At 49.0% G+C, this 51,301-nt stretch overlaps 1 protein-coding gene across 3 annotated transcripts; it reads left to right on the plus strand.

The window, feature by feature from the left end:
* Nucleotides 1-4,896: 4,896 nt before the first annotated feature.
* Nucleotides 4,897-47,344, plus strand: TMEM229A (transmembrane protein 229A). Of its 3 annotated transcripts, none has more exons than XM_032954315.2 (2): nt 4,897-5,688; nt 37,712-47,344. In XM_032954315.2, exon 2 carries the CDS (start codon nt 37,820-37,822, stop codon nt 38,951-38,953), a length of 1,134 nt encoding a protein of 377 aa, XP_032810206.1. In that variant the 5' UTR covers nt 4,897-5,688; nt 37,712-37,819; the 3' UTR covers nt 38,954-47,344. The 3 variants fall into 3 exon arrangements, with proteins under 3 accessions (XP_032810206.1, XP_032810205.1, XP_032810204.1); XM_032954314.2 differs by lacking the exon at nt 4,897-5,688 and adding an exon at nt 26,549-27,171; XM_032954313.2 differs by lacking the exon at nt 4,897-5,688 and adding an exon at nt 26,551-27,269.
* The last annotated feature ends 3,957 nt before the right edge of the window (nt 47,345-51,301 follow it).

Genomic DNA, 51,301 nt, shown 5'->3' on the forward strand with positions numbered 1-51,301 from the left:
GCCCGCAGAATGGGATATCACAGAGCCATCTCTGAGATGCATTCCTTAAACGGATTAAAGTATATCTCTGGTCCACACACACAGAACGGAGAAACACTTTCCCACCCGCTCTACCACCGAGTAACTGTCTGCTGTGTCAAAATCTAACCCCGATTTTGTTTATTCCCAGAGCTGCAACGTAGCCAACTTGAATTGCAGAAAGCGAAATTTCTGTGGGGGGGAGGGGGTTTGTGTGCAGCGATTTTTGGTGTCCGGGCTGAAATCATCGACTCGCTGCAACTTAACCGCTCAAAAATGTTTTTATTAAAAGAGACTACTCTACATCATGCAGGTCTCTTAACGTCTCACCTCGTGAAGTTTCATTACAGGCGACTGCCTGGCTCGGAACCCCAGGATCTCAGCGTGACCGGCCTAGGGCTCTTGGCACATTCACCTTGAATTACTGGATCCAAATGAAGATAGTGCACTGAATTAAACTAGTTGTTTGGTGGTGGTGGTGATGCAACGGCAGTGGTGCACAAGCACAATTAACAACAGCTTGACTCGTTGGTCAATAACAACACTGTAGCCTTAAAAAGAAAATAAATAAAACGTGACGTTTCAGGCAATAGCCCTTCTTCAGAGCACACAGCATAAGATGCTGCGAAGATGTCGCCCGTCCCATATCATGATGGGATACAAACATGCAAGCAAAAACTTGCTTTGATGATGATAATAAAAAGACGATATTCACATTGTCTTTGAAACTGATTCACCTAAACCAGAGCTACAGCCTCCTTTAGGGTCTCCTACGGTGCGAAACAAGTTCAACATACATACATTCGAGCCTTCATCAACAGTGAATTCTGTAACCATGTAAATATTATTTCCACGGCTGGTGAGCATCGTATTCTACAGATTAAAGGACGAAGCCTACCCCACCTCCCCCTGTATTTTAATAGATGTGGGTGCGTGTTATAAGTCGGTGTTGTGTGTGAGATCAGATTTGTATAATATTATTGGCACAGGACACAACGCTTTGGGGTGCGTTTTAAAACTTTCCTCCCAGAGCGTCTTATAATCCGTGGGAATAGGATAACCGCTTGAACGAGTCCACGCATATGTTGGCATTTAGCGGTGGAATATTCCATTATTTGTTTTATACAGGGGGTGTCGGAGGATATTTTGCGCAAATTCTCCTTGTCAACAACCGTGCAACACTCCGTCCTCCCCCCTCCTGTGCGTGTCGCTTCGGGAATGCTGCTGCCCCACTCTCTATTTTGTGGTACGCAGCTGTTTGTGTTTAAGGCCATTTACTCGAGCTTGTGGTAAAGGGGGTTGATAATGGGATGCTGATGCTCCGCTGTAATGGCGAAGCACACTGGACTCCCCAACATCAAAAGGTCACCGGTTCGATCCGATGTCCCGTTGTGGCAATTGAAACAATCGGGAAACATTCTTAAAATCCCAAACCCCTCCAGCCCCACCCTCCCCGTCACTTTCCCTGCGTCTACCCACCGAAAAGTATACATGGGGCTCACCACAGTTAGTCGATCTGCAGGTCACGTGTGGTGGGGTAAAGCGCGTGTACTCCCAACCTCTTCCAAGACGTCTGGGCAGCGAGCGTGGAAGAGTAGGCCTCTAGAGCAGCGTTCTTCACTAATTTTCAGAGGAGTGGGGGGGGGGCACTTTCGCGGATAAGACATCATCAGTGTGGAGTGCCGCCACACAGAAACCATTGGGTAATTGACAGCACGATGATGATGGGGGGTATTTAGACAGCTGTGTATTGTGGAGGACCGCACGTCAGGGGCCACGCTAAAAGCCACCGGGGACCGCCAGTGGCCCGGTGGCCTTTCAATGAAGCACGCACCGCTCAAGAGGGTGGTGGCTCTGTGCGCCTCCCTCTAGCGGAGGCCCTGCAGTCAGTCAGCAGTGGCGTGAGCAAGTCAGAGCATGGGCTGAACCAATACCCATTGTCAATGTGGGCGAGGATCGGTGGATCGCGCAGGACGTTTTGTGAAACTGTCAGCCTCGATGGGCATTGCCAGATTTCCAGATGGCAGTCCTGTACGGTAAGTTAATTGGAACTAGCTGTGTGGATATTTAAGTGTTATCCTCTCTCGTAAGCACGGTGTATTTTATCGGGGTTATTACAGTTTCGCCTCCAACATGAAGCAAAACACCCAAGACTCAGAGAAGATACTTTCTTTGATAAAAAACGCAACTTTTTATTATTATCTGACATCAACTGAAAGTTGTGTGAAGATTTACCAAAACGACTAACAATACCTCGGTGTAATATTAATATTATGCGAGGTGGCAAGGCGGCTCAGGTCAGATGCTGGGGTTAAATCCAAGTTTCAGCCGCCTATGATTATCCAGGATTCTCAAGTGCAGTGAGTTGATGGTCTGACCCCGGTCAACAATGACTGCACACAAAAAACACAATTTCACTTTTCAAAATCAATTTGGCTATATTCCAGCAAAAAAAATAGAGTATACAGGTAGTTCCCGACTTACAATGGAGATGCGTTACGATAACCCCATCGTAAGTCGAAAACATCGTAAGTCAAAAATGGCCTAGCCTACCCAGGAGTCTTAAAGAATGGTGACAATTTAGCAAAACAGAGCAATTTACAGTACCGTACTGTATAAACTATATACTGTATGTATTTATTAATTACAATACTGTATTGACCAGTAAAATTTAGAGTAAAAAACAAGGTAAATTCTTAGCCTACCTATATGAACTGCATTTTCATAGAAAGTTTTTTCAGGAAACAATCCTATCTGCTATATAAAAAAAAAACTTTTAACATGGATTGAAGGTATGTATCGTATCGTGTTAAACCTAAAATGAAATCGCTAAAGCTACGTATCATACATGCATTGAACGTATCGTAACGTATCATATTCTACTGTACTCACCAAGATTCTGTCCGTCGTCTGCATAACTTGAACGATGTTAGATTGTTGATGGCTACATTAACTTAGTTGTCGGAAGAGGAGGATGGCGATGATCAAGTTACATTATCGTACCTTGTAGTACGCTGCTGCGTTTGCCTGCCGCGCGAAATGAAAAATATTTTACAATTTTGTCACTATCGCTATCGCCATCGTAAGATCGAAATATCGTAAGTCGGGGACCATCGTAATTCGGGGACTACCCGTATATGTTTCATTATCATTCGACAAACTCTCTGTTACAGGTGAAGCTTCTGGGTTGGCACAAGCAAAATTAAAATAGTATTGCCTTAAAAACATATATTAATATAATAGGCAACGTTTCGAGCAATGGTCCATATTCATAGCACATACAGTAAATCATTTATGTTGAGTCTCTCTGTGGCAGGGAAGGTGGCAAAGTACTACTTTGCGGACAAAAATTCACGCGAAGGCACCTCAAGAGGTAGTTCTGTGGTAGCCGCTTCCGCGGGCCATTCTCTCAATGCTCTTTGAGACAGATCCGAATCTATACTTTTATCCCCTGATGCGCCGTCGATAGCACAATTTGAATAAAATTTTGCTCACCGTGTATTTTTTTAAACAATTGTCATTGTAAGGTTCAAAAACTTTGGGACTCAGAGTACAGTGAAATTAATTAATCTTTGCATCTTATTAATTGCAAGAATAAAACGAAGCCTTCTCTGTCCGCAACGGCCTGAAGCCAACAAAGACAAATATCCCCTTGCGTAGCCTTAACAGACTGTTAGAGCAAGTGCTGTTAGCGAGCACCTATAAAGGCCGGCACAGCACACGGGCAGGTGGGTGTCCAGCACCACGCCCGGCCGCCTTTGTCTCCCCAGTGGCGATGATTTTTTTACACACCGCACCAGGTACTCATTTGAGGCTGAGTCGACCTAGGGGAGGCATAGGAGCGATTCAGATAAACGTCACCGGTGGTGGCCCAGTGAGCGAGAATCGAACCCTGGTCAACCGGGTTCGTCACGGCGTGCGCTAACCACTACACTACCACGCCCCACGTACATACCAATCACACCCATATATTACTTTCATAAAACACAGTACAGTATACAAAGTTCCCCCGTGTAGCCTGCACAGTTTGCAGCGGCAAGTGTTGTTGGTGAGCCGGCGCAAGACGGGGTTGGTATGGCCAAGCAGCACGCCCCGGGCCGCCTTTGTCTCCCCATCGCCTGCTGTTTACACACCGCACCAGGTACTCGACCTATAAGAGGATCCGTTTGTGTTATTGGCCACTTGCTATTTGGTCGTGAGCGGGGTAGGAACACTTGGATTTGCCGGGTTCGTAGTGCAGTGCTAAACCGCTGCATCACCCCTTTGTCACGAGTACATGCGGGGACTCGTAACATAACAGACGTCATCACGGCACGTGTGCCAGGCTAGGTGCACCTAGCCTGGCACGTTTGTTTGTTGTCGTACGGAGTTAGACTGATGGCCTTAATCTAAGTTGTCTTGTGGTTGTTGTTGTTTGACTTACATCCCACTGGGATTTTTGCACACAGCGTTGGTGTACGGTGCTATTTCAGGAATATTTTGATGTTTTTTCCCTGGATTTTCTGTTTTGCACAGTCACACATAGTCACTTTAAGATGTTTTCTCGTTCATGTTTTTGTTTTTTGTTTGTTGCGGTTGCACCCGATTCAAGAGCCGAATAGCTCACAGGGCTATATCAAATGAATGAAACTGAAAGCTTGAGGCCATCTGAAGTGTCGGAAGGCTCCCTGGCAGGTCACGGGACATGTGGTGCATCTGTCAGTCTTCTCAGTCAGTCAACCCGTCGCACCTGGGTCTGTCCCGTGACCTCCTTTCAGCCAACACACGTACACACAAAGACAAATGTCCCCCATACAGCCTTTAACCTACTGTTGGGGCAAGTGCTGTTAGCGAGCACCGATGAAGCCTGGGCACGGCACACAAGGGGGTGGGGTGGCCAGCACCACTCTCGACCGCCTTTGTCTCCCCAGTGACGATGTTTACACAACGCACCAGGTTACTCGTTTCAAGCTGAGTCGACACGTAAACAAAGACAAAGATTCCCCGGATAGCCTTGAACAGACTATTGGGGGGACACACATAAACACGCGCATTATAAACACAGGATCACGCACACGCACAGCACGAGACTGTACAAACAGGATGGATTGCGTGTTTCGGTCTGTGCGCGCGTGTGTTTGTGCGTATTTTTTTTTAATTCGATTTTGTGGGATTTTCGTTGGCCACCTTAAAGAGTGAGCCGCGCGCCGTACGGCGTTTCGAGTCGTGGGTTACGAATCGAGCCATCATTCCCCGCGCCTAGCGGGCTATACAACAACAACAACACCACCAACACGCGGGAGCCCGTGTCAACACGCCATGCGTTCCTTAACACTATCGGCACTCTGGGATCCAGGAAAGTCTTGCGAGCTCGGCTTGTCAAAAGATGGAATGTACTTCACACGTGATATTGTAATGTTTATACTACATATATTTAAAAAAACACGTGGTACATAAGACAAGAGAGGTTGGTTGCATCACAACCGTCTAGGGCTGCTGCCAGTTTTCGCCGGTATCCGGCGACCCTCGTGACAAGGACGTGTGCCAAGCGAGGGTGTCTGTCAGCCTTCGCCGTGTCTTCAAATGTTCACGGCGTTCGTGGAGTCTCAACGGACTGCCTCTGGTCCTGGAAGCCCTCCGTGCTGCTGCCTGCCACCTGCGATGAAGATCCAAAGTCGCTCAACTGCAAAGGTAGTGTAAATCTTGACTTAAAGCTTTCGTGACTAACAGGCATTCAGATTCTTGGGGTCTTTCGGTAAAGCCACGCAGATAGGTTCAAAGAAAATAACGTATGTTATATAACACACGCTATTCGGTTGTGTGCGTGCGTGCCTAAGCGGAGAGCAGTGGTGTAGCGGTTAGCGCACTGCGCCACGAAACCGGCTACCCAAGTTCGATTCCTGCTCACGGCCAATACCAGTGGCGATTACCTGAATCGGTTCTGGGCCTCCCCTAGGTCGACTCAGCCTCAAGTGAGTACCTGGTGCGGGGTGTAAACATGGCCACTAGGGTGACAAATGTGGTGTTGGCCACCCACCTCCTCGTGTGCCGTGCCAGCCTTCATAGGTGCTCGCTAACAGCACTTGCCCCAACAGTCTGGAAAGGCTAGTTTATTTCTAGTCACATGTTCCTCGTTTCTGTCTCGCAGTGTAAAACTGTGCAATCATCAAGGGCAAAGTGCGTGGTGAGGCTCTCTTTTTCCCAGGGAACTCTGGTTTCCTGCCACATGAAACCAACCATTACGGTAACGCAAGCGGCTATACATCCCAATGCGGTAGAACCCTTTAAAAAAGGGAGAGGGGGGGGGGTCTTGAGACTCGCTGAGTTATTTTCCTACGGTAAATCATCATCGCCATCATCACCACCATCGAGCCATGGTCCATCCACTGCTGGATGAAGGCCTACTTACCAAAAGCCGCCGCGATCGCTCGTAATTCTGCGATGTCGCAACTCCGCCAACCGCATGCACACGCGCTGATTTCATCGCATGGTTTCCATCCTCTATGACACGTCCCGTCTTTGCGGGCACCTTGATGGCGAGATGTTAACTACCTCGCCTGGCATACAGGAGGTCGTGGGTTCGATTTCGACCCTGACGCCTGCTGTATATTTGTAGTTTGCGTCTCTCTCTCATCATCACGGTGGCTAGGAGATGTTAACTACCTTGCCTGGGATATAGGAGGTCGTGGGTTCGATCCCAACCCTGACGCCTGCTGCAGTATATTTGGAGTTTGCGGTGTCTCTTCCCCCCATGGTCGCGTGGATTTTTCTCCGAGTCCTCCGGTTTTTCCCTTCACGTTTAGAAGCACGCCTTTAGAGACTGTGGCTGCTGTACATTTCCACGTGACGATAAGCCACGTCGTTGAGCTTTATCAATTGTGGCCAGGTGGCTTCTAAATAAGAGCTACAAAGCTCAGTGGGCCTTACCTACCTGGTAAATAAAATAATAGTTGAAAATAGCAGTTCTTGGTTGCCACATCGTAATAATCATTTACCGTGGGGCATTATCTCATCACACCTCTGCTCTCTTTGCCCCTGCATTGGCTACCAGTCAAGTATCGAGTGGACTATACGATGCTGCTGCTGACCTACAAGGCTCTCAGTGGGTTCGCTCCACGATATCTGAAGAAACGGATCCATTTTTCGACTCCAAAGAGGGCCCCGAGATCTTCGGATCGCCTTCTTCTCAGTCCTCCGAGGTCAAGGCTCCGTTCTTGGGGTGATCACCCCTTTACCAGTGCAGCTCTCAGACTATGGAACGGCGCTTTGCCTTTGCGAATAAGACAGAGTCGTTCGAGTTGCGTGTGACGTGAAACTCGCCTCTTTAAATTGGCCTTCAGCCCCGAGTGCTGGTCGTATACCCTGCAGATTCTATTTATTTCCTGCTTTCAAATTACACGGCCCATGGGATCTACTGGTGAAATGCGCCCGACAGCTGTAAATTATTATTTTCATACTTTTCTTAACAGTCAAAATTATACTATTAACCCAAGGTACAGTTCGTCCTCTTATCCACGTGTTCCATTTTTTGTAAATGCCAATGTTTATGAACCACGTGTCATCATAGCCGGCAGAACTCATAAAAAAACCTGGGTAAATAATCGGCACGATCAACATCGCTGTAGACTCGATCAAACGCCCCAATGCAGGACTCTCATGAAAAATAAACAGTCTTGGGACTCAGTGATGCTTTCCAGGGTAAATAATTGACATAACTGCGAATGATATTGTTATCACTCGCATTTTAAAAACGCATGTGTCCGGTGTTTAATCTCAGGCGGGAACAGTCCAGAACGCTGTGGGAATCGAGCTTACAATACCTTGGCTTGCCAGTAGAATGCAGTACAGAAAAGAGTGGCTTTGATAACGTTTGTACCTTTTGTACGGGATAGAGCGTTACCCCCTCGCACGCGTGAGTTTTCTCTCTGGGTGCTCCGGTTTCCTGCCACATGTATAATAAACACTCACTCATGGGCTGAAGACATATTAAACCCTATACAGAGAGCTGCAGAGGATTTGTTATTGATAGCTCAGCGGCTGGCACCCTTCCGGTTCCTGTCTGTGGTGCCTACTCAGCGAGCATGAGATGCAATTTGTATGAACGTGCACAATATCAAATTAATCATTCGATTTTTGTTGTATGTTGGCCACGCCACATCGATCTCCACCACACGTATGTTGCCCTAGTAATTTTAGGGTCTAGTTTTATATAGGATTACAGTATTATGGATAAGGGAACCCTTGTTACGCCGCTGGTACTTGTAGTGCTAATCCCCATATACGCCAAGTCAGCCAAGCTTTTCGCACAATAGTAAGATGTGAAAGCCCGTTTGTGACCATTCACTGAACAGACGCAGTTGAATGAATCGATGTTGGTGACTCTTAGTGGCGTCGTGGCTACGTTTATAGCTCAGAGGGTGCGGCGATCGATCAGGTGGGGCCCCCCTAATATTTGATTCGTCTCGCACGGTCGCACCTAGAGGCTATTGTATATCGCGGCTCGTCTTGCCCAATCGCATCATTAGGTATTTGCATAAGTCGCGTTTTAAATAAGTTATCCGTTCTCTGACACCCGTTGAAAACATATCTCATGGCGGTTGTCAAGGAGGGCCCCAACTCGTGGCTTTGCCCACCGTGGGATGGGTGGGTGAGTGCCCTGTCCCACGCTCGTTACGCTACTGCGTTGGCCGGTGGCGCACTGGCCAAACCCAACAAAAATCACTCAAACACGCTTCGTCAATTTACACTGTGGCCTTGAAAGGAAATTTTTGTAATCGATGACGTGGTTGGGCAATGGCCCTTCCCACTCTTTGCACAAATAGAGATGGGCCAGGGAGAGTGGATACGAGTTGGAGACTGGACTTGTTTATACCATGGGGCCTGATAAGAATGAAATGTAAATAAATATTTCCCCGTGAACAGTTTTTTTGAATTGGTACGACACTATTGGTAAGTATGGAACAACAAGAATAGGTTTTACACATTCGTGTCAATAAAACGGAAGGTGTTAAGATGTTCAAACACCAAACAGAAACCTTTAGCAAAGAATCAAAGTCTGCATAAAGCACACACAGTGCGTGTGGTGATCATGCAAACAAACTATTGGCAAGTGGCTATCAAGTTCCAGACGCAACCGTGGCTCAAGCGCGCCCCCTCGTGATCGAGCGGGGAAGTAACACACACAAAGACAACGATCTCCATCACCCCCCACGCCACCACCACCACCACCCCCCACGCCACCACCATCACCCCCCACGCCACCACCACCCTCCACGCCACCACCCCCCCACGCCACCACCACCACCCCCCCACGCCACCACCACCACCCCCCCACGCCACCACCACCACCCCCCCACGCCACCACCCCCCACGCCACCACCACCCCCCACGCCACCACCACCAAGATTTGTGGGGCAAGTGCTATTAGCGAGCACCTACGAAGGCCGGCACGGCACACGAGGGGGTGGGTGGTCAACACCGCGCCCGTCCGCCTTTGTCTGGCGATGTTTGCACACCACACCAGGTACTTATTTTAGGCTGAGGCGACCTAGAGGAAGTCCAGGACCGGTTCAGATAATCGTCACCGGTGTTGGCCAAGAGCGGGACGAACCTGGCTAGGCAAGTTCGTATAGCAGCGCGCTTAGCCCTGCACCACCGCTTTACACACTCCTTCACACTCTCATACACTCCCTCACACTCCCTCACACTCTCATACTCACACTCCTTCACACTCTCATACTCACACTCCATCACACTCTCATCCTCACACTCCCTCACACTCTCATACTCACACTCCCTCACACTCCTTCACACTCTCATACTCACACTCTCATACTCACACTCTCATACACTCCTACACACTCCCTCACACTTTCGTAGTCACACTCCCTCACACTCCCTCACACTCCCTCACACTCTCATCCTCACACTCCCTCACACTCCCTCACACTCTCATACTCACACTCCCTCACACTTTCCTAGTCACACTCCCTCACACTCCCTCACACTCTCACTCACACTCCCTCACACTCTCTCACACTCTCATACTCACACTCCCTCACACCCTCTCTGAATCTCACTTACACTCACTCTGAATCTCACTCACAGCCTCTCTGAATCTCACTCACACTCTCTGAATCTCACTCACACTCTCTCTGAATCTCACTCACACTCACTATGAATCTCACTCACACCCTCTCTGAATCTCACTCACACTCTCTCTGAATCTCACTCACACCCTCTCTGAATCTCACTCACACTCTCTCTGAATCTCACTGACACTCACTCTGAATCTCACTCACACTCACTCTGAATCTCACTCGCACTCACTCTGAATCTCACTCACACTCACTGTGAATCTCACACTCACTCTGAATCTCACTCACACTGACTCTGAATCTCACTCACACTCTCTCTGAATCTCACTCACACCCTCTCTGAATCTCACTCACACTCTCTCTGAATCTCACTGACACTCACTCTGAATCTCACTCACTCTGAATCTCACTCGCACTCACTCTGAATCTCACTCACACTCACTGTGAATCTCACACTCACTCTGAATCTCACTCACACTGACTCTGAATTTCACTCACTCTCTCTCTGAATGTCACTCACACTCTCTCTGAATCTCACTCACACCCTCTCTGAATCTCACTCACACTCTCTCTGAATCTCACTGACACTCACTCTGAATCTCACTCACACTCACTCTGAATCTCACTCGCACTCACTCTGAATCTCACTCACACTCACTGTGAATCTCACACTCACTCTGAATCTCACTCACACTGACTCTGAATCTCACTCACACTCTCTCTGAATCTCACTCACACCCTCTCTGAATCTCACTCACACTCTCTCTGAATCTCACTGACACTCACTCTGAATCTCACTCACTCTGAATCTCACTCGCACTCACTCTGAATCTCACTCACACTCACTGTGAATCTCACACTCACTCTGAATCTCACTCACACTGACTCTGAATTTCACTCACTCTCTCTCTGAATGTCACTCACACTCTCTCTGAATCTCACTCACACCCTCTCTGAATCTCACTCACACTCTCTCTGAATCTCACTGACACTCACTCTGAATCTCACTCACACTCACTCTGAATCTCACTCGCACTCACTCTGAATCTCACTCACACTCACTGTGAATCTCACACTCACTCTGAATCTCACTCACACTGACTCTGAATCTCACTCACACTCTCTCTGAATCTCACTCACACCCTCTCTGAATCTCACTCACACTCTCTCTGAATCTCACTGACACTCACTCTGAATCTCACTCACTCTGAATCTCACTCGCACTCACTCTGAATCTCACTCACACTCACTGTGAATCTCACACTCACTCTGAATCTCACTCACACTGACTCTGAATTTCACTCACTCTCTCTCTGAATCTCACTCACTCTGAATCTCACTCGCACTCACTCTGAATCTCACTCACACTCACTGTGAATCTCACACTCACTCTGAATCTCACTCACACTGACTCTGAATTTCACTCACTCTCTCTCTGAATCTCACTCACACTCTCTCTGAATCTCACTCACACTCTCTCTGAATCTCACTCACACTCTCTCTGATTCTCACTCACACTCTCTCTGAATCTTACTCACACTCTCTCTGAATCTCACTCATACACTCTCTGAATCTCACTCACACTCTCTCTGAATCTCACTCACACTCTCTCTGAATCTCACTCTCTCTGAATCTCACTCACACTCTCTCTGAATCTCACTCACACTCACTCTGAATGTCACTCACACTCTCTCTGAATCTCACTCTCTCTGAATCTCACTCACACTCTCTCTGAATCTCACTCTCTCTGAATCTCACACTCTCTCTGAATCTCACTCACACTCACTCTGAATGTCACCCACACTCTCTCTGAATCTCACTCATACTCACTCTGAATCTCACTCACTCTGAATCTCACTCACACTCTCTCTGAATCTCACTCACACTCTCTCTGAATCTCACTCACACCCTCTCTGAATCTCACTCACACTCTCTCTGAATCTCACTCACACCCTCTCTGAATCTCACTCACACTCTCTCTGAATCTCACTGACACTCACTCTGAATCTCACTCACACTCACTCTGAATCTCACTCGCACTCACTCTGAATCTCACTCACACTCACTGAGAATCTCACACTCACTCTGAATCTCACTCACACTGACTCTGAATCTCACTCACACTCTCTCTGAATCTCACTCACACTCTCTCTGAATCTCACTCACACTCTCTCTGATTCTCACTCACACTCTCTCTGAATCTCACTCACACTCTCTCTGAATCTCACTCATACACTCTCTGAATCTCACTCACACTCTCTCTGAATCTCACTCACACTCTCTCTGAATCTCACTCTCTCTGAATGTCACTCACACTCTCTCTGAATCTCACTCACACTCACTCTGAATGTCACTCACACTCTCTCTGAATCTCACTCTCTCTGAATCTCACTCACACTCTCTCTGAATCTCACTCTCTCTGAATCTCACACTCTCTCTGAATCTCACTCACACTCACTCTGAATGTCACCCACACTCTCTCTGAATCTCACTCATACTCACTCTGAATCTCACTCACTCTGAATCTCACTCACACTCTCTCTGAATCTCACTCACACTCTCTCTGAATCTCACTCACACCCTCTCTGAATCTCACTCACACTCTCTCTGAATCTCACTCACACCCTCTCTGAATCTCACTCACACTCTCTCTGAATCTCACTGACACTCACTCTGAATCTCACTCACACTCACTCTGAATCTCACTCGCACTCACTCTGAATCTCACTCACACTCACTGAGAATCTCACACTCACTCTGAATCTCACTCACACTCACTCTGAATCTCACTCACACTCTCTCTGAATCTCACTCACACCCTCTCTGAATCTCACTCACACTCTCTCTGAATCTCACTGACACTCACTCTGAATCTCACTCACACTCACTCTGAATCTCACTCGCACTCACTCTGAATCTCACTCACACTCACTGTGAATCTCACACTCACTCTGAATCTCACTCACACTGACTCTGAATTTCACTCACTCTCTCTGTGAATCTCACTCACACTCTCTCTGAATCTCACTCACACTCTCTCTGAATCTCACTCACACTCTCTCTGAATCTCACTCACACTCTCTCTGAATCTCACTCACACTCTCTCTGAATCTCACTCTCTCTGAATCTCACTCACACTCTCTCTGAATCTCACTCACACTCACTCTGAATGTCACTCACACTCTCTCTGAATCTCACTCTCTCTGAATCTCACTCACACTCTCTCTGAATCTCACTCTCTCTGAATCTCACACTCTCTCTGAATCTCACTCACACTCACTCTGAATGTCACTCACACTCTCTCTGAATCTCACTCATACTCACTCTGAATCTCACTCACTCTGAATCTCACTCACACTCTCTCTGAATCTCACTCACACTCTCTCTGAATCTCACTCACACCCTCTCTGAATCTCACTCACACTCTCTCTGAATCTCACTGACACTCACTCTGAATCTCACTCACACTCACTCTGAATCTCACTCGCACTCACTCTGAATCTCACTCACACTCACTGTGAATCTCACACTCACTCTGAATCTCACTCACACTGACTCTGAATCTCACTCACACTCTCTCTGAATGTCACTCACAGACTCTCTGAATCTCACTCTCTCTGAATCTCACTCACACTCTCTCTGAATTTCACTCTCTCTGAATCTCACACTCTCTCTGAATCTCACTCACACTCACTCTGAATCTCACTCACACTCTCTCTGAATCTCACTCTCTCTGAATCTCACTCACACTCTCTCTGAATCTCACTCACACTCTCTCTGAATCTCACTCTCTCTGAATCTCACACTCTCTCTAAATCTCACTCACACTCACTCTGAATGTCACTCACACTCTCTCTGAATCTCACTCTCTCTGAATGTCACTCACACTCTCTCTGAATCTCACTCTCTCTGAATCTCACTCTCTCTGAATCTCACTCACACTCTCTCTGAATCTCACTCTCTCTGAATCTCACTCATACTCTCTCCCATGCGTTCTCACTGGCTGCCTGGCAGCAACCCTCTGTTGCCCGCAACCTGACCCCACTGCCAGGCCACAGACACGTGCCCTGCCTGACCTGGCAACCTCGGCACGACTGACTCTCACTCCATGCACCAATGGGCAAATGTGGAGAAAATGCGGATGAAGGATTAGCATATCATTACTGGATGCCAGTTGCTTATTTATTTAACTATCCAGTAAAACCTTATTTTAGAACACACTGAAGTCATTTAGGCGTTGTGTTTTTTTTGCATGCCAGCACTGTAAGCACGGCTTAGTTTCTCACTTGATATTTTCTGAAACGCTGCTCGGCTGGCTTAGGAAGCATCAGCGTAAGGCACTACCACGAGACTACAATCAACGATCGCTTTATATTCTTGCTTCTTTCGGTAAAGTCACCACGTAGAAGGGAAACAATAAAATAATAAAAATATAAAACAATAAAATTCTCACGACGTTTCGACTGCAACACAAGCAATCATCATCATCAGGTGTGAAAACCACAGCAAGATATTTTGAAAAAATTGGTGGCTTTTTTAACGTTAGCACCACGGAGAATGATTTGGCAGTTATTCAGATGGACGAGTCCATCTATGTGTGGAAAAGAGGAGGGGGGAGACGAAAATAATGGATGCGGTTTGAAAGCCACCGTAAGCGTGAACAATCAATTAAGACCCGAAATGGTTTATCAAATCCTTCCAATGATTGCTAAGCCAGAATCCATCTTCTCGGTTGAAATTGTCTCTGTGTTTGTACAGCGAGGGAAAAAAGTATTTGATCTCCTGCTGATTGTATACGTTTGCACACTGACAAAGACATGATCAGTCTATAATTTTAATGGTAAGTTTATTTGAACAGTGAGAGACAGAATAACAACAGAAACATCCAGAAAAACGCATGTCAAAATGTTATAAATTGATTTGTATTTTAATGAGGGAAATAAGTATTTGACCCCTCTGCAAAACATGATTAGTACTTGGTGACAAAACCCTTGTTGGCAATCACAGAGGTCAGACGTTTCTTGTAGTTGGCCACCAGGTTTGCACACATCTCAGGAGGGATTTTGTCCCACTCCTCTTTGCAGATCTTCTCCAAGTCATTAAGGTTTCGAGGCTGACGTTTGGCAACTCGAACCTTCAGCTCCCTCCACATATTTTCTATGGGATTAAGGTCTGGAGATTGGCTAGGCCACTCCAGGACCTTAATGTGCTTCTTCTTGAGCCACTTCTTTGTTGCCTTGGCCGTGTGTTTTGGGTCATTGTCATGCTGGAATACCCATCCACGACCCATTTTCAATGCCCTGGCTGAGGGAAGGAGGTTCTCACCCAAGATTTGACGGTACATGGTCCCATCCATCGTCCCTTTGATGCGGTGAAGTTGTCCTGTCCCCTTAGCAGAAAAACACCCCCAAAGCAAAATGTTTCCACCCCCATGTTTGACGGTGGGGATGGTGTTCTTGGTGTTATAGGCAGCATTCCTCCTCCTCCAAACACGGCGAGTTCAGTTGATGCCAAAGAGCTCCATTTTGGTTTCATCTGACCACAACACTTTCACCCAGTTGTCCTCTGAATCATTCAGATGTACATTGACAAACTTCAGACGGGCATGTATATGTGCTTTCTTGAGCAGGGGGACCTTGCAGACGCTACAGGATTTCAGTCCTTCAAGGCGTAGTGTGTTACCAATTGTTTTCTTGGTGACTATGGTCCCAGCTGCCTTGAGATCATTGACAAGATCCTCCCGTGTAGTTCTGGGCTGATTCCTCACCGTTCTCATTATCATTGCAACTCCACGAGGTGAGATCTTGCATGGAGCCCCAGGCCGAGGGAGATTGACAATTCTTTTGTATTTCTTCCATTTGCGAATAATCGCACCAACTGTTGTCACCTTCTCACCAAGCTGTTTGGCAATGGTCTTGTAGCCCATTCCAGCCTTGTGTAGGTCTACAATCTTGTCCCTGACATCCTTGGAGAGCTCTTTGGCCTTGGCCATGGTGGAGAGTTTGGAATATGATTGATTGATTGCTTCTGTGGACAGGTGTCTTTTATACAGATAACAAGCTGAGATTAGGAGCACTCCCTTTAAGAGTGTGCTCCTAATATCAGCTCGTTACCTGTATAAAAGACACCTGGGAGCCAGAAATCTTTCTGATTGAGAGGGGGCGAAATACTTATTTCCCTCATTAAAATGCAAATCAATTTATACAATTTTGACATGCGTTTTTCTGGATTTTTTTGTTATTCTGTCTCTCACTGTTCAAATAAACTTACCATTAAAATTATAGACTGATCATTTCTTTGTCAGTGAGCAAACGTACAAAATCAGCAGGGGATCAAATACTTTTTCCTTCACTGTATATGTGGACAGCCTCAAGAACGAATCTCTCATGGTAGCCAGATGGCTTGCAGAGAACCTCTGTCTTGGAGAAGTCAATGTCATGTGAGCCTACTGAATTATAACAGTGATCTGCCACGGCCGAGGTGTTGGTCCTACCGTGTTTTAGGTCTGCTTTGTGTTCACGGATGCGGTCCGAGACATGTCGTTTGGTTTCTCCAATGTAACTGCTACCACAGAGGCAACTTAGTTTGTAGACGCCAGGGTACTGTATGTCCGGAATCACATCTTTTACAGACGGAACCAGATCACGGATTTTATTAAATGTGTTTATTCAAGATTTTGGAGATCTTTTTTGTGATCCCCGCAATGTAGGGTAAAGTGATGGTTTTGAATGGCTCCTCAAGAGGGTCCTTCTTCATGGTTGGAGTGATAGCTTTGCGGATTGTGTAGTCGGAGTAACCATTAGCCTTAAGAGCTTGGTGTACGTGCTTAAGTTCCGTCTGTAAAAGATGTGATTCCGGACATACAGTACCCTGGCATCTACAAACTAAGTTGCCTCTGTGGTAGTAGTTACATTGGAGAAACCAAACGACATGTCTCGGACCGCATCCGTGAACACAAAGCAGACCTAAAACACGGTAGGTCCAACACCTCGGCCGTGGCAGATCACTGTTATAATTCAGTAGGCTCACATGACATTGACTTCTCCAAGACAGAGGTTCTCTGCAAGCCATCTGGCTACAATGAGAGATTCGTTCATGAGACTATCCACATATACATATACAAACACAGAAACAATTTCAACCGAGAAGATGGATTCTGGCTTAGCAATCATTGAAAGGATTTGATAAACCATTTCGGGTCTTAATTGATTGTTCACGTTTACGGTGGCTTTCAGACCGCATCCATTATTTTCGTCTCCCCCCTCCTCTTTTTCGAACATAGATGGACTCGTCCATCTGAACAAACTGTCAAATCGCTCTCCGTGGTGCTAACGTTAAAAAAAACCCGCCACTTTTTTCAAATTTTCTTGCTGTGGTTTTCACACCTGATGATGATTGCTTGTGTTGCAGTCGAAACGTCGTGAGAATTTTATTGTTTTACATATTTTTATTATTTTATCGTTTCCCTCACTGTACGTGACTTTACCAAAAGAACCAAGAATATGAATCCCTGCGAGTCACGAAAGCTTTCAATCTCAAGGATCGCTTTATTCACAACAACAGTTGTAAAGCGTTGTACCCTTGACTGTATTCCTCGTGCACAGCCTCGCGCCGGTATAATGTGGGCAACTGTAAGGCGAGGTTATTGTGGTGTGCCAAACGAATTAAAATGTATTCGTTTGGCACACCACGGCGTTCCGGATTGATCCGGCTGAAATGAAAGCAAAGAACCCTGTTGAGCAATTTCCACTGCTGCTACAGTTTTGGCCAAAATAATATTTTTTTGATAATTAAAAAAAAACTGGTAATCAGAAAAGATGTTTTTAAATGTAATTCACATCAGGCCCCATGGTGTAAACGAGAGGAGTCTCCAACTCTTAGAAACTCATCTCTCCGGCCTGTGTGCTATGAAGGAGGTCATTGCCCGAAACGTAAATTACTATATGTGTTTTTACCTTACCTTGAAAGTCGCAGTGTTATTGACGAACGCGTTACGTTTCCTTGTTAATTCCATTCGTGCACCACTGCCAACGCAGCATCACTGAATAGTTAATGTGTCACTCTTTGTATTGTACTTGTAATCACTAGGGGGGGGGGGGTTGGCTTCTGCCGCTCTCTGCCGGCTTAAGCGTCAAACGCTACGAGGGAGGAGTGTTGGGGGGGGAGGCAAATGATGACTAAAATAAGTAATATTTAAAACAACTTTTTTAAAAACACGCTTTTATTAAATGTACCGTACTAGTAATCAAGAACTCCACGACTCCAGGAAGTGGCTCCGAAACTTGGCCACAACGTAAGGGGCCGTGGGCCAATTACAGACGTGAGTTGAGCGTGGACAATTAGAGCCAAGCCGAAACATAACATATAAAAATAATGTTTACAAATATTTTTTTTATTTTTAATGACAGAATATAGTATTGTCATCAGTATGACACAAGTATACCAAGTTTTGCAGTCGATACCACATTGGGAAGTGGGTAAAAATTGAGTTACAAGATTTGAGGATACAACAAAGACAACAGACAGAGCGAGTTAAATAAAAGCGTGTAGTAATAAGAAGAATAGCTTTTACTCTTTCTGGCAATATAACAGGAGGCGTTACGATATTCAAACACCAAAATTAGAAACATTTTGCAAGGAGTCAAGTTCCTGCATCAACCACACATACTTAGTAATTGTGTTGAACATGCAAACAAATATGATCTGATTATAATAGATGGCATTGTTTTTTAAACTGATTGGCCTACACCAGAGACAAACTTCTTTAGAGCTTAGTCTCACTACCAGTGTCAGACCAGAGAACGCCAAAAGACGAACAGCACAAGCACAATGCACAATCAGAGCATCTGCAGCTCGGGGTTAGCAGCTACATCTATTATTATATTATCAGAGCACGTTTGTTTGCATGTCCGCCACACGCACTCAGTGTGGTCAATGCAGTAACTTGCTTCCTTGCAAAATGTTTATATTTGGTATTTTTTTTAAACATCCTAACACCTGTTTTATTGTCAGAAAGGGTAAAAACCTTTTTTTATATATATACTTTGATGCTGGCAAAAAGGTCCCATTTTGGAGGCAAATTGCCAGGTTCACTGATGACGCGTTTAACACAATCAAAACAATGGACCTCAAGGTAGTCATTTTAGGTGGTTGGCCCAAAGTAAAATTTAAATATCTGTATTTTTTGTGTTCAATGCAGTATTTACCTAAAATTCGTCTTTTTAGCCCTTCCTCGAGCATCACTCGATTTTACACGAGTCACTATCGTACAGTTCATCTAAACTTTAGATTAACTGTATGTGTGGTTCATGCAGGAACCGTGAGCAGGTACCGAACTCGGGTCGCCAGGTTCGTAGCGCAGCTCGTCAACCGTTGCCACACACACACAGATACTCACAAACACACACATAGACACTCACAAACACACACACTCACAAACACAAAGACAAAGATCCCCCGTATAGCCTTGACAGACTGTTGGGGCAAGTGCTGTTAGCGAGCACCTATGAAGGCCGGAACGGTACACGAGGGGGTGGGTGGCCAGCACCACGCCCGACCGCCTTTGTCTCCCTAGTGGCGATGTTTACACACCGCACCAGGTACTCATTTGAGGCTGAGTCGACCTAGGGGAGGTTCGGGACCGGTTCCGATAATCGTCACTGGTGTTGGCCGTGAGCAGGAATCGAACCCGGGTCGCCAGGTTCATAGCGCAGCGCGCTAACCGCTACACTATCGCTCCCCACATAGACACACAGACACTCACACAGACACTCACACACAACAACAACCGCCATTCGCCACTAAGTGGCGGTGACGTCACCACGACGCTTGTGCCAGGCTATGTGCACCCTGAGGCCACGTGAAGTGTCGAACGCCCGCTGGCAGGAGGTCACGGGGCAGACCCAGGTGCCACGGGTCGACTGACTGAGATGACTGGCTGATGCACCACCTGTGCCCCCTACTGTGCCAACCTGCTGTGCTTTAGCCACCCGGCGCTCCACTCGTTGTTCTGAGCGTCGCTCCTCCGCCCTCCGTTGTTGTTGGAGGGCGACTACCTCTAACTGCCCAGTAGCATCCTTCACGAGCCTCCTCCACAGAAGCCGATCTTTACACCGCTGGTATCAGTCATCGGCAAGTCCACTCAGCTCCACGTCCTCCTGTACCACATCACTCCATCTCTTCTCTAGCCCGTGCCGCGCCCGCTTAGCCCCCTCAATCCGGCCAAACAAAAGCGGTTTCGGCATGCGGTGGCTGGGCATGCGGGCTACATGACCCAGCCATCGCAGCCTTGCCTGCCGGAGGAGCTCACCGATGGGACCCTGCCCAGATCTTTCAAGGATTTGTGAGCTCCTCACACAATCCAGTCTGGTTAAACCCAGGATGGATCGTAGGCAGGCCAGCCTAAATGTTTCTAACCGGCGAAGATGTTCCATTAGGGGGGTCCACGTTTCGCAAGCGTAGAGAAGGGAGGGAATGACCGTGGCCGAGAAGACCTGAAGCTTAGTGCGGAGCGACAGACCAGGTAGCTTCCACACAGCGTTACGCAACCGATGAAAAGATATTGCCGCTCGACTGATTCGGAGTGAGACCTCTGCTGTTAAACTGGAGCCAGTCATAAGCACACTGCCCAGGTATGGGAAACTCTCCACTCTCTCCACAACTGCCCCATCACCGATTGGGAGTTGTGGGGGTGGAGTGTCCGATGGTACAAAATACCCAGGCAGGTGCTTAGTTTTGGTGGGGCTGATGGTAAGGCCCCACCTCTTAGTGGCACGCTCCAGTCTCAGCAGCAGCATCTCCAACTCCTCCTCTGACTGAGCAGTTATTACCAAATCATCAGCATACATAACGTGGTTGAGCAATAGGGAGCCATCCCTTGACCGCACCCGGGCATCGATTAGCCTCCCATTATATCTGTACCATATGGAGATTCCCCCGGTACAGCTATTGAAGGCTTCACGAACTACGTGGTCAAAATAGATGTTAAATAATGTGGGAGCCAGAGGACATCCCTGTCGCACCCCAAGGTGTACAGGGAATGGCTCTGACTCCCGGCCACGTAGTTTTATCCGGGCCCGCTCATCATCATGAAGGTCCTTAATGATCGTGAGCAGAGGGTCAGGTACTCCAAAAGCACGAAGAACGACCCAGAGCCCAGGCCTACTGATGGTATCATAGGCCTTGACCAGGTCAATAAAGCAGAGATGTAGGTCTTGTTGGAATTCCCTACACCTCTGCTGTAGCAGACGGACAGAAAATATGGCATCTGTGCAGGACCGCCCTTTCCTGAAACCGCATTGGGGCTCCGCAAGCCTGTCCTCAGCGTGCCTGGCAAGGCGATGCTGAATAATCCTTGCCAGGACCTTTCCTGGCACACTGAGGAGTGAGATGCCCCTGTAGTTGTTACAGTCTGTGCGGTCCCCCTTCTTAAAAAGGGGGACCACCAGGGCATCCTTCCAATCCTGCGGAACCCGTCCAGTGGTCCAGACTGTTGTTATGATGTCATATAGGGCAGTCTGTGCACAAATGCCACCCTCCCTCAGCATTTCGCTTGGGAGATCATCTCTGCCCGCTGCCTTTCCCGGTCTCAGACTCCGGATCGCCTTCAATACTTCCTCAGCAGATGGCACCTCAGCCAGCCACTCACAGGGGGTGACTTCTTCCAATATTTGAGGCACCGCAGCCTCAGCAGGGTCATCCTCACTTTGTGCCACGATGTTTTCCTGGCTGAGGGATTTTTCCTCCCCCAGGACCTCACGGAAATGCTCAGCAATTCTGCAAACCTGTTCCTGGGGGTCGGAGATTGGATCACCGTTTTTTCCCCTAATGATGGTAATAGGTGTGGCGCTGCAGGTTACTTTTTTGATGGAGTTAAATAGAGATTTGTGATCGCGGGCCACTGAGGCAGACTCCATTTCCTCAGCAACCCGTGATCATCCTTGCAGCGCCTCACGGCTCTCCGAACCTCCGAGCAAAGGCTGCGGTAAGCCTCCTCATTCTCTGACGTGGGCCTGTCGCTTTTTCTCAACTATCCTGAACACCTCCTCTGTCAGCCAGGGTCTCTGGGGAGGTCTGGAACGCGTACCCAAAGCAGCCATTGCAGCTGCATGAGTCACAGTCCTAAACCTCGCCCATTTACCCTCGACATCAGGAGGAGTCGGGGACGATGCCAATCCCAGCCGCAAGCGATGATGAAATTCTCGCTTGCAACTTTCATCAGATAACTGAGACCAGGCCACTTTAGGTTGGAATGGGGTCCTGGGTGTACACCCACCACCAGAGTGGAAGAATGGCAGGCCCATCTTACAGATGACTAGTCGATGGTCAGAGGGCAGATCAGCTCCACGGTAGGTCCTGGTGTCAAGGACATGGGCTCGCATCCGTTGGTCCGTCACTATGTAGTCCAGCAGATGTTCTTGCTTGGACCCGGCATGCATCCATGATGTTGTGTGGATGCGCCGATGCCGGAACAGCGTGTTGGTAATTACAAGCCCATGGGCTGCACAAAAATCTAGCAGCCTCCTACCGTTGTTATTGAGCTGATCTGGCCCATGCCCTCCAATCACTCCAGACCAGGTGCCAGTATCATGACCAACTCGGGCATTGAAGTCACCCAACATGATGACTCTATCCCGAGGGGCCACTTTAGCCAGCACCTGTGACAGGAGGTCATAGAAGGCATCTGACTCATCGGCTTTGCCTGCATCCCTCCACGGATGTTCATCTTCGGTGGGTGCATAAGTAACCACGACCACCATTCCTCACCTCCGGTTGATGGGAAGGCGAGCCCAAAGTAGCCTGGGGCTTACAGCTTCCCACACCTCACCGCCACGCTCCCACGTCCCCTTCATTCTTTTGTTCAAAAGAAGAGCCACACCCTGTTGTTTGGCAGTCTGCTGCCCCGAGTAGAGGACTGTCCACCCCTCATGGTGGCAGAAGCCAGAGCCAGTCCACCGGACCTCCTGAATGCCACATAGATCCAGGCGGTACCGGTCCAGCTCCCGACAGAGGAGTGGCAGCCTCTCCTCCGCAGTGAGCATTCGAACATTCCACGTGGCCACCCGTAGTGGTTTTTCGTTGTTTCTGGAGGAGCCCCGAGGGTAGATATTCCATCTCCTGGCTCCGCCAATTGGGGTTTGGCCAGGAGACGTCATAGACGCCTGACCCCCCAGGACCTCCGGCACATAGACACTCACACATACACATAGACACTCACACACACACATAGACACTCACACACATAGACACTCACAAACACACACAGACACTCACACACACACACATAAGACACACACACACATAGACACTCACAGACACACACACATAGACACTCACACACACACATAGACACTCACACACACACACATAGACACTCACACACACACACCAGGCAGCCCACGCCATTTCCCTTTTCAGCTACAACAGAGCTGGCTCGTTGTCTGTGGTCACAAATCCCCTTTGTCGCACACTCACGCGTCCCTGCAGTGCCGGATTATCCTAGTAGCAAAAGTAGCATGTGTTACTGGCCCCGCGCTAAATGTTTTCAGTGCTCGATTACTGCAGTACTACACTGCCTTCAACTTTTATGAACGACTGGGTGTTTAAGGTTAGCGATTTGTCGTATTATCTGGCTGTATAGCAAAATGAAAAATACAATTACTTTACCATGCGAGTTAAAAATGTGTGCGTTTTAATATTTACGTGGAGTTTTATTTTATGTAGGGCCCCTTTATAACATGTGCTACAAAAATAGCTTAATCCGACCCTGCGTCCCTGCTGTTCATCAATGACGCAACGCGCGATGCCGCACGTCCAGACGACGACCGTCGTTGCTCCGACACACCACGCTGAGCACCTCGGGGCGACGGCAATAATTTCCGTGCTTCTACCGGCAGAGGGCGACGCTAAGAGAGGCAGCGAGGGTCTTCGGTGCAGTGTTTTAGTCATTGAAAGGCCCGCGGTGGCCTTTCGTCCGGTTCCCCGACAAGACACAAAATAGTGACAACACCCCCGAGGGGCTGGTAACCCCTCCACCTTCAAATGGGGTTCATCATAATGGCAGTGGCAGTCGGATCGCAGAGCTGAGAATACTCTGGTTCAATTCTGGGTTTCAACTGGCTGGGATTCAAATGGATTCTCGAGGTGTTTTGAGTTGATGGTCAGTTTGTTAGTCATTACTTTGACAATGCCAGCCTCGACCGCGAACCATTATCCTTCTTGCGGCATTTCCTGCCCGAGTCCACTCGGTAACCTTTAAAATCCTTACGATGTCCTCCCGTCCGCGCGTTCCTCTTGTACGTATGTTGAACTTATTCCGCACCGTACGTAGCCAACCGTGCTATTCGGAGGTGCGGGGAAAGGACAACAAACCAAGTACAAAAACAGTTCTAAAAAAATAGTTTTCAAACTAGATTATTTAAAACTGCACATCTCCAGTGCCTTCGTAATATCCGAAGAAAGAGCGTTCCAGACGGCCGCAGAAGCGCAGCTGAAAGCGTGCCACGCGGTGCCTCTCAGTGCAATTCCAAGCTTGTGACCTCCGCACGCTTCTTTGCGCACTTGTCGCCAAATACCAAGAACAATGAGGGCAGCATTAAACGTCTCTTCTGCTTCTGCATTGATTGGAGGTGAGAGAGGTCACAAGAGGTCAAATTTGAAAGCAAGGCCCAACCAGGTCCGTCACAAAGGAGACCACATTTAGCCCACCACACTGACCCCCGAGGACACCTACCGGAAACGAGATATTCCATCTCGACGGATCATCCAGGTGAAATGTTTCTTGCAAATAGATAAAATCGCTGTCACAAATGTTGATCGAGTAGCCAAGCGGCGGCGGCGCTCGCCTGTAATACAGCGCTGTGGAGGCGAGGGGGTTGGTCGATCACCGCACAAATGTTGCTAAACTCCCTACTCTGGCTCACCAGGAGAAGGCAGCATTGCAACATGCTGACGAATATCTTTCCCTTCTGTATGAGATAGAGTGTTGTCCCCTCGCATGCATGACTTTTCTCCGGATGCTCCAGTTTCCTTTCCACATGTATAAAAACTCACTGGTTGGCTGAAAACATGTTAATATGTAGAGGACCGCAGAACTTTGGAAATTGTCAAATAACCGGGGCGATGGAGGGGGGTGTCAGGGCCATTGTGGGCGGGGTCCGGGACGTGGAATGATTATTTCCACTCTTTATATAAGCGTTGGATTTCAGGGCTGGCCGCTCGGGTTGGCTAAGGTTGGACGTGGAGGTCGCGACCCCTATCAATACTACACAGACACAAGCACTGGGTGGGTAGGGTTGCGTCTGACTCTCTGTGGGTTGTCAGCGATGTCTGTCACCCCACTCCCCGTTAACGCTGCCTGTGGGGTGCTGTGGAAAAAAAACGACATTGTTGCACTGTACTTCTATGCTCCCGATGTTTTGTGATTTCCAGAGACGCTAGGTTAAGCAGCAAACGCTGGGACGGTTTCAACTTTCTTGAGTCTCGTCGGCTGAGTGTGGTCTGAAACTCTTGCCTTTTGTTATCTTGAACACTCTAAATCGATCACGACAATTATTGGAGTGTTTTTCCTATCCCACGTGTTCTCTCACGTTTCACACGAGCACAACATTTACTCAAAACAAGAACTGGCCACAATAGTATACAGTAGGACTCCCTTGCTAAGGAGCCTTGAGACTCCAGTGAAGCAAGACAAGTACTCCTGCCTGCTGTTCATGTGGTATGCAAAACCTTAAATCCCCCCTTCCCACCTCTACCCATTGAACAGATGTTGATGCAAGAGCACTTAGCGATATTGTAGTATGGCTGGCACGGACGTGGCATGTGGCTAGCGTGTCTCCCTGCTGATATGTTTACATATTTTTTAGGGGATGCCCAGGTCCCATGACCGGTTCACAAAGATAACAAAGGCAAATATCCCCGGCATAGCCAAAACATGTCGGGGCAAGTGCTGTGAGCGAGCATCTGTGAAGGCCGGCCACGACGCACGAGGGTTTGGGTGGCCAGTGCCACGAAGGGCCGTCTTTGTCTCCCGAGTGGCGATGTTTACACACCGTACCAGGTACTCATTTGAGGCTGAGTCGACCTAGGGGAGGCCTAGGACCGGTTCAGATAATCGTCACTGGCGTTGGCCGTGAGCGGGAATCGATCTCGGCTGTCCGGGTTCGTAGCGCAGCGCGCTAACCGCTACACCACCGCTCCCCATCACACACACGCAATGAATATACAGTACAGCGCTCGCATACACCACATGCTGCACAGAGACACGCGCAGGGAGACGTGCGAGTGAATGGTCTTCACATTCAGAAGCGTGCACTGTCTTTGCACGCCAGCGTTATCGCCTCGGTGTGGCTGGGAGCCGAGATTCGGAGGGGTGAGCGGGTTCTGTGAGGGGGTATTGTGTGGGGGGGGTGGATTGGGGAAGCCTCTGACGGATGAATGGTGGTGGGGGGGGGTCCGTAGAACAGGTGGGATTTTTCAAATTGAAAAAAAAAATCCGCGTGCGCAATTATTACGATATCACCCTCTCTCTCTCTTTGGCACCGGGAGAACACCACCCTCTCTCTCTCTCTCACCCCACAGCCCCCACCATCACCACACAGAGTCCGCCTCTCCTCTCATCCCCTCCCACTCCTCCTCCCTCCCCACTCATCATCGTAACGCCCGGCGTCACCGGCTGAACCGTCACGGGGCTCGAGACGGCTGGGTCGCCGTAGAGAGAGAGAAGCGCTCACATAGCTGCAAGATCACACACACGCGCGCACACACACACACACGGGCTGTTGGGTACCAAGCGCTGTGAGCGATCACCCATCGCTCCTCACACACAACGCAACACTCAACACACCGATCCGATCGTCGACTTTAGTCGGACATAGAAATACGCAGAGATGGAGTAAAACATCCGCCGGCCGCATTGCGTATCGCGCGCGCGCGCTGTTGTCTATTTAGCGGAGTGGGGTGTTGGTGGTGGTGGTGGGGGAGTTTTGCGTTAAACGGGTGCCTGAAGCTCCCCTTCGGGCTCCCATCTCGACGCGCTGCACGCCCTACCCGCTGCGGCGGCCCGAATACACCGAGCGAAGTGAGTGCTGCATCGGCGAGCAAGAAGAGAGAGAGAGAGGCGAAGCGGGACGTGGCGTAAGCGCCGGCTATCGCGCACGCGGCAGGCACAGTGAGCGCGTACGTACGCACAATGACACGCACGTGCTATCCACACGCGCACATATATGTGTAGATACACGTGTGTGTGTGTGCGCGCGCGTGTGAATTGCTCTCGTTTGAACGTACAGACCCGTGCGCGTGTGCGTGCACGTGCGTTGGCACACGCACAAGACACTGTGACATACGTCCATTGTGACGCGCATATAGGTAGGTGCAAACAGAACATCTGCTGGACTATATATATAGTGCACGCGTGTGCATACGCGCGTATATGTACGTGCAAGTGTATAGGTCACATGGATACGCCGACGGGACGACACACAAACACAGATGCGTATTTGTATGCACACAAAGATCCCCCGTATAGCCTGAACAGACTGTTGGGGCAAGTGCTGTTAGCGAGCACCTATAAAGGCCGGCACGGCGCACGAGCGGGTGGGTGGCTAGCACCACGCCCGGCCGCCTTTGTCTCTCCAGTGGCGATGTTTACACACCGCTGCCAGGTGCTCGTTTGAGGCCGAGTCGACCTAGGGGATCGCCGCGGTTCACAGCGCCGCGCGATAACCGCTACACCACCGCTCCCCATACGTACACGCAGAACAAAGACACAATGACCACATACATGCGTGTGACATGCGTACACACACGCGTGTATACGCATGAATACGGTCACCTTCGGTTTAATACTTAGGATTTCGCGACCAATACCATCCATAATATAGGGGGAGGGGTGGGGTTTGGGGGGGTTAGATCGCGTAAATTTATAAATGTGTCGTTAAACCCGCCACCACCCGACACAGCCAACTAGTAAGAGGGTTTGTCACGTAAACAGAACGTGCCCATTCGTTACCAGTACATCAACATCGTGTGTTGGAGAGCAAATCCAGCCAGATGGCTGTCCGCCTGATGGTGCTAGTTGTAATTACTGGCGAAACGTCGTTCTCAGATTGTAAATGTTTGCTCTCCAACACACCGGTGCGCTGTACTTGTAACGAATTGGCACGCTCTGTTCACGTGACAAAACCTTACTAATTGGCTGTGTCGGGTGGTGGCGGGTTTAACGACACATTTATATATTTACGCGATCTAACCCCAGAAAAAAAAAACCTTTATTACGGTCACATTCATCCACATACGTTTTAACGTCTCACCAGATGCGTCGTGAATGAGACTCACGTCGACCTCCAGAGGCAGAGCACGGATATCATCCAACGCTCGAGTGATAATAGCCTGGGCCGGGAATCGAACCAAGACGAGGCGGGTTCGTAGCGCAGTGCGCGAACCGTTACCACCCCCTCCCCACGCCACACACACTACACACACACACAACCACACGGAAATAATCCGCGGTAACGGAAGTACAGCGACGTGGAGTTGCCTGCCAACGATTACAATCGCTAACCTTAGGACGCGCCAGTCTCATCGTGTCGTGTAATTCCGCTACCGTGGAATCCCCCTTCCCTACTGCACGCATCCACAAAGATACCCCCCCCTCCCCCGTGTAGCCTCGGGCAGACTGCTGGAGCAAGGAGTGTTAATGAGCGCCTATTAAAATCCGGCACGCGGTGCACGAGGCTGGTGGTGGTGGTGGTTATTCCCTCGCCCGGATTTCGTATCGCTGATGTTTAACACAGCACACGCTGGGTCATTGATTTAAGGCTGAGGCGACCCTAGTGGAGGACCAGAACCGGTTCGCATCTCACTCTTCGCCCACGATCGCCGCGGTTGTGAATCTGACTTGGGCAGTATGGTTCACAGCGCCGTCCGTTTATCGTCGTGCCACTTGCTCCCGATGACACAATAAAGAGAAAGATCCCCCTGTATAGATTCTAACAGACTGTTAGGGCACGTGCTGTTAACCTGCACTTATGAAGGCCGGCACAGAACACGAGGGGCTGGGTGGTCAGCACCCTACCCGACCGCCTTCGTCTCCCCAGTGGCGTTGTTGACAACGCCGCACAAGGTTCACACTTGCGGCTGAGTCTACCTAGGGGAGGCCCTGGACCGGTTCAGGCAATCGTCACTGGTGTTGAACCCCGCCGAGTGTAAATCAAACCCGGAGTCGTCGGGTTCGTAGCGCAGCGTGCCAGCCACTGCACTGCCACTCCCCATACGTACGTAGACAAACACACACGCGCGGTCGTGCGAGGCGAGGTGCACGTTGAGGCCACGTGAAGTTACCGAAGGCTCGCTGACAGGTCACGGGACAAACTCCGGTGGCATGGGTTTACCGCCCGTGATTATTACCGACGCGTGCGGGACCTGTGTTCCCGACTGGGCCGACTTGCTGAGTTTTAGCCGCCCGGCGCTCCGCTCGTTGTTGCGAGCGTCACTGCTTTGCCCTCAGTCGTTGTTGGAGGACGACTGCCTCCAACTCGCGAAGGACGCGACTGGACACTTGTAGGGACATTTAGAGGCAGCTGCCCGCTACAACTGACCGGTAGCGTCCTTCTTCACCACGAGCCTAATCCAGACACCGGTCTTGACACCACTGGAATCGCTCATCGGCAGGTCCAATAAACTTTACATCCACCTGTATCACATCAGCACAACTCTTCTCTCGCCCATGCCGCGCCCATTTAGGGCCCTCTGGCCAAATAGAAGCTGCGTAGACACGCAGTGGCGGGGCATGTGGGCTACATGAACCAACGTAGCCTCGCCCGGCTCTCAGAACCTCCTCGCGAAGGCTGTCAAACACGTCCTCATTCTCAGACGTGGGATGTTGTAGACAGTGGGAGTCGGCCTGTCACTTGTTTTTTTCTCAGCTAGCCGTAACACTTCCATTAGCCAGGATTTAATAGCGAGGTCTGGACTGCGTACTGAACGTAGCCATAGCAACCGCATGAGCCACAGTTCTGAACCTCACCCATTCCCCTTTGGCATCAGAAGGAGGGAAGGATGATGCCAACCCCATCCTAAAGGGATTATGTAAATTATTGCTTATATATTATTGCTTGCAGGTTTCATCAGCTAGCCGAGACCAGGCTATTGTGGGTTTAAAAGGCTCCTAGGTGGATGCCCACCACCGCAGAGGAAGTATGGCAGGCAATTATTACAGATGACAAAGCAATAGTCAAATTGACAGATGAGCTCCACGATAGCTATATATACTCCAGCAAACGTTCTTGCTTGAACCCGGCGTGCATCCATGATATTGTGTGATGCGCTGATGTCAGAACAGCGTGTTGGTGATTACAAGTATAGCAGCGTCCTACCATTGTTATTCAGCTGATCTAAACCATCCCTTCAAATCACTAAAGTCCAGGTGGCTGCGTCATGACCCACTCGAGCATCAAAGTCACACAACAGGATGACTATCTCGAGGAGCCACTCTAACCAGCACCTAGGACTGAATGTCATAGAAGGCATCGGACTTATCAGCCTTGCCTTGCATCCCTCCACTATACACACTCATTAATTGGCTTTAGACATCTTAAAATAAAAACACAACGCAGGAACCTTCTGAAAAACAGTCCTAGGACTCAGTGTGGCTTTCCTGAATCAATAAATAAAATCAACTTCCTTTTCAGTGGAGGTGCAAACCACCGCCACCACCATTCCTCAAGTTGATCGAGAGGTGAGCCCACAGCAGCCTGAGACTCACAACTTCACACACCTCACCCCAATGTTCCCATGCCGTCTTCATTATTTTGTTAAAGTGGAAGAGCCACTCTCTGTTGTCTGCCAGTTTCCTGCCCCGAGTGGAGGACTATCCACCCCTCTAAGTGACTGGAGCCAGACCTCAGCCCATCGGATCTCCGATTGCACCACAGTGGTGCAGGGGGTACCGGTCCAGCTCTCGACAGAGGAATGGCAGCCTCTCCTCTGCAGTTAGCGTTTGAACATTCCACGTGGCCAACTGCAGTGGTTTTCTGCAGTTTCTGGAGGAACCCTGATCGGGGGTGCAGGGGGGTTCAGTCTCCTGGCTGCATCAAATGGGGTTCATCCAGGAGATGGGGTTTATCCAGGAGATGGGGTTTATCCAGGAGATGGGGTTTATCCATAGGCCTCTGTTCCATCGGGGCCTCTGTCACAAGCTTAGTCTGGTCTATAACAGGTCGTGTCCTGGTAGATTCATGGCAGGACAGCAGCGTAATGGGCGTGGGGGGCAGGCAGGGGGTGTCTTACCCCACCCACCCTAGTGGCCAAAGCTACGAGTTGGGGCCTCCTTGACAACCAGCATGAGTTATGTTTTCAGCAAGTGTAAAATAACACGAACTTATTTAAAACGCGGTTAAAATGGGTTTTTTAATGCTTTCATTTGCGTTGCACGTTTTATTTTTGTGTAATATTGCAAAGGGGGTAACTACGGAGCTGCAGTGGCTGCATGAAATGTTCGAGGCCATGAGCATAATGATGTGATTGTGTGCGTTGAACGCGACGTTTGTATGTTGAACTTCTTTCGTACCGTACGTAGCCAACCGCGCGAATCAGAAGTGTGCGGGGGGAATTACACCAAAATTGGGCAAGACGAGCCGCGATATAAAATCGAATATTGGGGGCCCTCCATTTGACTGAGCTCCCAGCTCCCTCGATCCTGCCCAGAGCCCCCCGTGGCCACTGGTGGTGGTTTGCTAAACACGCCCTTAAGGTGACAGCTAATTCGTATCGGCCTTCCCTCCAGCGGCATTGCTCACAGCACACCACCACGGTGTCACCGACTGCCAAACACCGAGGTGTGGCGGGGAGGGGGGCGTTGTTTTGTCAGTCTCTGTATACATACAGTAGGCGAGCAAACACGAAGACAACACGCATGTATAAACAAGCAGGCACGTACACAAATGCACGGAGATAAATAGAAAGAGATCACCAGCACCACAAAGACAAAGATCCTCCTTATAGCCCTAACAGACTGTCGGGGCAGGTGCTGTTAGCGAGCACCTATGAAGGCCCGCACGGCACACGAGGGGGTGGGTGGCCAGCACCACGCCCGCCCGCCTTTGTCTCCCTAATGGCGATGTTTACACACCGCACCAGGTACTCATTTGAGGCTGAGTCGACCTAGGGGAGGCCCAGGAACCGGTTCAGATAATCGTCACCGCTTTTTGCCGTGAGCGGGAATCGAACTCGGCTCGCCAGGTTCGCGGCGCAGCGTAGCGCTCACCGCTACACCACCGCTCCCCGCTAGCGAGCACCACACGCGCGCGCACACACACAGAAACACACCGTCTTGCACATTTTAAAATTGGCTCCTTAAAATAGAATCGCGCAAAATCGCCGAGCAACAGGCAGGCCCGTAGCGCGGTCACGCACCGCACATGTCAAGATTACGCAGAGGGGGGGGGGGGGTGGCGAACGAGCGAGCCAGTTGAATACAAATCTCGCACGGGGAGAGAGACACAGAGAGAGACAAAAGGGGCCGTCTGCCTTTGCCACACGGCGTGCGTGCAGCCGCGGCCCTCCCTCCGTGTGGGTTTCGGGCTGGGTTCGTGTTACCGCGAGAGCTGTGATATCGTGAGCTTGTTTTATCATCGTCATCATGTTCAGCGAGATGATGATGATGATTAGAGTGGTTGCTCTGCGTCTAGATTCGTCATACGAAAGAAGATTATCATCACCACGAGACTTTTTTTTTGCCCGTGCAAGGACCGGATGTATTGCAGTAAATGTGAAACTTGGAAGCGAAAAGCAGACCGCGACGTGATGTTCATTGTGTAGTGTTTATAAAGACGAATAAACTTCTTAGGAGGCACACTCTGTTTATTGTAATCCCTTTCTTATACAGTCCTTAACACACACAGAGGGGTATCCGGTCCCCTCACCCGATACCCTAAGGAGGTACAGCCTCCTATCTTGGCGGGACTTACACGTCTACCGCTATTCTAGAGTCCTCCGGCTGGGACCTAGGGGAGTCTATCTGACCCACCGCTGGCCCGACGGGTCTTGACCACTGGGTACGCCGAGCCTTAGCCCTCAGAAGGGCTGGAAGGCCGGGTCCAGGGTCCTAGCTAGTCTTCAGCTCAGTCTTCGTGTAGGGAGGGAACTCCCCGAGCTCTGTTGGGTCACCCTTCTTATACTCGTTCGTGGCCAGGTAGAACCAATCACACATTCCCACGTGGAACAGTCTGATTGGTTCTTACCGATCCACTTCACCTCGTCTGACCCCAACCGTTGTACCCAGAGGTAACGCTGCACTGCCCCTTTGATACCTGGTGGCAATGCAGGTTACCGAACAGTGCGTGGTTAACACCTCTACAATTGCATCAATTCGTGTGCATTTTGTAAGGGCGCGGTGACACGGACCTATTTCATTTAAAGGTTATAATCCCTTGTTCATCACGACGTCCTTTTTACTTTGATGTCTCAACAGCGTGACGGAGATCGCGTGACGTGAGGGTTCTGCTTTTGTGGTGAGGGTTGTAAGTTGACGACGAGGAGGAGGGGGGAGGAGCCTCGCCCCCCCATGTGGAGTGACGTCACCTGCTCATGATTATTAATGAGGGGGGGTTACATGTGGAGTGACGTCACCCGCTCATGATTATTAATGGGGGGGGGATCCATGTGGAGGACGTCACCTGTTCATGATTATTAATGAGGGGGGCTGGCCGACGTGAGTGACGTCACGCGCGGGACACACAGACATTGTTGGCTCATTATAGTAGTAAATAATCGGTCATGGTTAATCCACTGCTGGATGAAGGCCTACCTCTCCTGTCCCCAAGCCGACTCCATCTCTCATGGTCTCTGCGATGTTAACGATCCACGTGGCGTCTGTGCGCACGCGAGCCGAGACCCCCATCGCTCCATCTCCATCGGTGGCCGTCCGTCACCAGTGGGGCAGGTTCTCTCGCGCGTGGCTTCTAATCTGTCCTTAAGTCTCGACCAGAGACCATCATGAGTTCCTTCCGGGCCGCCATGCGTCCGACCAAATCACACTTTTAGGGCGCTGAGGTGGCAAGATGTTAACTACCTCACCTGGTATACAGGATGGTCGTGGGTTCGATTCCGACCTTGAGCCCTTTACATTTGGAGTTTGCGTGTCTCTCTCCCCGTAGTCGTGCGTGGATTTTTCTCCGGGTCCTCTGGGTTTTCCCTCCGCAGTTAGAAACGTGCGTCTGGAGTATTTGGCTGCTATACATTTCCACGTGATGATAAGCCACTTCGTTGAGCTATCATCTGTGGCCAGGTCGCTTCTGAAAAAGAGCTATAGAGCTCAGTGGGCCTTACCTGCTAAAATAAAACATAGTTTAGTTTGTTAACAGCCAGGATAATGTCTTTGACCTGCGTGTGTTCTCTATTGCGAGCTATTACGTCTCTTCATCTGTATTATAATCAAAGTGTTTGCCTAAACTGAACCACAATCACCTCGCTGACCTCGTCAAGGGGCATAAACCATCATCACGCGGACTCCGGTCATGCTTGCAGCAGCAGCGGATTTTGGCTGTCCATCGAACAAAGACTGTCACCGCATCGCGCGCTTCTCAGATGTGCTTCTGCGGCCGTCTGGAACGCTCTTCCGATATTAGGGAGCCACTGGACCCTATGCACTTTCAAACGTAGATTGAAAACTAAATTTTTTAGCACTGCGTTTTGTGTCTAGTTTGTTGTCCTTCCCCCCGCACCTCAGATTAGCACGGTTGGCTGCGTACGGCACGAAAGAGGTTCTACATATATACATCGGCTGCCACATCTCCACTTCCCCCACAAGCAGCAAAGATTATCTAATCTGCTTAGATACAGACTGCGACTGTCGATGATACTTCACCGAACTACGTTTGCAGATAGACTCCCAATTAGTCGAACAATCGAGTTACAGTATTGTCCGCGTGTGTCAACACAGCCCCTCAATGACAGCCTGGCGCGGTGTGTAAACATCAGCACGACAGGTTTTTTTTTTCAGTTTAATTTATTGGGTGTAGCCCTGTGAGCCATGCGGCTCTTGACTCGGGTGCAACCGCAACAAACAAAAACATGAACAAAGTACATCTTAAAGTGACTACGCGCAACAGAAAAATCCAGGAAAAAGCAGCAAAGTCTTCCAGAATAAAACACCGTATATCAGCGCTGTGTGCAAAAATCCCAGTGGGATGCAAGTCAAACAATAACAACCATAAGACAATTTAGATTAAAGTAATCAGGGTAACTCTGTACTTCAACAAACAAGCATGGCAAAACCAAACCAAACGTTTTCGAAATCACCAAAAATAAAGCTATAAAAGCAATGTAACAGTGATCATAGGAACTGTGATTAAAATTTTACAATAAACGATATACATAACATGTACGACCAAACTTTGCAGCTTATAGCTGGCAGCATGAGTCACTCCATAACAGCAGGGGAGAGGTAGAGAAACAAAGGCGGTGAATCGCTGCGTTCCCAACTGGTTTAAAGGAAACAAAGTTTGTGAATATTCTTGGTTCTTTCGGTAAAGTCACGTAGAAAGGAAATCAAAAATAAAATAATAAAAATATGATTTTATTCTTTCCCTTCTACGTGACTTTACCGAAAGAACCAAGAATATGAATCCCTGTAGTCACGAAAGCTTTAAATCGAAATTTTAAGTTGGTGAAACTCGGGCGCGTGTCGATCGGGCGCTATTCACGGGCGCTATTCACGGGCGCTTGCAAACAACAATTGCCCCAAAAAGGTCTAAAATTTGATTTAAAGCTTTCGTGACTGCAGTAATTCATATTCTTAGCTCTTTCGGTAAAGTCACGTTGAAGGGAAACAATAAAATAATAAAATATGTGTTTTATTTATATATTGTTTTATATATATTTAAATTTTATTGTTTCCCTTCAACGTGACTTTACCGAAAGAGCTAAGAATACCAAAAAATGTCTGAGGCTATACTTGTCTGTCTGGTAGCGTGGCGATTCGTATTATTGAAACGTAAGATTTGTGGTGGAAAATTTCGCGTGTTTTTACTTTTTTTTGCGGAGGAATTTATACAACATCGTTTTACATCGCCTGTATATATTTGCGTGCACTGTAATGCCCTCACGCGCTCGGCACGCCTCACCAGTTTGGCAGGAATATTAAAAAAAAAAACGTCAGAAGTGGCGAAAAAAAGTTCGCTAATTAATGCACTTGATCGATAGAATTGTCCCACCTCTGCACTCAAATCACTCATATTAGCACACACGAACTACGCAATGCCGACCCTTTGAGATCGATTGCCGGCTTATGTAAGCCACCTCGAGGGGACACGGGTTCCTACGCCACGACACGGGGGAATGTGGCGCACACAGAGAGTGCAATTATCACTTCACGTGTCTTATGCAACCTGCCCCAAATGTGATCCGCACGCTTTGCGAAATGTATGAACCGCCCTGGATTACAGCGAAGCACTGAGGATGAATATAGGTTCTGCTGAAGCCTCGTCGTTTAACCCCGCAAATGGAATTAACGTCTCTGTATTGCGATGTTGATTTTTGCCGAGAAGGGTATCGCATGAGAGACGATGACATTAGAAGGGAACACAAGCGTCTCTCGGATATTGTTAAACACAAGGCCAGGTAAATCAAACGCAAAAAAAAAGCAACGGGATGCTGAGCAGCGTCGTCAACACCGCGCTGGCACGGTGGCTAGGAGATGTTAACTCCCTCGCCAGGTGTGCAGGAGGTCGTGGGTTTGATCCTGACCATGATGCCTGCTGCTGTATATTTGGAGTTTGCATGTCTTTCTCCCCGTGGTCGCGTGGAGTTATCTCCGAATCTTTCGTTTTTTCCCTCCACATTTAGAAATACGCGTTTAGAGCATTTGGTTGTGATAAAATGTCAACGTGATAAGCCACTTCATTGGGCTATCATTTCTGATAGCCAGGTCGCTTCTTGAAAATAGCTACATAGCTAAGTTGGCCCTGCCTGGTAAAATAAAACAATAAATGTGTTTAGTTTATTCCTTTTAAGAGGCCACACACAACAGAGGACAAAGCTATAATGTCCGTGCTGCCAGGTGCTAGCTGCTAGGCAGAAGGAAACTCTTTGAATCCACGATTTCCAAGCAGCCGATTGAATGGCTCCGATGTACAGGTTAGTCCAGATATCGTGTAACCCACCCACCCCCCCCCCCCCCCCATTTAATTCTCTAAAATGTAATATTTTTAAAGTAAGATTTATTTACTTATACAGAAATGAATGTGCAATGGAAACAAAATGTTCATGGTCAATTAATTGGGGGTCACAAGACATCTGAACCGTCCTGTAGCAGACACCTACCATCCATTATTCATATTATTATGGCCTTTGACCAAATCAACTGTAAGCTGAACAGGATTGAGCATAGATAGTGTTTGGATGGAAACTGCCTTGCCTAAAAGATGTTACAGAACACGGGGCTACGTGGCGAGTATTTCAGAGAAATCCACTGTTGTACTGTACTTCTCTGCTCCCATGTCTATTCTCCCCACAATTACAAATCCCGTGGTGACCAACGTGGTGAAATAACGGTCAGGATTTGATTAACCGGGAAATTGCCGTAATTGACGTCGCTGTCGCTTCTCCCGCGGTGTCCGCAGGGCGGCCAGGGCAGTGAGACCGCGTCATGTCGTAATCCGCAGACGAAACCGGCCCAACTTTAGATACCACGCCACAACCCCACCGCCACCGCGACCACCCGCACCAACATGCCGATCACGCGGCGCCTGGGCCCCCGCAAGTCCCCGCATCAGGGCTCGGCTCACCCGACCGGGGGGTCTCGCAGCAACCTTACCAGCGGCGGCGGCGTCGCAGGCCGCGCCAGCCCGGCGACACCGACGGAAGCCGTCAGCCTCAACGGCTCCGCGCCGCCGCCGCCGCCGCCGGCGGCCCTGGCGGAGCAGCGGTCCCCGGCGCCGCGCTCGCCGCCGCCGCCGACGGTCGGCGGCGGCGAGCGCCTGTCGCTGTGGTTCCGCCTGTACCTGTACGCGATCCACGGCATCGCGCTCGACGTGCTGCTGTCGGCGGCGCTGTCGTTCCGCCGCACGGGCGACTGGCGCCTCTTCGGCTTCTCGTCGCCGTACTTCGCGCTGTCGCACGCGCTCGTCGCGCTGGCGCTCGAGAAGGCGTACGTGCTGCAGAAGCGCCTCTTCCCGGCGAGCCCCGTCTGGTGCAAGCTGGTGCTCCTCTCGCTCGTGTTCGTCGCGAGCCGCCTGTCGACGCGCACCGCGCTGCTGGGCCGCGTCGCGCAAGACGGCGAGCGAGCCGCCGCCTCGTCCGTGCCCTTCAACCTCCTCGTCGCCCTCTACTACACCTTCGTCTTCCTCGACGACTTCCTGCGGCTACGCTACGCCCGCGACGTCGCCCTGCCGGCGTCGCTCCAGCGCAGCGCGCGCCTCTCCATCCCGCCCGCCTTCCACCTCCTCTTCTTCAGCGTGCAGGGCCTGGTGGACGAGGTGTTCTTCACGGCGTTCTTCAACCTGTTCGAGAAGTCCGACTGGACGCTGCACGGGCACACGTCGCTCTGGTCCTTCGCCATGTACGGCAGCTGCAGCTTCGTGGTGGAGCGCCTGTACCTGCACCTGGCGGGCCGGCGCGGCTGGGGCACGCTCAGGCGGCTGCCCGTCTACATCGCGTGCATCTACACGTGGGAGTTCACCTGGGGGCTCGCGCTGCGACAGATCGGCGCCTGCTCCTGGGATTACTCGCACTACCCGCTCAACTTCATGGGCCTCATCACGCTCATGTACCTGCCCGGCTGGGTGCTGCTCAGCCTCTACCAGGACGTGCTGTCCAATGTGCTCCTGAGGTTGCGATACGCCGAGCAAAACTCGGTGTGCTAAGTGGGGTGGTGTAAATTTAATTTTAAAAAATATATATATAAAAGGATTAGGGACGATGTAAACGATTTATACATTTTCAGGCTGGTGGAGGGTGGGGGGTTCCGCAGCACGTAATTGATTTTTGTTTTGAGCGCGTGGGTTGCAGCAGCGTCGACGCATTGTGAACTGAAAATCTCGCAGAGTGAAACTGGTAGTGTCGCCCAGTGCTCGTCAAGCGGTGTGCCACGGCACACCACGGGGAAGAGGTCGGAATTGTAGGAAAGAACCACAAGAAACCACCCCCCCCCCCACCACCCCGCACCCCAACTCACGCCGTAGCCCTCGGCAACGGTCGCGGGCGCAGAGTAACTCGGTGTGACGCGCAATGAAAAAGCGGTTGAGGAGCACTGAAAAGATCGCACGCGCCTTGCCAACCCCACCGCTGAACCGTGATTGAATCATTTGGCGGGACCCCGGGGTCCCGCAAAAATCAGGTCAATAATTATTATTTTTCTTCAGTCCGCCCACTCGTGACCCCGACAGCAACGCGCCGCCCGCCCAGACTCGCACCAACAAGCGCCAGCAGCAGGCGGCGATCGACACGATGGGCGCCACCCCACCGGCCAAACGCGAGCCCCGGGGGGCGTCCGCCGCAGTCGCGCACGGCGACGACGCCCTCCGGTCAGCCGTCGATCCTCAGCTTCTTTGCCAAGGCGAGCCCGCCTCCCAGGCAGTGAATTTAACGTGTTTATGTAATTTTTCAACTTTTTACGAAACTTAGTGCCCCGAGTAGCTCTCGACGAGGCCAATCGATTGACACTAGTTTTGTAAGAGACTAGTTTTGTTGTCGGTAAGGCAAGACTCGTGTCGCTACGTGGCTTTTCCACCCCGGGGCAGTGATGGGACCCCGGGGTCCCGCCAATTGCTTCAATTGTTCATGGGTTCTGCGAGCCATACAAATGTCCGGGCCGGGAAACCAACTCCTGTCTGTGAGGTCGGGTGAGCCTCTCTCTGTGTGTGGCTGACATCTGCAGCTGTGGTGTGAAGAATGTGCCCATCGTTTATTTGGGTCTTTTTTTAATTCAGAAAAATCTCACAACCCATCGCCGCTAATTTCGTAAAGCCCTTTGTCAATCCACTGCTGAACGAAGGCCTCCCACCCATGCCATGCAGTTAAGAAGTCCATGCTTTAAAACTGGGCTGGCAGCCTGCAGCTGAATGTAAGCAGTAGTCTGCAGGCTGAGTTTTTAAACCTTTCTATCCTGGAACACATTTTGAAAGCAAAGATTGTATCCAAAGGGTAACTCGTTTCCCCTTCCATATGGTAACCACTTCCCCCCCAACGCCCCCACCTTCCCCCCCTCCCCACACTTTTTTTCCCAACCTCTAGCGTTGTTCTCGGAGGAGAAAAGAGTCACCAACTCTGTAAAAATCCCTGCAGTGAGCTCTGTAAATAAGGAGGCATCCGACCTGCAAAGCCGAGCAGTGTGTTTGTTGTTGGAGTGGACCATGCGTTGGGAAATGTGAAAAAAAAAACAGCAAAAGTACATAAAACTGCATGGGAAACACACAAGGTGGCGTTCGCTCCGAAGCTCGGGGTGCGGTAAACGGATTCTATAAACAATTTTTATTTTATTTTATCAGGTAAGGCCCCACTTGGGCCACATAGCTCTTTTTCAGAAGCGACCTGGCCACAAATGACAGCTGAACGCAGCGGCTTATCACGTGCACATTTACAGCAGCCAAACACTCTGTGAACTTCATGTACATTCTAAATGTGGAGGGAAAAACTAAAGGACCCAGAGAAAATACACGCCACCGCGGGGAGAGAGACACCTGCAAACTCAAAATATACAGCAGGCGTCAGGGTCGGGATTTAACCCACGACCTCCTGTATATCAGGCGAGCGAGTTAACATCTCGCCAACGACGAAGAAGAAGTGTTGGAACCCGGATATGACAACACCAATTGACGGATGAGTTGCGGAGGGCACTCCTTCACGTTGTGGTGACTCGCACTGCGGTGATTGCGTGAATAGCTCCCTCAACTGTGACATTCAAATCCTGAACCCTTAATAGTAATAGCGAAATGAAATAAAGACGAGGGAATAATCCTCCGACACGTGTGATTGTTAATGCGATGAGTTCTGCGAGCCATGCAAACGTCCAGACCGGGAGACCAACTCGTGTTTGTGAGGTCGGGTGAGCCTCCGTATGTGGCTGACATCTGCAGCTGTTGTGCTAAGAATATGCTGACTCATAGTTGATTTTTTTTAATTCTGAAAATGTCACAACCCATCACCACTATTTTTGAATAGCCCTTTGTCAATTCACTGCTGGACAAAGGCCTCCCACCCATGCCATGGAGTTGAGAAGTCACGAGGGTCGTTTGACCATACTTCACCAACCTAGTTTGTTAACTGGGGGGGGAGGGGACCACAAGTTCAAATATCACTCGCAGCTGATGTTGTGGCCCAGCATTGATATTCAGTCAGCGGATTCGTAGCACACTCGCACTAAATACTGTGGCATCGCTGCACTCCCATCGCCACTCCACAGTACAGGATGTCTTGTGACCCCCCCATTTAATTCTGCGAAATTTGATATGCTTTTTTAAAGTAAGGTATATTTTAATACAGAAATGAATACGCAAAGGAAACAGTTTTTTAGGGGTCGATTAATCGGAGGGCTCACAATACATTTGAGCCACCTGTACAACGAGCTTTATCCCCACATCCGAATCACAGTTATCCAGCAAACGTTGAACGTTGCACGAACGTTGACCCAACAATGGCACGTGTTTACTTGGTAGTCACGGCCTGCTGTCCGCCTGCTCTGAAGCAAGAAACTTTGTCCACAAAAAACCCATCGCACCCCCCGATTACTTTAACACTTACCCGACTTTGTTTGTCACTGACGACGGCGGGAATGCGAGTTTCGTACGGCTGCAAATTGCGGTCACTGAATCTGAAACTCGATGAAGCAATCGAAGGGGAACAGCGATGAATCCTCTCTGTCGGGCCACGCTCTTACCCCTAACGTCATCACGCACCGCGCGATTGTGCATCTGCTGTGAGAACGTGCCGATTTGATACGTGTCGGTTATACATATGTACATGTTGTTGTTACTTGTTTACAATTTAACGTTGGCATTTCGAGCTTCAGATCAGTCACGTGAATTGTTGATGGTCAGGGATTAATTTATCATGGAATATTTTCAGAGAGCATCGCCCCTCGTCCTCCCTCCAACAATGGTCGGGTGTGGGGGGGGGAGAAATATTTTCTGGGGCTCAGCCCTGGACAGCTCCGGCTGATATTGAGCTCTGTTCCAGTCCAGCTTGCCATGATTACCAAAACCATCAGTTGGATGCCGCGTGCAGTGGCTTAAGTTGCATTCGGTTAAGATTGGTAGTCACGAAAACGTACACTGTATGGAGGGGCTGCAAGGACTAGGGTTGAGAAACACCGGGCTCCAGGTCGAGAATGACTATTGTAGCGTATAGTCGGAGTAATTATTTTCGAGTTCATTCAAAATATAAATTAAGTCGTTACACAGCACGCATGCCTGATGAGTGATAAACATGCCCCAGTGTGACGTACTGAATGCCGAATAACTGAATTCGTGCTGACTAGCGTATATACAAAACGACAAAGATCCCCCGTATAGACTGAACAGACTGTTGGGATAAGTGCTTTTAGCAAGCACCTATGAAGGCCGGAACGGCACACGCGTGGGTGGGTGGCCTGCACCACGCCGGACCGCATTTGTCTCCCGAGTGGCGATGTTTACATACCGCACCAGGTGCTCATTTGAAGCTGAGTCGACCTCGTGGGAGGCCCAGGACCAATTTAGATAATCGTCACTGGTGTTGGCTGTGAGCAGGAATCGAACTCAGGCCGCTGGGTTCGTAGCGCGGCGCGCTAACCGCTACAACCAGGCAAACGCTGGGCCGGTTTTGGTTCTCACAGTCTCATCAATAGTGTCAGGCCTGTTAAACAAATGCCATCAATGGTATTGGCAAGAGCACTCCACCTTAACAATGGGGCCCATTCAGTGCAAGAGTGAACTTGCGTGAGAAATAGTTTCACGTGTAAGGGGTATATTATACTGGTAAAGACTAATTAGAGAATCCATTGAAATTTAGAGGAACAAGAATAACTTTAATCGCTCTGACAGCTACAGGCTTAGTGCGGCCTGGAAGCGTATTATTAAATAATACACATTACATTTTGATTAAAGAATTACTAATCTACAACTCATTACTAATCATAACCAATGACTGATTACTAATCGATTATATAATTACAATACCCCCCCCTCCGCCTCTAATCACTGCACCTGATACGAGTTAAGTGATGACGTCACCCTGCTGCTCTATATAAAACCGGGAGCAAGCGAGGCCTTTACCATTCTGGCGAATTGCTTGATGATGCTGGATGTATTTACCAGCGAAACGTTGTACTCAAACTGTAAATGTGGATTCAATCTTCAACACACCGGTGGGCTAAAGTAGTGAATTATTTGTCTTTTGTCAACGTGACACTTTTTTTGCTGATTGCCCGTGTCGGGTGGTGGAGGGTTACGACACATTTATAAATAAACGCGATCTAACCCAAAAACCTTTATTATGAATAATATTGGTCGCGAAAGCCTACGTGTTAAACTGGTATATTATACTAGCTGTTCATATTGCTCCGATGTTCCAAAGTGAATCAATAGTACTGTGTAGACATAAACGCATGCGTAAATAATATCTCTATTTGCTGTATTATTTCATTTCACCACCTGCAATCCTGTCTCACCTGCACAGCACCCACGTGACTCTTATAACGCGCAGTGCATTTGCTGCACGTAGAACGATGTATCCGATAGGGAATCGTGGCATGTAGTAACCGGTGTTTTCATTGCGTAAACGTTGTATGTAATTGGTTCGTGCAGCGCAGGAAGCGGCTGTGTGCTCAGAAGCACTCCCCCACCGCCTTCGTCTCTCCAGTCCATGTCTATGTATTGCACGCTTCAAACACAAAAATCCCCCAGTGTCGCCTCACGACTGTCGTGGAGCAAGCGCTGTTAGCGAGCACCTACGAAGGCCAGAACGGCGCACGAGGGGGTGGGTGGTCAGCCACCACGCCCGGCCGACTTTGTCTCCCCAGTGGCAATGTTTTTTTTTACACATCGCACTAGCTACTCAATTGAGGCTGAGTCGACCTAGGGGAAGACCCAGGGACCGGTTCACTGGTGAAGGTGAACGCGCTAACCGCGACAATACCGCTCCCCCACCACACCGCATGCTCCACACACATTCACGCCACAACACATCCGGTTGGCTGAACAATCCCATGCACCCATCATCACAATACTGACGCGGTGCATTGCACTCGCGGCAGCTCAATGCAAAAACCCCTCGAGGGGGGCTTTGTGATGTTTACAACGCACCGGCCCTCGTGAAACGGTCAAAAGCCACGCCGCAGTATTTGGCTCCCATTATTTTCCAACTGTGACGTGCAAATGCTGCGAGAAAAGATAAGAAAGGAAAAAAAAAGCCAAACAGCCGATCTGTTCGGTGAGTAATGAGAGTGACAATACAGTCGGAATAATGTACAGTCATCTTTTGATTTAAAGCTTTCGTGACTGCAGTAATTCATATTCTTAGTTCTTTCGGTAAAGTCACGTTGAAGGGAAACAATAAAATAGTAAAATATATATAAAACAATAAAAAATTATCACGACGTTTCGACCATAAAACCGACACACCTGCAAACCGACACACCTGAAGACGACCGTTTGTGTTATGGTCGAAACGCCGTGAGAATTTTTTATATATATTTTATTATTTTATTGTTTCCCTTCAACGTGACTTTACCGAAAGAACTAAGCATATACAGTCATCTTGTCAATCCACTGCTGGATGAAGGCCTCCCCCCACCGCACCGTGTTGGCCGTGATGATCGTTTGACCATCATTCACCACGCTGGTGCGGACTGGTGGAAGCGGGGCCCAGGACTGGATCAGATATACCTATCACTCGCCCACTGATGTTAGCTGTGGGCAGGATTCAAACTCATTTCTGTGGGCTCAAACGAACAGTCGACTCAACCACTGTGCCACCGCTCTGGAAGATAATCCTAATAATAATTCCCTTAACCCGGGAAAGCATCTATGAGCCTCAAAACGCATTTTTCAGGAGTGTTCCGCAATGGGGCATTTGGCTAATTCTTTTTGTGAGTGTTTGGCTTGATGTGGACGCAAACAAGAGTGCCCAGAAAGAAACACGCACACGTGGGCATAACACTCTATGCACTGCACAGATAGATGCAAGAGTCCATTGCTCTACTTGCGATCACTTGGTCACCTCTCAGGCCTATGAGTAACAACACCTAGTTATTCACATACAAGTACCAACCAGGATTAAACACGCTTGGATGGCTTCCAAGATTTGACAGTATCAGGTGCATTCCGGGGTGCCGCGGTGGCGAGATGTTAACTCCCTCGCCTGGTATGCAGGAGGTCGTGGGTTCTATCTCGCCCCTGGCGCCTATATATTTGGAGTTTGCATGTTCTCCCGGTGGTCGCGTGGAGTTATCTCCGAATCTTTCGGTTTTTCCCTCCACATTTAGAAACACGCGTTTAGAGTATTTGGCTGATATACATTTCCACGTGAGCTATAATTTGTGGCCAGGTCGCTTCTAAAAGAACAGATAGTACAGCTCAGTGGGTCTTACCTGGTAAAATAAAAACAATAGTTTATCGTAATGATGTCTTCTTCCCACCCCTCGCCCCTCCACTCCGTCCCGTCCCTCCCTTGTCGCCCTTCCGTGACCCCACTGTGCCCTCTGTTATGGTCACTCATTCCTAGGCCCCTTGCACGCCCATGCTATCTAAATCATTGTTTATGTAACCGTGTTTAAACAGTGTAAAGCGCCTTGAGCTAAGGCGCTCAATGAATATAAAATGAAATATTAATTTTAGTTACATAGTGCTTAACTGCAAATGCATCTCAAGAGGCCGTACAGATGCACATCATTGAGCACATGAACAAATTGTTTTAAAATAAATGCTTAATCTTGGGTTTTTTTGCACTAATCGTTTTTCTTGTGTTCATTAGTAGCATTGTCTTGTAGCAAAAACGAAAATATATAGTTGGAAACGTAAGCCTACGATGTATAATATACTGTACATATTTTTTCTTTTGCAAGGCAGTGTTAATGATATTTTTTTTCAAATATGTGCTTGAACACCACTGTTAACACATTCCATTATACATTTAATCCATGATGCTACAACTCAATATTCGATCTCAAACATGATTGTGCATCGCTTGGAATGTTCTCGTGATTTGCATGTTGACAATTTTCCCATTCTATCCTTGGAAAAAGAAATAATAATAAAAACCGCTCTTCCAATGTGCAGATGTGCAAGGGGGGGGAGGTCCTTCGCCGGCGTTGATCGTGCGGTGTGTCTGCACTCTAATGGCGAAGATTTGGCACAAAATCGCAATCGCGTACGGGAGTAGCAGAGATCACTCGCCACGTTCACTGCGCGGGCCAGAATCGCGACGACGCACACAACGCACGTCACGTACAGCCCGTCCACGGGAACGCGTTACCAACGTATCGGCATTGTATCCGTAGGCACTGTTCTTATCCTCGTCGTTGGCCGTGCATGCCTCTGGTGAGCGAGTGGTAAGCACGCGCGCGCGCTTGGGGTTTGTGTCCGCATGGTTCGTGTCCATGTGTGCGTTGTGCGCGTGCCGTGTGTTGCGTATTTGTAGTGTGCTCGTCGGTGTCGCGATTTTAAACGTTGACGCGTTTGTTTTTAATTCGACGGTTATTCGTTGTGTCTCTTTTGCACCGAGCCACCGTCGGGATACCTAAACGCGTGCGAGAGATCGTTTCGGTGATTCGCTCGCGAATTCTTAACTGTCAGGCACGGGACTGGACACCTCGCCGTAGGAACGTGGAGTTTGACGCCACTGACTCGGGACCAGCGAAGGAAGAAGGGGAACAACCCACGTGCTCATCTGAGCACGTGGAGATGATGATGATGACGACATACCTGTCAACCCCTTATCAGTGCCTACCTTATTACAGACCAATTCAGATCTTATTGGTCACCCCGTGCCCTTATAAAGCTCAACGTTCATCCTACAAAGTCCCATGACAAGAGAGAAGCACAAATAGACAATTTTTTGTTTAGTTTTTTTGAAACGGCTGTACGCCGTATGGACCTGAAAACTCAATTTCCCTGTACAAGAATACGGGTAAACCGTGTGGGTTGACAGGTATGTGATGATGATGATGATTTTGATATCGTTCATAATTGTTACCATTGATTCTTGATTATCTGTGGGAGGATTATCCTGGGATTTGTTGATTAACCGCGCTAGCGAATTAAATAAATGAAACATGTTGAGCGCACGTTCACGTTTCAGTTACCCGTTGCTCCTCACTCGTCGAGGGCCGTAGACTCGGTGTGTCCACGTGACGAGAAACATCTGCATGTTAACCGGTTTGCCCATTTTTAAGAAGCGGTAACAAACGATATCCTTACACCTACACACCCATTCTAGGTGGGTAAAGAGCAATTGCTTTTCGTATTGCCACGTTTGCTTACGATGGATCGGAACAGGTTATTCGGTGATACTCCCGTTGGCAGTTGCTGCACAAAGAACAAAAGAAAATCAACACATGTCAAAAACACGGGCTGGAGAAGAGATGGCGACTGATGCGGTACAGAAGGATGCAGAGCTGATTCCACTTACCAATGACTGCTGCCAGCGGTGTCAGGATCGGCCTCTGTGGAGGAGGAGGAGGCTCGTGAAGGACGCTGCTTTGCTACTGGGCAGTTGGAGGCAGTCGCCCCCTCACCAGCAACAACGGAGGGCAGAGGAGCGACGCTCACAACAACGAGCGGAGCGGCGGGCGGTTAAAACGCATAAAGTTGGCACAGTGTGGAGCACAGTTGGTGCATCTGCCCGCCATATCAGTCAACTTCATGGCACTTGCTGGGTCTGTTCCGTGACCTGCCAGCGGGCCTTCGACACTTCACGTGGCCTCAAAGTGCACCTAGCATAGCACAGGCGCCGCGCTTGTTTATACAGAGCATAGACGGTGTGAATGACCAGGATGTGATTATATCACCATGTCTAGACCGTGTACAGAATATACACGCGGGTCACAGAGGCACTCCCCGTCACCTACCAGAGCCCCATCAGCCCCCTTTCGCCCGTCCAGTAGCACGTGATGGAACTTAGCCGTTGACCATGACGCCATGAGAAGTAAAACCGACATTCTAAGAATATTTGAAAACTTCATGTGTGAAAATGATGATGCCCATTATTTACCCGATACTCACCGAGTCTCAAAGTCTTCTTTTGTCAGGACGATCCCCCATTGTGCACCTCTGACTTTGGATTGCAAATACTCTGTTGATGTTGTGTAACTTTCTTACCCACCCCTTACTGGACATCTGTGGGGAAAAAAGAGCTTTATAGCTCATCGGATTCCTCCATCGTAATTAAATATTCTGAATCTGACCCGCAAGTGGTGTTGCGAAACCAAGGTTTTAGGCCGCCCAGTGCAAACCACGTGCAAGCAGCAGATCCATCAGGCCAAGCAAAGTCGGGATTTCCTACAATGATGGTACAGTACCTGAGTTGCCTGCCTTGCTATAAAGTGATTAGCCGGGCAAGTAGGTGGACTTGCACGTGCTACCCGTTGAAGTGGATTAACCCGATTCAGATTTCGTGTCAAATCTGGCTTACCGTCTTATTTGCTTACCGGTGGCATTGTTTCACGCTAAAGAGTGGCGGGGGCTGGCGTGAATCGAGGTGAACGTGGTCACTGAAGTTTATCTCCAGTTTGACACGTAAGCTTTCGCGACCAATGTTATTCATAGTAAAGGGGGTTGGGGGCGTCTGTTGGGTATAGATCGCGTAAATATAAATGTGTCGTTAACCCGCCACCACCCGACACAGTTAATTCTGGCATCATCGCCAGATGATGCTGGATGTAATTACCAGCAAAACGTCGTCCTCTTTTAATAACAGTTGTGGGGTTTACTCTCCACCACACTGGCGGGATGAACTAGTAACTAATACGTGACAAACCTTACCAATTGGCTGTGTCGGGTGGTGGCGGGTTTAACGAGATATTTACGCGAACTAAACCCAAGCAATCTTTATTATGTACGTTTATCTTCGTCTCCGTTACTCTACGACCCTCATCTCTCTCTGCTCCGCGTGTCCCCAACTGTCTTTATTCCAATGTCTCTCGAACGTTCGTGACTCTCTCTCTCTCTCCTCTTATCCCATTGTCTCATTCGTGACCTGACCACAAATATACAGGGTGGCCCAAAAGCCAGGACACACAGGGTTATGTTATTTATCTTAACGGGCATTAAAACATTTGAATCGAAGTATTATTATAAGTTAATATTTAATTTATTATCATAATTAATATACTGTATATCTCTTTTTTTCCTGTGGGGTCACCTCAAATCCGTTGGCCTACAAAACTCGACCAAGAATCCGAAAATAATTGAGACGAAACATAATTGACGAATGTTCAAAGATTACACCACCTGTAATCTTGTAAAATAAATAATAATCCTAAATTAATTTCAAGAGAATTCATGCACGCATTTGTGTTAATGGAAGTCAGTTTGAGCATGTTAAAATAACTTAAGCCACCCTGTACAATGATCTACGGATGTGTACATTATGAATGGATGTTCTCGTATTCTTGGTCGGTGTTGCTGTTCGTTGTTGTCAACCCGCAACTTCCCACCGACAGAGGGTAACGGCATCCTGCGTAATTATTCAATGTCTTCCCTTTGCTGTTCAGTGCCGGATTATCCTCGTAGCACAAGTAGCTAAATATGTAGTAGCTACTACTTATGTAGCTACTACATATGTAGCTACTACTACAATGTAGCTACGGGCCGCGCACTTTCAAGGGCCCCGCGCTAAATGTTTTCAAGCTATCAATTACGGTTCGGTGATTCTGCACTTGCTCTATCACTATAGTACCAAACTGCCTTCAATTGTTATGAACGACTGGGTGTTTAAGGTTAGCGATTTGTCGTATTATCTGGATAGTATAGCAAATGAAAAGATACAATTACTTTACTATGCAAGCAAAACATTTAAATCTTGACTTAAAGCTTTCGTGACTGCAGGAATTCATATTCTTTGGTAAAGTCACGTATATAGGTTCAAATTAATACAAGTAAAATAAACAAATAACGACGACGTTTCGATCGCAAAACGAGCGGTCGTCATCAGGCGGAGAGAAAAGGGGGGTAAGCCTCGAATGCAACTGTTTATAAAGGTTTAAAAGAGCATCCTATCCTATATCCACTGCTGACCTAGACTCTTGTGCCCCACCCACTCCGTTCTGACACTTGGGCTACGCCCACAATACAATGGCCGCCTCCGCAGCTTCATCGTCGTGGAGGTAGCCCAGCTCACCGATCTTACATTAACATGCAAATTTCATCACTAGCCCCGCCCACTTCGCTTATGACCCTTGGGCTACACCCATCTCAAACCTTTAAAACATCCTGCCTCAGCAGCTGTCTCGCTATTTTTTCACCTGATGACGATTGCTTGCGTTGCGATCGAAACGTCGTGATATTTTTATTCTTTTTTGTACGTGGCTTTACCGAAGGACCCAATAAATATTTAATATTAGTTTTTTTTAGGGCCCCTTTATAACATATGCTACAGGCCCCGCACTAGCTTCATCCGGCACTGTTGCTGTTCCTTGTCCAGTCGTGGCCTCCAAACTCTGCGATGTTGCCTCGCTGCTGCTGCTGCTGCGACCTCTTCCGCCACCCTCCCCTGTTTCTTCTCGCCTTCGCTCGGTCTCCGGTGCATCGTGTTCATTGTGTCCATCTCTCGCCTCGGTCATTACCAAACCCGAATCGTAACTCTCACCCAGACCCTGAGACGATGCTCTTCACTGATTTTCAGACTAGGGGCCACATTCGCCGATAAGACATCATCAGTGAGAGAGCCGACACACCGTTTGAAACCATTTGGGGTTTTTTGACAGCAGCACGATGATGATGATGATGGGGGTGTTTTCACATTTTGTGTATTGTCGGGGCGGGGGGCGGGGGCGCACATCAGGGGCCTCACGAAAGGCCACCAGGGGCCACCAGTGACCCGCAGGCCTTGCAATGAAAGAACACTGCCCCTCGGAGATCGCTGGTCTATCACCAACAAGAATGTTACCATCACCATCACTCAACCACCCGCAATGTCACCGCATCATCCATGAGCAGCAGCAAGTCAGCAAACTCGCACGGCTCACGACCCATCGGCCACCGAGAGACCTGTCCTTGGACAAGAGTCGCGACTTTTTT

The sequence above is a fragment of the Petromyzon marinus genome, chromosome 14 (genome assembly GCF_048934315.1).
Source record: "Petromyzon marinus isolate PM22_M1 ecotype Great Lakes invasive population chromosome 14, UKy_Petmar_22M1.pri1.0, whole genome shotgun sequence".
NCBI lineage: Eukaryota > Metazoa > Chordata > Hyperoartia > Petromyzontiformes > Petromyzontidae > Petromyzon > Petromyzon marinus.

Bases quoted from the DNA above. Each gene is read 5' to 3' on its own strand.
- TMEM229A (XM_032954315.2), top strand. From the start codon at position 37,820: ATGCCGATCACGCGGCGCCTGGGCCCCCGCAAGTCCCCGCATCAGGGC.